Source organism: Schistocerca piceifrons, chromosome 1, assembly GCF_021461385.2.
Source record: "Schistocerca piceifrons isolate TAMUIC-IGC-003096 chromosome 1, iqSchPice1.1, whole genome shotgun sequence".
NCBI lineage: Eukaryota > Metazoa > Arthropoda > Insecta > Orthoptera > Acrididae > Schistocerca > Schistocerca piceifrons.
The window spans coordinates 961,715,181-961,787,269 of NC_060138.1; positions in this window are offsets into that span (position 1 = coordinate 961,715,181).

The window sequence follows — 72,089 nt, forward strand, 5'->3', positions numbered from 1 at the left end:
GAGCCCAACGTTAACATAGGTCAAGTGACAAACTGGAACCAATCAGAGAAGTTTTTGAGATACGGGAAACTGTCCTGAGGGATGTTTGTACTCCAGGATGGGGCATAACTGTAGATGAACAGTTGGCCACATTTCGAGGTTGCTGTGCATTTCGACAATACATGCCATCGAAACCTGGTAGATAGGGAATAAAGTTCTGGGCAATTTGTAAAAAGTGCAACAAAGAACTGTTGGAGGATGAAAGTGTATACTGGGAAGGAGGAAGAAACCAGAGCCGTACAACTTGGAGAGGATCTTGTGAAAACCGTGGTGATCGAAGTTAAGAAGTCTGGACGTAATATCACCTGTGATAATGTTTTTTAAATCTCTCGGTTTAGCTCATTTTTTTTTTTTTTTTGCCAAGAGATCTGATACTAGTTGGTACTACCCGACTATGGTAAACTACCTGCCGATTTGATTACACCTGAAGGACGTGAAGCACACTCTATATTACTAGTTTTGTTTTTCTTATATTCCTAAGAAGAGCAAAGTGGCTACCATCTTTAGCTCTGTTCAAGACAAATCAACATTATTACCATCAGAAATGAAGAAATAAGAAGTTGTAATGACATACAATGCTACAAAAGTTGTCGTTGAAGGAAAACAAGGCACTGGCCATTGGTGGTTTTCTTCAACATGATTGATATAAGTGTAATAAATACATACATAATTTAGATGATGCTGGCTACCAATAAAAAAATGAGACGTCAGACTTTCCTTATCTACATACATGCTAAGTAAACACCGTACGGAGCACGGCGGAGGGTATCACGTACCGCTACCAGTCATTTCCTTTCCTGTTCCACACGCAATAAGAGAGAGGGAAAAATGAGTGACTAGAAGAGCCATATTCTAGCATTTATCTTCGAGGTCCTTACGGGAATGTACGAAGGCGGCAGTAGAATCGATCTGCAGTTGGCGTCAAATGTCGATTCTCTAAATTTCGGTAATAGTGCCTCGCTAAAAGAACGTCACCTTCTCTAAATGGATTCCCATTTGAGTTCACGAAGCGTCTCTGTAATACTTGTGTGCTGATCGAATCTACCGGTAACAAATATAGCAGCACGCCTCTGAATTCCTTCGCCGTCTTCTTTAATCCGAGCTGTTGGCGATTCCAAACACTCGAACACTACTCAATAATTGGTTGCACTAGCGTTCTGTACGCTGTCTTCTTCATTGATGAGTGACGCTTATCCAACACTCTCCCAGTAAAACCAAGTCGAGTATTCGCCTTCTCTACTACCGATCTCATGTGCTCATTCCATTTCATATCGCTTTGCAACGTCACGCGTAGATAGACAGAGTGGTCCATTGATCGTGACCGGGCCAAATATCTCACGAAATAAGCGTCAAACGAAAAAACTACAAAGAACGAAACTTGTCTAGCTTGAAGGGCGAAAACAGATGGCGCTATGGTTGGCCCGCTAGAAGGCGCTGCCATAGGTTAAACGGATATCAACTGCGTTTTTTTTTTTTTAAATAGGAACACCCATTTTTATTACATATTCGTGTAGTACGTAAAGAAATATGAATGTTTTAGTAGGACCACTTTTTTCGCTTTGTGATAGTTGGCGCTGTAATAGTTACAAACATATGGCTCACAATTTTAGACGAACAGTTGGTAACAGGTAGGTTTTTGAAATGAAAGTACAGAACGTAGGTACGTTTGAACATTTTATTTCGGTTGTTCCAATGTGATACATGTACCTTTGTGAACTTATTATTTCTGAGAAAACATGCTGTTACAGCGTGATTACCTGTAAATACTACATTAATGCAATAAATGCTCAAAATGATGTCCGTCAACCTCAATGCATTTGGCAATACGTGTAACGACATTCTTCTCAACAGCGAGTAGTTCGCCTTCCGTAATATTCGCACATGCATTGACAATGCGCTGAGGCATGTTGTCAGGCGTTGTCGATGGATCACTATAGCAAATATCCTTCAACTTTCCCCACAGAAAGAAATCCGGGGACGTCAGATCCGGTGAACTTGCGGGCCATGGTATGGTGCTTCGACGACCAATCCACCTGTCATGAAATATGCTATTCAATACCGCTTCGACCGCTCGCGATCTATGCGCCGGACATCCATCATGTTGGAAGTACATCGCCATTCTGTCATGCAGTGAAACATCTTGTAGTAACATCGGCAGAATATTACGTAAGATATCAGCATACATTGCACTATTTAGATTCCCACCGATAAAATGGAGGCCAATTATGCTTCCTCCCATAATGCCGCACCATACATTAACCCGCCAAGGTCGCTGATGTTCCATTTGCCGCAGCCAACGTGAATTTTCCGTTGCCCAATAGTGCATATTACGCCGGTTTAAGTTACCACTGTTGGTGAATGACGCTTCGTCGCTAAATAGAACGCGTGCAAAAAATCTGTCATTGTCCCGTAATTTCTCTTGTGCCCAGTGGCAGAACTTTACACGACGTTCAAAGTCGTCGCCGTGCAATTCCTCGTGCATTGAAATATGGTACGGGTGCAGTCGGTGTTGATGTAGCATTCTCAACACTAACATTTCTGAGATTCCCGATTCTCGCGCAGTTTGTCTGCTACTGATGTGCGGATTAGCCGCGACAGGAGCTAAAACACCTACTTGGGCATCATCATTTGTTGCAGGTCGTGGTTGACGTTACACATGTGGCTGAACGCTTCCTGTTTCCTTAAATAATGTAGCTAACCGGCGAACGGTCCGGACACTTGGATGATGTCGTCCAGGATACCGAGCAGCATACATAGCACACGCCCGTTGGGCATTTTAATCACAATAGCCATACATCAACACGATATCGACCTTTTCCGCAATTGGTAAATGGTCCATTTTAACACGGATATCACGAAGCAAGTACCGTCCACACTGGCGGAATGCTACGTTATACCACGTACTTATACGTTTGTGATTATTACAGCGCCATCTATCACACAGCGAAAAAAGTGGCCCAACTAAGACATTCCCATCTCTTTACGCACTACACGAATACGTAATAAAAATGGGGGTTTCTATTTTAAAAAACGCAGTTGATATCCGTTTGACCTATGGCAGCGCCATGTAGCGGGCCAACCATAGCGCCATCTGGTTTGCCCCTTCAAGCTAGACGAGTGTAGTTCTTTGTAGTCTTTGTAGTTTTTTCGTTTGATGCTCATTTCGTGAGATATTTGGTCCGGTCACTATCAATGGACCACCCTGTATAGTCGATGAGACTGTGTCAAGTAGACCTATTAATGCTGTACTCGAAAGGTACGGGATTGTTTTTCCTACTCATCCGCATTAATTTACTTTTTTTTTACATTTAAAGCAAGTTGCCGTTACCACACCAATTAGAAATTATGTCTAAGTCATTTTGTATACTCTTTCAGTCACTCAACGACTATACCCTCTCTTCCTCTGCAAACAGCCGTTAATTGTTGCTCACTCTATCCGTCACATCATTTATGCGTATAGAGAATGAGAGCGGTCCTATCACACTTCCCTGGGGCACTTCTGACAATACCCTTCTCTGATGAATACTCGCCGTCGAGGACAACGTACTGGGTTCTATTGCTTAGAAAGTCTTCGAGCCACTCGCATATAAGGGAATCTCGAACCTTCATCAACAGTCTGTAGTGGGGTACTATGTCAAAAGTTTTCCGGAAATTTAGGAATATGAAATCTGCCTGTTGCCCTTTCGTCCAACGTTTGTAGGATAACATGTGAGAAAAGGACAAGCTGAGTTTCGCACGAGCAAAGCCTTCTAAATCGGTGCTGATTTGTGGACAGAAGCGTCTGTGCTCAAGGAAGTTTATAATAGTCGAACCCAGAATGTATTCAAGAATTCTGTAGCAAGCCAATGTTAGGGATACTGTGCGGGTCCGTTCTTTTATCTTTATTATATGGAGGAAACACCTGCGCTTTATTCCAGTCGCTTGGGACTTTGTCCTGGACAAGAGGTTCACTATAAATACAAGCTAAGTAAGGGGCTAATGCTGCTCTGTAAAAGCGAATTGTTATTTTAACTGGACCTGGCGACTTATCTGTTTTCAAGTCTTTCATTTGCTTCTCTACACCACGGACTCCCATTTCCACGTCCTCCGTGTGTGAGTCCGTACGACAGTCAAAAGACAGTATATTTTACGATCCTCCTGCGTGAATGATCTCTTAAACATAAAATTTAAAACTTCAGCTTTCCTTTTGTTGTTTTCTGTTCTCACCGCAGACTGGTCGACGAGTGACTGGATAGGAGCTTTCGACTCGCTTTGTGATTTTACGTATGATCAGTTTGGGAAAACAACTAGTAGGGGCAAAGAAGCCAATGAATTCATTAGTAGCACCGGATCCAGGAGGGGTAATGAAAACACCAGCTAAGAAAAGGAGATGATGTGGATATTTTGTAGCGAAGAAAGACAGAAAAAGGTGGATTACATGTTGTAAGTGCACCAAACCTGTACGCTTGGAACATTCTGCTACTGTCTGCGCAAGGTTGGAATAATAATTAAGTTATAAAAACACTTGGTGTAGAATTTAAAAAACTATATAGTCCAGGATGGCTTGCTGTGAAGAGCTACAAAACGGGGTGCAGAATATCGTTGACGAACGGCTGTGCTGTAAGGATGCAGCGGATGACAGCCAAAGGAGTCCTTCTATGAAATGAAATGGCACCCAAGACCATCCTTCACTTTTGTCGGGCCGTATGGCGGGCGACAGTCAGGTTGGTATCCTGTCGCTCTCCGGAGCTTCTCTAGACACGTCTTCGGCCTGGGGTCTCATTGACTGGAGTGAATTGTCTTCAGTGATGAGTGTCGCTTCCAAATGAGCTATGATGACTGGTTGAGACGAGTCCGGAAACACCTCGGACGGCGGTGGAATACCAACTTGACCGTCGCCCGCCATAGGACCCGGCAATAAGGAGTGATGGTCTATGGTGCATCTCATAGCGGGACTCCTTTGGTCGTCATCCGCGGTCCCTTCCTGCACAACGTTGAGTCAATGATACTCTACGCCCCGTTTTGTTGTACTTCATGGCAAGCCATTCTGGGCTTACATTTTAGCAATATAATGCCCGCCTGCACGTTGCGAGAGTTTCTACCGCTTGTCTTCGTGCTTGCCAAATCCTAGGCCAGCGAAGTCGCCGGATCTCTACCCAATTGAAACCGTTTAGAGCATTACAGGCAAGGTCCTCCAACCACATCAGAAATTTTGCCGATCTAAGTCGCCAATTGGGCAGAATTTGGCACGATGCCCCCAGGAGGACATCCAACAATGCTATCAGTCAGTGCCAAACCGAATGACTGCTTACGTAAGTGCCAGAGGTGGACCAACGCGTTATTGACTTGCTCAGTTTGTGAACCTCTTTCTCTTGAATAAATAGTCCAATTTTTCTGAAATTGTAATCATTTGTTTGTCTGTACATGTAGATTACACCTACCGATTTCCGTCCCATTAGTATAATTCCTCCGTGGTGCGTCGGATTCTTTGTCTTAGAGTGCATATAGCTGCAAAATGTCAGTACGAGAATATTGTTAAAAATAATACTGAACGTATGTGGGCGTCAGGTTGACATATTTCGTGCTCGTATTATTTACTGTTTTTCGCGTATAATAAAATGTGTTCTCGAACAAGATTTAAGAACACGTGGAGAAGATGTGTCCACCATCCCCCTCCTCTTCCCTAGCCTACTACATCCCGCGATCAGGAGAGCTGTGGTTGTCACTCCAATGTACAGTACTTCGCTCTCGGGCACAGGGCGGCTGAAGTGAGGTGGAGCGAGTGACAAACAAACGGTGTGCGCGAAAAATTAATAGCAGTACACTCGGAAGGTCACAACAGCATGCTACCGAAATTAGGCCCCATATTTTCGAGCAGGGTCGATTTTTAGGGCTGATATCTTGCAAGTGTGCTTATTGCTCCTTGTTGTTGTTGTTGTTGTCTTCAGTCCTGAGACTGGTTTGATGCAGCTCTCCATGCTACTCTATCCTGTGGAAGCTTCTTCATCTCCCAGTACTTACTGCAACCTAAATTCTTCTTATCTGCTTAGCGTATTCATCTCTTGGTCTCCCTCTACGATTTTTACCCTCCACGCTGCCCTCCAATGCTAAATTTGTGATCCCTTGATGCCTCAGAACATGTCCTACCAACCTGTCCCTTCTTCTAGTCAAGTTGTGCCACAAACTTCTCTTCTCCCCAATCCTAATCAATACTTCCTCATTAGTTATGTGATCTACCCATCTAATCTTCAGCATTCTTCTGTAGCACCACATTTCGAAAGGTTCTATTCTCTTCTTGTCCATACTATTTATCGTCCATGTTTCACTTCCATACATGGTTACACTCCATACAAATACTTTCAGAAATGACTTCCTCACACCGATGTTAACAAATTTCTCTTCTTCAGAAACGCTTTCCTTGCCATTGCCATTGCCAGTCTACATTTTATATCCTCTCTACTTCGACCATCATCAGTTATTTTGGTCCCCAAATAGCAAAACTCCTTTACTACTTTAAGTGTGTCATTTCCTAATCTAATTCCCTCAGCATCGCCCGACTTAATTCGACTACATTCCATTATCCTCGTTTTGCTTTTGTTGATGTTCATCTTATATCCTCCTTTCAAGATATTGTCCATTCCGTTCAACAGCTCTTCCAAGTCCTTTGCTGTCTCTGACAGAATTACAATGTCATCGGCGAACCTCAACGTTTTTATTTCTTCTCCATGGACTTTAATACCTACTCCGAATTTTTCTTTTGTTTTCTTTACTGCTTGCTCAATATACAGATTGAATAACATCAGGGATAGGCTACAACCCTGTCTCACTCCCTTCCCAATCGCTGCTTCCCTTTCATGCCCCTCGACTCTTATAACTGCCATCTGGTTTCTGTACAAATTGTAAATAGCTTTTCGCTCCCTGTATTTTACCCCTGCCACATTTAGAATTTGAAAGAGAGTATTCAAGTCAACATTGTCAAAAGCTTTCTCTAAGTCTACAAATGCCAGAAATGTAGGTTTGCCTTTCCTTAATCTATTTTCTAAGATAAGTCGTAGGATCAGTATTGCCTCACGTGTTCCAACATTTCTGCGGAATCCAAACTGATCTTCGCCGAGGTCGGCTTCTACCAGTTTTTCCATTCGTCTGTAAAGAATTCGCGTTAGTATTTTGCAGCTGTGACTTATTAAACTGATAGTTCGGTAATTTTCACATCTGTCAACACCTGCTTTCTTTGGGATTGGAATTATTATATTCTTCTTGAAGTCTGAGGGTATTTCGCCTGTCTCATACATCTTGCTCACTAGATGTTAGAGTTTTGTCAGGACTGGCTCTCCCAAGGCCGTCAGTATTTCCAATGGTATGTTGTCTACTCCAGGGGCCTTGTTTCGACTCAGGTCTTTCAGTGGTCTGTCAAACTCTTCACGCAGTATCGTATCTCCCATTTGCTCCTTAAAATGTGAAATCAAGATGGGTGTATGACAGAACACACCTGCGCACAAAACGAGTGCCCTGTTGCGGCGTGGAAGTGTCGGCGATCGGGATGGCCACATAATTGGAGGCTGGTGTGGTGGGGTGCAGCGATTGGGAGCGCGCCACTTGCGACAGAGGAGGCCCGGCACGCGCCCGGCCCGGGGTCAAACGCTGCCAATCTCCGCACAGCGGCCAATCAGGGACCGACCCAGGCGTGTTACCAATACGCTCGCCAGGGACGCCGCTGAGGTGAGCCGCAGCACGACGGCCGGGGCACCCTTCAACGAGCAGCGACCAGCTCGCACTTCCCTGGAAAATTTGCGTATCTGCAACCAGTCATCGTGGTGCCAAGCGTCAGGCGTAAAACATGCAATTTGCGTGTAGCAGTCATACCAAGTGCAAATTTACGATTACGCCGTTGTTTCCACACTCGAGTCGCTCAGAACGCTTATTAACTTAAGTATGATCATATGGGATATTAAATAAATATCTGATTGGATGGAGCATTTCTTGGTGCGGAGGATGTGACATATTACCTGGGATGGAGAGCCATCGACAGATGAAGAAGTAACTTCAGGTCTGCCATTACCTGAGATGGAGAGCCATCGACAGATGAAGAAGTAACTTCAAGTCTGCCCCAGGAAAAGTGTGCTGGGATCCTTCCTGTTCGTTTTGCTTTTAGTCATCAGTCATCTAATTAGTTCGATGTGTCGACGTGGCCGCCACAAATTCCTGTCCTGCTCTAACCTCTTGATCTCAGAGTAGCACTTGCACCCTACGTGCTCAGTTATTTGTTGGATGTATCCCAATCTCTGTCTTCCCCTATAGTTTTTACCCTCTGCAACTCTGTCCAGTACCACAGAAGTTATTTCTTGATATCTTAACACATTTCCTGTCATCCTGTACCTTCTTCTTGTCAGTGTTTTCCAAATGTTCCTTTACTTGCCCTTTCTGTGAAGAACCTTCTCAGCGCTGAGAACCACCACATTCCTCCCCGTCTCAGTCCATCTAATTTTCAGCATTCTTCTGTAGCACCTCCTCTCAATCTTTTCGATTTTCTTCTGTTCCCGTTTTCCAACTGTCCAAGATTCACTAACATTCTCTTGGCTAGGATACCCTCTTTGCTTGTGCTGGTCTGCTTTTTATGTCCTCCTTGCTTCTTCCGTCATGGGTTATTTTGCTTCCAAGGTAGCAGAATTCCTTAACTTCGCCTACTTCGTGATCTCCGATTCTGATGTTAAGTTCCTCGTTATTCTCAAAGTTCTGATGTTCAAACGTGTGTGAATTCCTGAGGGGCCAAACTGCTGAGGTCATCGGTCACTAGACTTACACAGTACTTAAACTAACTTATGCTAAGATCAACACACACACACACACACACACACACACACACACACACACATGCCCGGAAGAGGACTCGAACCTTCGGCGTTTGGGGCCGCGCAATCCGTGACATGGTGCATCTAACCGCGCGGCCACTCCGCGCGGCCTTTATTCTCATTTCTGCTACTTCTCATTACTTTCGTCTTTCTTCCGTTTAGTATAAATACATCTTCTATTCTCATTAGACTGCTCATCCTATTCAACAAATCTTTTGGTTGTTCTTCACTTTCACTGAAGATAAAAATGTCATCAGCGAATCTAGTCACTGATATCCTTCCACTCTAAATTTTAAGCCCACTCTTGAACCTTTCTTTTATTTCCGTTATTGCTTCTTCGATGAATAGTTTGAACAGTAGGGTCGGAAGACTGCATCCCTGCCTTACACCCTTTTTTAGTCCGTTGGACCACGTATTAAAGCTTCCTCCCGTTACATTCGCGTCTGGAACGTACTGTGTGTTAGTGATCTGGCGCACAATATTAATAGTAAACTCAGACTTTTTCCAAATGGAACAGTTATCTGTCATAAAATACTGTCTGAAAAACACTGCTTATGTATACAGTCAGATCGTGATAAGATTTCTAAATGGTGCAAAGATTCTGTAATTACTTGAAATGTTCATAAACATGAGACTGTGTACTTCATAAAACACAAAAAAGTAAGTACTTTATGGTTACAACATCAATGAGACACAACTGCAATCAGTCAACTCATGCGACTACTAAGTGTAGCACTTTGTATCGATATGAAACGAAATTATGACGTTGGAAGAATCATAGGTAATGCAGTTGATAGACTCTTGTCTATTCGCAGGATACTGGGAACATGCAATCAACCAACAAAGGAAATTGCTGACAAGATAGTCATTCGATTCATCCTAGAATATTGCTGAAGAGTGTCCATTTAGGATGGACAGGTGATTCGGGAGTATGTAATGAAGGGCACTAATTCACGGAAGAGTGTCACGGCGAGGACTGAAGCCAACTACTCGGCGAAAGGCTACACGCAGAATTGAAAGAAACAATATTAACTAAGGAAGAAAAGAAATCTCTTAGACAAGATTAAACTAATTACAGCGCGCACAGAAGTATTTAAGAAATCATTATTACCGCGTTCCACACGCGAATGGAACGGGAAGAAACTTTAACACATGTTCCATTGGGAATTACCCTCTGCCATACACTTCACAGTGGTTTACAGGGTATAGATGCGGGTGTAGATGAGGAACAGCTAGAAATAACAGAACCGCGGCCTCATTCCAACCATAGTCCGTCGTTGTTGCAGCCATGGGAAGGATAATATCACAGAGTTCCGTGCGCAGAAGCTTCAACGAAGGTAACGTGTATGGGATGGAATCAGCTACACGTACACTGTCTGATCAAAAGTAGCAGGATACCTATTAGTGGACATTAATATGGGATGTATCCACCCTTTGCCTTCATCACACTTGAACTTTGCTGGACATTTTCAGTGACGTGTCTGAATGCTTGTGGTGGAATGACGGCCCTTTCTTCCTCAAGAGATCAAACTAGAGAAGGTTGTATTGTTGGACGCTGTGATCTGGAGCAAAGTCGACGTTCTGACACATCCCAAAGGAGTTTCATTGCGTTCAGATCGAGACTCTGGACAGACTAGTCAATTTCAGTAATGTTATTGTCAACAAACACTGGCCTCACAGATGCTGCTTCATGACAGGGTGTATTATCATGCTGGTGGAAACAATCAGTCTCCGAACTGTTCCTATACGTACGCAGTACACATACACAATGCTGTAAAATGTTTTCGTATCCGTCCACATCTGCCGTTTTCTTAAGCGCTATAAGGGGGCCGCATCGTCAACACGGAAAACAGCACCCCGAAACCATAACACCACCTCCTCCGTACTATAATGTTGCTACTACACATGCTGGCAGGTAATGTTCTCGGAAGATAGTGGAACAGGAGAGGAAAACTGCTGTGCTTCAGGCTGAATTAGATAATGTTAGTGACGATCTGGATAGGTTGAGGATGAACGGTGGTGACGTGGAAAAGATGATGACAAGTGGCAACAAGTAATAAAAGAAACAAACATAGGACTTCTTTTGTCAGCTTTGTGGTGTATGTGACAAATGAGTTTGACCTGTTGCTTCACTTAGAAACGGATGAGCCACATGTAGACGACGGTGCACACAGGGCACAACAAACCTTCAACAATATATTGAAAGGTAAGGACGTGGGGAAGTCAGTAAAGGGCAAGAAAGTTTTGGTGCCAGTTAATCCTCACGCCAGAGGTGTAGGCCAACTTTTGCAGGATTAACTAGGATTAAAATACCAGGTCTTCAATTATTTTAATCCTAGTGGTGATTTGCGTCAGGTGACAGAGGATTTAGAATGATTTTTACAGATTTCACCAATGAAGACACAATTTTTACGGTGGATGTGCCAGGCAATAGTACTGAAAGAGAAGCCGAGTAAAATACAGATTGTGACCTGGTAAAGATAACATCAGCACCAAGATACATCAGTGACGAATTTGTGTCTGTTTGGAGTCGCTATGAAATCTTATGTCAGGAGAGTTAATTTGGAGTAGGAACAGTGGTAATAAATACTATAACGTGTGAGGCTACAGGATTCTCGCAATGTGATTAAAGCTTTTGTTACAAATACGTAAATATCTGCATAATAGCGTATCTTGAGTGTATACTGTAGATCAGTCGAATTTTGAAAAATGAGTCCCTCTAAAAGTAGGCTGTCGTTGGAAGGAGGAAAGCGTACACGTCGACTGCGTAGTCCATTTCTGAACCTCCACATTTATTCACAAAAATGTCCGTGATCAATCTGCATTCTTCGTTGTTATCTGCATTACGTACTTCTCTTCAAGAATCAGCTGGAAGCTTTGGATCACTTGTTCTGTAAACATGTCTTCATCAGAAAATCATAGAAGTATGGAAAAATGGAAAGAATATTGTTACTTTTTTCATGAATCATATTTCTGATCCGTCTTATGGGAACAATTTTTCTCTCCTAAATTCTTTGTCAGACTAATATACCTGCCCAGTTCCATTCTTCCCAACTAGTACGAGGAAAGTACTACCTATCATGCTTAAAAGCATGCGAACGCTCTGAATTGCGTTGCCTGATACGTATGCAACCAACACACCATAACTTTCTTGCTGTTCCTTTAGTCTCTTATCTGTACAATCGTTTGACTATAAAAATGATTACTACAAGAAACCATTAGATGACACTTTCTGTATGTCTATGAAGCCAGATGCAAATTAATAACGGGATAATGTAAATATCAGAAAACCTGTTATTAGGGATGAACCGTCATTTGGGCTTATAAATTCAAATTTATTACAACAAATGTCGTTTCAAAAAGCGAGTTTTAACTTGAAAATACAGACAAAAATTACTGTAGTGGACCAGGACCCGGGACTCTTATCCAGCAATAATTGCACCTGTTAACTAACCACGGAAGATCTTAAATACGGCTTCATTCACAAATAACGAATTTGTGCGTGTTTAACCTGAAACGACGACACGTAAAGTTTTGGGTCGAACCAGATTTCGAACCCAGCACGTAATTGATTGTTGTCTAGCCACGAACGTATGTTAAATATTCACCAGCAGCAGGATGTGCGCATGTCGGAACTGGAGATAACCTGACGAGTTCATCCGAGACGAAGCAGAAGCTACGACTGGAAAGGATGGGGAGGAAAATCAACTGTGTCCTTTCGAAGGAAATATCCCAGCATTTACTTCAATCGATTTAAAGAAATAACAAAATACTTAAATCGTGATGCCAGATGGGTATTCGAACCGCCATGTGTTAATTTCGTAAAAAGAAAATAATTATTGACCCCAACAAAAAATTTCTGAATCAAAGACCAAGGCGAGTCCACAAAATTTAATATTATGCATCTGGTGGCATTAGAAAGGTGTTTTGAGCTACGAACTGCAGAACTGCATCCCATGGGAGTCTCCATCGCAGTTCGCGTCTGTTGCCAACAACTAAGATGACTTGCGATCATCATATTACAAAAACGACTAGGGAAACTGCACGGAATGTTGTTAACATACTAGAACGCTCATCTGCACTCTGCTGGTTTTACTGAAGAGTTGTAAGTTCCCACCATTCGTTTCTGTATGAAATTTAGCCCAACTTTACTTCCAAATCTATAAAAAGTACGTACGCACAAACTGTCAACCAACTTAAACTCACATGCTAACCTTTGACTAAATGGAACCTAATTTGAATTAAAATCTATCTGTTCTGGATACAACTTGTTTTTATATAACTGTTATATAACTGTATATAACTGTTATATAACTGAAGTAAAACAATTATCTGATCCTAATCAGAATCTCCACTTATTCGCGTCTTGACAACATTGTTGCAGATTTCTTGAAAGCACAACAGCAAACAGTAGACAGGCAGTGGCGAAGCTCGATTTCTATTTTTAAATAAAATTTCTAAACATTATTCAAACTGTTACATTCCTCATGGCGCAATGAGGCAATGATTAGTGGTAAAGCTTTTTTAAACAGCCTTATGAAATGATATTCCAAGACAACGATTCTGGAATGAAGTATGTAGTCAAAACGACAGAGGAAAACTTCGCCTGAATTTCACACATAACATTGCTCTGCACAATACTATGCTTAACAAAGTGAACAATGATTTATAAAGGGTACAATGTTTACAGAGATTGTCTATAAAAACCAAACAGTTTCATCAGCTGATGACTCAGGAAAGTGGGGATGGTCTTTCTCTCAGCTCTGAGCAAGTGATCAAAGTTAACTAGCTGACAATAGTCATTCCGACAAACTAGCTACGCAGCGCTTTAGTATCACTTCAGGCTTCTTCTCTTTAAACGAAATTACATTACTCAAAATTTATATTCTTTTACCTTTCAGTATATACATTATATTAAAGGGAAATGCATAGGATGAAGTTAGATATAGTGGGTATTAGTGAAGTTCGGTGGCAGGAGAAACAGGACTTCTGATCAGGTGAATACAGGGTTATAAATACAAAGTCAAATAGAAGTAATACAGGAGAGGGTTTAATACTGAGTAACAAAATATGAATGCAGGTAAGCTACTACGAACAGCATAGTGAAAGCATTATCTTAACCAAGATAGACACGAGGCCCACGTCTACCACTGCAGTACAAGTTTACAGGCCGTCTAGCTCCATAGGCGATGAAGAGATTGAAGAAATGTGTGGCGAGGTAAAAGGGGACGAAAATTTAATTGTAAGGGGGACTTGAAACCGATAGCAGGAAGAGGAAGAGAAGGAAAAGTAGTAGGTGAATATCGACTGGGGTACAGGAATGAAAGAGGAAGCAGCCTGGTAGAGTTTAGCGCAGAGCATAATTTAATCATCCCTAATACTTGGCTTAAGAATCATAAAAGAAGGATGTATACGTGGAAAAGACCTGGAGACATCGGAAGGTATCAGATTGGTTACATAACGGTTAGAAAGAGATTTAGTAACCAAATTTTAATTTTTAAGACATTTCCGGGGGCAGATGTGGACTCTGGCCACAATTTATTTGCTATGAACTGTAGATTAAAACTGAAGAAATTGGAAAAACATAAGAAATTAAGGAGATGAGACCTGGATACGTTGAAAGAACCAGAGATTGTTGTGAGTTTCAGAGGGAGCACCAGGCAACAGTTAATAGGAGCAGAGGTAAGGAATACGGTAGTAGACGAATAGGTAGCTTTAAAAGATGAGATAGTGAAGGCAGCAGAGGATTAGATAAGTAAAAAGACAAGGCCTAGTAGGATTCCTTGGATAGCACAAGAATTACTGAATTTAACTGATGAAAGGAGACATTTTAAAAATGCAGCAAATGAAGCACGCGAAAGGGAATGCAAAAGTCTAAAAATGAGACTGACAGGAAATGTAATATTGCTAAGGAGGAATGGCTAGAGTACAAATTTAAGGATTTAGATTCATATTTCACTAGGGGAATGATAGCTACCACCTACAGGAAAATTTCAGAGGCCTTTGAGGAAAAGAGAAACAGCTTTATGAATATTAAGAGCTCAAATGGTAAACCAGTCCTAAGCAAAGAAGGAAAAGCTGAGAGGTGGGCGGAGTATAAGAGAGTCTATACAAGGGAGGTGAACTTGAAAGTAATGTTATAGAAATGGAAGCGGGCTTAGATGAAGATGAGATGGGAGATATGGTACTGCAAGAAGAATTTGACAAAGCTCTGAAAGATTTAGGTCTAAACAAGGCCCTGGGAGTAGACAACATTCCGTCAGGACTACTGATAGTCTTGTCAGAGCTAGCTATGACAAAACCCTTCCATCTGGTGAGCAACATATATGAGACAGGAGAAATACCCTCAGACTTCAAAAAGCATGTCATAATTTCAATTCTAAAGAAAGCATTTGCTCACAGGTTTGAAAATTACCGAACTATCAGTTTAATAAGTTATGGCTGAAACTAACACGAATTCTTTGCAGAGGAGTGGAAAAACTGGCAGAAGCAGATCTTGGGGTAGATCAGTTGGTATTCCGAAGAAATGTAGGAACCAAGGGATGAATACAGTAAACAGATTCAGAAAGATGTAGGTTGCAGTAGCTCTTCGAAGCTGAAGAGCCTGGCTCAAAATACAGTTGCATGGAGAGATGAATCAAACTAGACTTCGGACTGAAGACCATAACAACAACAACTCATCCATTCTGTCTTTTTTAATAAATCTTTCTTCACCTAACAGATACAACCACAAGTCAACACATCACTACTGAATACGTCCATCGCCGGCCGAAGTGGCCGTGCGGTTACAGGCGCTGCAGTCTGGAACCGCAAGACCGCTACGGTCGCAGGTTCGAATCCTGCCTCGGGCATGGATGTTTGTGATGTCCTTAGGTTAGTTAGGTTTAACTAGTTCTAAGTTCTAGGGGACTAATGACCTCAGCAGTTGAGTCCCATAGTGCTCAGAGCCCTTTGAACCAATACGGCCATCATCTACCATACTTCGACTAAGACTGCGCAGAGACAAAGGCTGTGCCGCAACAACACCAAAGATTGTTTAACAGTAACGTAGCTGGCTCTCCCTCTGACGCGCACACGGATAACTAATTCTCAGAAATCAAAATGACATGCCCACCTTACACACCCTATCCAGAAGCTTGGCAGGAAAGCACTCCCTAACGTCCTAATGCCCAGCACAGACGTGGAATCCAAAAAGTGCCTGAGCATTATCAGACTGTCTTGGTTAATGTGAGAGAATATGTTCTTGACGACTGAGTTCTGTGTTATGTTTTTCTGTTGCAAAGCCTATTCAATAAACCAGTGACGTATACTATAAAAATATGCAGTGCCATAATAAGGTCTACCTTAATAAATGAAACGGATCCGTAAAACGAGCCTCCCCCGACAATTCACGCATTAGTAATATAAGACATACTTTTGACCTTGTTATGGTCTTCGTCTACATGAATTGCTGTGTCATACCAAAGAACCATTTCAGGACTACCACAAGTACGTAAATTCGGCAGTGAGAGCAGGCCCAAAAAGAAACCTAGTTAACGTATTCAGTGCCGCACATAAATCAGTCAATTTTTTTACTAATAAAAAAAATAGAAATTATGTTGGCACAAGCAGAAAAATATGTTTTAATAAGTCTGAAAAGTCGCAATTTCTTAAATTTTCCCATTTATATCTATAAAGTACCAAATCGAGACGACGAGAAGACTTCAGATAAAGAAGATTTCGATCTAGAAGTTTGTATCTCCTTGAGAGAGGAGATAAAAGTATGACAACATATCTATGTATCCAGCGCGATTCAAACCAAATGTAAATGCGTCTCCCACATAAGGCACCCACGTCTCCTTACAGCTAGCAAGCCAGTGCTACTGCCAGGACACTCTCATTCCCATAGCGGATAACATAAATGGAAATGTCATATGGCTGGGGCCTCCTGTCAGGTAAACCGATCGCCTGGTGCAAGTCTTTTCAATCGACGCCACTTCGGCGACTTGCGCGTCGATGGAGATGAGATGATGATGATGAAGTCAACACAACACCCGGTCCCTGAGCGGAAAAAATCTCCGACCCAGCCGGGAATCGAACCCTCAGACAGTCTTCTTCATAAAATAAAAACCGTTTTCTTCAAAATGTAAATAAGTGTACTTTTTCGATATCAGGTTTTCTTTCACATCTTGTATCATACTATTCTTTTTAATTTTTTAAAATATTTGTTGAGATCACATAGGACGTCTTCCAGGCGAAAAACAAGGATGTGTAATTACCATCACCAACAAACAAAATATAAAGGGAATTAAAGAAATTAAAGAAAACACCGTCCTGGCAGAACAAACAAAATGGCATCCGCGTCCCGCCAAGTTGTGGGTAGACACCCCAGCTGCAGGGGGATCGAAGAAGGCACTACCCAAAAAGTTGGCATAGTACTGACGGTATCGCGGATGGTGCACGAGAAAAGTAAAGCGATCTTGCAGGAACGTCCAAAAATCAAGAACACTCTTATCACCTTCATGGAACAAATAATAGATCGAGAGGCCTTTTATCCAGACACAGCGTTGGTCTTCGTAAGTGGGAAATATGTCTTATCCGGGAACAGAAGAGATTTCGGTGTAATGGCGTGGGGAGCCGTACGTAAAAGAAAGGCAAGCATCTTCTGAATCAGCTGCCACATCCCTCCAGAAGATCCACACATCAGTCGATGTTCGTCCGCATTAAGGGTGTGACAACGAGGTCACAGCGGCGAGTCTGTAATTTTATGGCATGTAGACGAAGTTGTGTCATGTATTTTCCATTAACGACGAGAGACCAGGTCGCACGAGCGCCCGTATCGAGGAGGACATGGTGCACAGAACGCCAAACCAGGGGCCATGCGATCGTAAGATATCGGCTTTCCACAACATACCGAGTATAATTTCTTATCATTAGGCGGCAAACATCACGTGCCGTACGGTTCCTGGTACGAGGCAAGTCGGCATGGACATAACTGTATTCGACGTAAAAGGTCCTGACATCTGAGAGAGAGAGGAAGAACTATGGGCTACTGCAACGGGTGCCACTCGAGAGGGAGGGGCCAGTTCGTCAGTCAGGCTTCCCGATAATCCGGTTCGGCGGCGGTCCATCGTACTTACATAAAGGGCAGCTGCTCTCTCTTGGACGTTGACAAGGCCGAGGCCGCCATCTCGAGGAGGAAGTGTCAGCGTGTCGTAGCGGACTTTGAAGATAAGACCCGTGCTCACAAAATACGCGAACGCCGCCTGAAGTCTGTGTGCCATTGCCTTTGTCATTGGTAAAATCTGTGCTAAGTGGGTAGTCGCGAGACTAGATGAGTGTTAACAAAATTTACCATTTGTAATATGTCCAACGCTCTCAGGAGGTTGCCACGAACGTTCGTGCGGATAGCCTGAACCAGGCGTTTATAGTTAAATGAGGTTGTGCGCTGTATATCAAACGTGAAGGTGATCCCCAAACATTTGAGTAATAATGGCAATGGAGCCACACTCTGCTGGAAGACCTCTACCGACGGACATAGCACTAGATTCCGTCAGGTTCACACGGCTGCCTGCAGCAGTCCCGTATTGGTTGATCCACTCCAGTGCCTCTCGCACTTCATTCTCCGATAGAACCAAGAACACCACGTCATCTGCATAGGCGCGGCAGATGAAAGCATGCCCCTTCATTGTTATCCCTGTCAGCTGGCTTCTCAAACCGTGTAATAGTGGCTCAAGGGCAATGACGAAAAACAGCATCGACAGCGGACATCCTTGACGGACCGACCGCATGACATTAAGAGGGCCCGCCAAACGGCTATTGACCAGCACTCGCGGCATGGCACCTCGGAGGAGACGTAAGACGATGTGTATAAATCTGCGGGGAAAGGCCATCAGTATGTTTTCTAGGAAGTCATGAATCACTATATCAAAGGCGTGGTCGAAGTCCACTGTCACTAAGGCACCGCGACTGCGGCAGGTCATGGCCAGGGTTATAACGTCACGGTAATCGCTGAGTGCCGTCTGAATGTTACTGTTACCATCCAAGTACGTTTGATCCAGAGAAATGACTCGAGGGATGACGCGCCGAAGAATCTGAGTAAAAATCTTGAAGTCACAATTTAACATGGTCAACGGCCGATGATGTCCAATTCCCCGACATTCCAATGGCTAGGGAACCGGGATAAGCAAGCCTTCTACGAATTCGGGTGGGAGGGGAAGGTCAGGGTTCATCAGTTCTTCATACATCGCAGTCCAGCGTGACCCCATGATGTCGTGGAATGTGCGGTAAAGCTCCAGTGGAAACCCGTCGGGACCTGGGGCTATGTTCGCTGCACCCTTATGAAGACCACCATCGACGTCATCAGCCGTAATTGTCGCTGTGAGAATCTCCGCAGCAGCCCCGTCAAGGGTACCTCTCAAGGAAAGGAGGACATCAGTAGTTACCGCCATGTTCCGGTCCTCTGCTGCATAGAACTGGTTGTAGTGATCCACAAATGCTTTTACGATGTCATTCTGGGACGTCAATCGACTCTGCAACGACAATAGGCAGAGCTAAGCACTATCTGTCGGCGAATTAAGGGAGCTATAAAGTTTCATTTAGTTGTACATTTGTTCGCTTGAGGCGCTGTTGACTAGGCGTCAGCGTCAGTTGATGCTAAGATGGCGACCGCTCAACAGAAAGCTTTTTGTGTTACTGAGTACGGCAGAAGTGAATCGACGACAGTTGTTCAGCGTGCATTTCGAACGAAGTATGGTGTTAAACCTCCTGATAGGTGGTGTATTAAACGTTGGTATAAACCTGAACCTCAACTACCCGAGGCGATGGATCGGCCGCCAGGCAGCCCGTGACGAGCACTTCATCACTGGCCTCCAAGAAGCCCTGATCTTACCCCCTGCGATTTTTTCTTATGGGGGTATGTTAAGGATATGGTGTTTCGGCCACCTCTCCCAGCCACCATTGATGATTTGAAACGAGAAATAACAGCAGCTATTCAAACTGTTACGCCTGATATGCTACAGAGAGTGTGGAACGAGTTGGAGTATCGGGTTGATATTGCTCGAGTGTCTGGAGGGGGCCATATTGAACATCTCTGAACTTGTTTTTGAGTGAAAGAAAGCCGTTTTAAATACTCTTTGTAATGATGTATAACAGTAGGTTATATTATGTTTCTTTCATTAAATACACATTTTTAAAGTTGTGGTATTCTTTTTGAATCACCCTGTATAATGCATGGATGGGGGTTCTCCTATTACACAGTCGTGACATCTTGCGCGAACTATTGTGCCTTCAAGGCGGTGACGCAAAAGAGAAATTATCTTCGCCTTAGTCCGTTGAATTTCAGCCTGTCTTTGAACAGAGGGGGCATGGTTTGAGAGTTCCTGGAGAATTGTGAAATATTATTCCATGGTATGTCGTTGCCACAGCATTTTTTCGCGACCGTAATTCATCATCGAACGACGTAAAGCAGGCTTGGTGCAGTCGATCCACCACCGGTGTGTTGAAGGATACGCTGGCAGGCGTCTCACACAGTTGTTCCACGTCGTTTCTGCGATCTACCTGCATTCCTGATCCTTGAGATGGGCGACATTCAGCTTCCACAGGCCTCGACCGCGCCACACCTTCTGCCTCTGGAGCAAATAATGCCTATGTAGGCGATATGGTCGTAGAAGGCGGTAGGCCAAAACTCAGCGTCAAGCGTGGCAGTGACGATTCCTCGGGAAACGTAGACACGGTCAAGGCGACTTGCTGAATGGCTGGTGACGTATGTATATCCAGGTCGACCACCATGCACGTGGTTCCAAGATCGGTGAGGTTCAGTTCATGCACGAGCAGCTTGAGTTCCTGGCAAGTTGTGAAATGGGGGTGCTGGTCCTTCTGGGATAACTCACAATTGAAGCCGCCGCCAAGAATAATATGGTCGTAGTGGCCTACAAACAAAGAAACGACCTGTTCTGAAGAGAATCGCGACCGTTCCCGTCACTTGGCCGTGCCCGAAGGAGCATAAACATTGATGATTCGGACACCGTGGAAAGTCACAGCAAGACCCCTAGCCGATGGTAGGTAAGTAAATCACGTCGTATACCTCAATGACTTCCTTTAAAAGAATAGCTGCCCCACAGCCACCTTCAGCACACGGCGTGAGGTAGGAAACAGCCATAGATACTAGGAAACGTCGCCAGGCGAACTTCCTGCAGAAGAGCAACATCGAGATCCGGCGTCATCAACATTTCACAGAGGAATTGTAGTTTGACTGAGGTACCAATGGTGTTGATATTGATGGAGCCAATCCTGTGAGCTTGTCGTGGAATTGGGACAACTGGGACGCTCATTGAGGCACGAAGAGCAGCAGCGAAAAGGAACGTTGTCCCAGTAGAATGCACATCCCCAACCAGTAATCCTGTCGATAAGCAGTCGTAGGTGTCGTGTCACCGCCAGACACCACACTTGCTTGGTGGTAGCTTTAAATCGGCCGCGGTCCATTAGTACATGTCGGACCCGCGTGTCGCCACTTCAGTGATCGCAGACCGAGCGCCACCACACGGCAGGTCTCGAGAGACTTACTAGCACTCGCCCCAGTTGTACGGACGACGTAGCTAGCGATGCACACTGACGAAGCCTCGCTCATTTGCAGAGCAGATAATTTGAATAGCCTTCAGCTAAGTCAATGGCTACGACCTAGCAAGGCGCCATTAGTAACATTGCATGTATCTAAAGAGTCTCACTTGTATCGCCACAATCTCCAGATGTACCAAAAGGATGGATTAAAGTTAAGTATTCCAGAAGCTACGTACTTTTCTTTATAGCATTCATTACGTATCCTGTTTCAGACCTCACGCCATCCTGCTTTAGCTTAGCGCGTGCCTTTCGGCTTCCTCTCATTGTGTCTAGGCTGTCTTGTCTAGACACAACAGTAGGTTGGAGCAGCAGCATTCGCTGCTGTCTCAACGGTGGGTGTTTTGTCGTCTACATCGTCAGACTACGCAAAGGTGCGTGAATGGTATGCGTCCAGTGGAGTACCTGTGGAGTCCGAAGGCTGCGTCACGTCGACGGTGGAAGAATGGTGCTGGCTCAGCCGCTGTTCAACGTCCATAGGTATAGCGCCTGGCGCATGCGAAGATAGTTGTACCTCCGACAGGGTGCAGATTGGTGCTTCCACCATGGAATTGTCCATCGGGGGAACATCTTGATGATTGTGATCCTCATCGTCTTCAGTCTGTATCCTGCAGGTGTCAAACGGGGCGATCCGCCGTTTCCGACGTCTCTTCGGCGACCGTTGCTTGCGCCTGGGGATCCGGATTGTCAGGCACAAAAGCATCGGTAGGCACAACCATGGAGTCAAGGGCCATCCCCTGCCCTAGAGATTTCTCACCACTGCACATATCGAGAGGAGGAGGCAAAGGCGTCGGGCCGTCCGCAACAACCTGAGGCTTTACCTGAGACGACGATGTGGCAGTAGTAGGAGCCAGTAATGATCAAGGTCGGGGGTCGTTTTGGAGAACTTCGACAAACGTCAGCGGTAGCGTCGTCGGAGCGGTCGTGGCTGGCAGGTCCCCAGGCGGTAACCGTGTGTTTCTGCGTTGCAGACAGCTGGATCGGAGGTGTCCTTCTTTGCCACATCCCGAACATGTCTTCGGCTGGCCATCATAAATTATAATTGCCCGGCAGCCACCAATTTATAACTAGGACGGCACATGTTTGGTTAGCTCTATGCGGATCTGTCGTACTCCATTGAGAACCGGGTATGTAGTGAACTGAACCCACTTTTCAGCTGTAAGAATAATCACCTTTCGATATGGGCGGAATGCAGATACCACTACCTCCGAAGGCACCTCGAAAGGGAGTTCAAATACACGTATCATCCGCAGTCCAAGTCCGACATGTTCCACAGTTACGTCACCGTCAGAGTGCCGGAACTTAAGACCACTTCGAGTTGCATTTAGAATATTATCACATACGTCTTCGTTAACCAATTTCATGTATACCACACTGCTCACTATAGACAGATGGATGCCAACAAGATCGTTGCAGTCAGTCTTGACCTCATCTCTGATAAACTGTTCGATTTCAAGTGCTTTTGGTCGGGCATATTCAGGTGTAAAGCTAATCTTCATTGTCGATTTTCTGTGGGCATAAGCCATTCTCTTTCAAAAGATATATAGCGCGCTAAGACGGCAGAATCACGTAAACAACTCCGCGAGCGAGATGTGCGGCGACGATGTAAACAAGACGTACGTGCCGCTAGTGTGCCGTAAGGCGACTGGTGTATCGGGGCGGAGCGATAACATAAATAATTCGCAAAATAAAACGGAGTTAGTTTTACGTTCTGCATGGAACGACCTTCTTGGAATCATGTTTCACATTAAGGAAGAATCATTCATATTACTTATCGGAAATGACAAGAAGATTTGAAGTGAATTTAACAGGATACGTTGAGCCACTCCAGTAAGTATATCAACAGTCTCATAGTTGCAGAATGTATTCTACAAAGTTGCCAATTCTCTATTAGACTAGCGACAGAAAGAATACATTTGCTCGACCGATGTGTTTCCTGAGCCGGGTAGCATTTGGGAAGCTAGTGCCCCGATGACGTGACAACACTAGCTGCCGCCACGTTGACTGGGAGCTCAAATATTTAAAAAATAGGCCAATCAGTTTCATTTGCATTTCTGTAAGTATCATTTGGGTCATGAGTGTAGTTATGAATAATATCCAAATATACCGACTGCAACTCGAAAATCGTAAATAAAGAACAGGGGAATAATTTGAATGGCCTTCCTTTTCAGTAACTGTCACAGCTATTTTTGTTTTTCTGTTTTGAGCATTCTGCAAAACTAAAAAGCTCATTCACCAGAAGTGATTACCTTTTTAACATGAGCAGATACTATCAACATTATGAATAAATAACATCCTTTTTAATGTTATACTCGTAAAAATATTTTTGCTTAAGAACACCCTCTCCGCCATCACCTGTAACCCGTAATAACACAAATGAAAAGACAACGTAACATTGATTATCAAACAATAAAATATACAAACAAATTTCATAAGCTATGGATAACATATAGTTTGAAACCAGGGAACAAATCTTGCAAGTGAATCTTTCAAAATCACCTAGAAACAGGACTCAAAACACTGTGAACAAAATGAAACAAGCAAATGAGTTCCGAGCAAGTTCGATTCCACCTTCTGACAACATGAAGAAGCTGTTATGATGAGAATGTGGGACAAGGAACACAAAACTCTGACAGTAATATATCACGCTACAAATACTTTTTATTTATTACGGTGGACTTTTGTCGTACATCTCATTGGTTTATTGAATGCTGCAGAAAACGTAAGAGAGAAATAATCATCAGCTGTATATTCTTTCACATTAACTGAAACAGTTTGGCGATTATCAGGTCGCTTGAAAGCTACTGGTTTGTAGAAAAAGATGTCGTCAATCAAAGCTTGAAGTCTATAAAAACTTTTTTATTGTTCTTCGATAAGGAGCGAGGAATGTAAATTTCTAGGTGCACAAAATTAGAAGAATTAGTGCGTTGTGAACTGTGCAACAGACATTGTCTTCCTCACTGAAGGCAGCATTCTAACGAACCGCAGGTTTCGCTAAAACGGCGATAAAAGTTTATGCTTAAAACGGAGTTTATATCTAAGGAGCGAATGAGTATCTACAGTTTTTCATCGTAGTTTGTTTTAGAAATGTGAATGATGTATTGTCATCTTCTTGACCTTTCTACCCACAGCCATTGGGCGATCGGGTCATATAAAGGTCGAATAAAAAGTTCCGTTCGAAGGCTGTACAATCCAGAATCGGTACGAAAATCAGGCAAAATCGTCATGAGCATCGAGGCAATCCTACCGACGCACCGGGTTGCAGATAACCGTTTGATAAAACATAATGTCCTGCTGTGTGAAGAAGTCAGGCGTGATAATCACCTGGCAAGATATCAGGACTGCGGAGCTGGCTCTCGAGCGTCGAGTGCAATGGATGAGATTGTCCTCCCAGATCGAACAGCGTCTCGTGTCGAACTGCGACCAGCACAGAACTTGGCGCACCATTTCACAATGGTGGTTTTCGACAGACGTGCTGCCCCATACGCGTTCTTCGTTGTCCGATGGATCTCTACCGGTGTTCGTCCTTTGGCAGCCAAGAAAAGAATAACAGCACATTGATCCTGTTTAGAAACATTTGGTAATAACGTCGACGTTGTTCACGCTGCCGCATTTACTACACCTACGTTGGAAAGACACGAATTCCACAGTAATATCTTGCATACTTGTCGGTGTTTATATGCCAGCATCGACGTCGCGCTACGTTGCATATACGATACAGCAACGCCCTAAAACGGAAACTTTTTGGTCGCTCCTTATGATTAGTGTATTATTGAGAATCGTTTGCGATGTTAAAAATTGTACCTTAATTATGTTTTACTTGAATCTAATATGCATATAACTCTATGATCCTCTAAAAGATGAATTTCTTAATGTATTTTTCAACCTGATAAATTGGTTGGGAGTGTTCGGTTTGGTAACGCAATGATGGCGCGCCATTAGCCGGCCATCGTATTCAAATTACTACGTATATCGTTCGAGGCTGCAGTCTATATTTTTGGTCGAAGTCCGATTATCGTTGCTGTTTTTACGCAAAGCTGACTTTTTGCATTAAAGGCAACAATTACACAGGCACGCGTCTTCAAGCTCACTTTTTTCCAACTACGGCCGTTGGCTGTAAAAACTCTCAACTTTCCGACTGGAAAAGGTTTGATGGCACCACAGACAAACTTGTGCCATATTATTAAATTTATTGTTCTTTTCTTGTCGGCTACGTAACGTTACTTTCTACTTCTTCACACTTTTTCTTATCAGATCTGTAGCGTTACAACTGCTTACCAGTCAAACTCCTGAATATGTTCCGTAGTGAAACCAGAGGAGTACAGATGAGTGTTCTCGTACGGTAGCAACGCTTGACAAAGTTTTCCTAGTCGTTTTTCTTACAAGGCGACCGCAAGTCGTCTCAGCTGTTGGCAACAGATGCCAACCGCTTTGGACGCTCCCCTGGGATGCAATCTGTAACTCAGAATACCTTCCTAGTGCCGCCAGGCGCATAACATAATACTTTGTTGACTCACACTGGCGTTTTCTTCAGTTATTTTTTGTTAGGGCCAATAATTATTTTCTTTTTATAAAGTTAACATACAATAGTTCTAATCCCTGCCCGCCGGTCTGAGTTAAGTTTTTCGTTATTTCCTTAAATCGATTATAGAAAATGCTGGGACCTTTCCTTTCCAATCGTAGCTTCTGATTGTTCTCTAATGACCTCATCGTCAACGGAATGTTTAACCCTAGTTATCCTTCCTTTCTTTTTTCTCCAACATTGTCCAACGGATCCAAGTGTCTCGCGTGGGTTAAATGGTCGCAGTTGGTTACATTTTCCAACAAACGGTTTGACCACGGATACCCCCCTACGCGGTAGAGATCACACGCAGGCGGGCTGTGACTTTTGATGTCACAGTGAACCCTCTCCCCACGCTGCACTTCATTGAAGCCTACACACACACGGCGCACATATTTTTAACTCATACGCAGGTATGACTGTAATGAGTGTTTCCACTCTTTTTTTTTTCTACGGTCGGTGCAATGTAGTGCAAACTCTCCAAAGGACGACAATCTCTTCCAACAACTTGAAGGGCAAGGTTTTTTTGAGGGGGGGGGGGGGGGGATACAAACGTTTAGACTACGTAGACTTTCAGTACGGAGAAGCACCCTATAATGCCATTTTAAACTCTGTTAACTGAATTAACAGGTTTTCTATTTCGGAAAGTTATTTTGCAACTCTTTTCATTTTTTCAGTTTTTGTCTTTGTCCATTATCAGTTCGCTTACTACATTTGCGTTTTTTTTCTTGTTGATAGCTTTCATTCTGATTAAAGAGCGTATCCTTATGAAACATATTACAGCAAAGTCCTCAATTCCTGGATACTTTCAATGTCCTATAACCTTACAAAAACTTTTGGGTTAAGAGCAATGAAATTGCCGTGAAATTGTTGAAATTCTCTTTATATTTTCAAAGCGAATTCCATAAAACTTTGAGTTGGTTTCATTAAAGATCCTCTTGAAATTGTCTGAAGCCAGTTCTTCACTGAAACATTTACGTGATCTGTTAGTTTATTACAGAGATGTGCTAACCGGGGGTGTTTGTGATCAATTCTATTAAGTAGCATATCTTACAACCATGTTTAAGAGCGAGACATTTTCCTGCAAGTCTGGAACATTTTCCACTTCGTATTCGATCTAATTCTCGACAAATACTCCCAACCTACGAAACAATCTCTCCAACTTCCTTGTTTTCGCATTCATTTTCCTGTAGATAATGTGTCTTGCTTTTCAGAAGATGACGGTTCTACAGTCGTATCTCGAGTTTCCGCCAATGTAGGCATATTAGCATTTAAAGTATCAAATTATTTATTCTTGCATGAGCGAGACAGGAGTTGCGAGCTACTGAGGGCTGGTTGGCTTGACTCTTGACGTCAGTGTCGTAGCTTGCTACTGCACGTACACCACGTGATGCTTACTGTGTATTCTAGTGTCTGTGGCGCGGACCATAGTGGTAAACCGTAAAAACGTCCTTCATCAAATCCCGGGGTCTTCTTGAATGTGACAAATAATTCAGTCAAAAAGATTCACTCGAAACGAGGAAACCGTTTTCTGAAGTGATTTCTTTGATGCAGTTACCCCATGTTTCCCGCTGTATGTGCTGCCTGCAACTCTATTAAATTCAAAGAGAACAAAATGTCACATGTGTTAGTATTTCTCCGTTTCACGCTCCGTTTTCTAATGCTTAAACAACATTCCACAGAACCTTAAGCTATGTCACATTCAATAAGTCATCACAAGAACGATACTCGAACTTCAAACATATGATGGTTGATAAACATACCGTACTTACAGCAGCCTGTGTGGCAGAATCCCTTACAAATTCTCTATCAACTTAACCACCAGTTTAGTTATTTCAGGAAATTTGACTGCAGTAGTAGATTACGTGCCTCAATATTCTTCACGTCATATGCTGTATGAGGAAATGTCACATCGGTGCTGCCTAAGCAATTATATCTGAAAAAATGCGGTTTACGAAGTAAAGAGATGAACGTACTCCAAATTCTGGTTCTTTGTTTACACTGCTCCAAGTTTGACACTAGACTCTAATAAATACACCACCACAGCAGATCAAGTTGAAAGCAATATTTCTTGTAGAAGTTTCCACATCCTACCGTCCTACTAGTTCTTGCGGATGGCCATTGTGTGATTTTATTTCAGTGATTGCCAAATCTAGTTGTAAGTACGCATAGGGTAAGCGAGGCACCCGGTGAATAGCGAAGTTGCAGAACAAGGAAATGAATATTTTAAACAGGCTGTAATTCATCTCCAGGGAGTCAGAATTCTCATTTAGTACGGAGAATCCTTGACTATGTCAAAATGGTAGCTAATCATAACTGATGTTCGGTGGTGTGTTGTAACGTTTCTAGTTTCCTATACTTAAAGTCTGGATTTCATTCACGCTTCAGGCAACAGCAGCGTAGGGCTGCGTCACTATTCAAAATCTCCATTAAACATGTTGACCCTTCGCTACCGATTGGAGGAGAGTCAGTGTTGTTTGGCGGCCATGATAGAAGGCGCAACTCGCAGCAAATAGAAACTCTGTCACCAGTAAATTTGAGATGTTGAAAATACTGGTACTAGACCTGGATTAGAATTCAGATCTCCTCTTTAGCGGGATTTGACCCATTTGGGACGATACAATTCCACTGTTTCGTTGTTTCTCCTGAAGGTCTCCACGAAAAGTGGGTGTCTGGATTCGAATCCTAGTCCGGCAAAAATTTTTTTATTATGTCAATACAAGCTGTACCATGCTCAAACCAAGCTACAGATGAAAAAACATATAATTTGAACGTCTCCCCGTGAATTCTTAATAGTTACGATTGGTGCCGGTTTCGACTCTCAGTCGGACAAGGAACTTTCATCGTATCGTTCCAAGTTCAAACATGACAATCCTCGCCACTTGTGAAGAAGAATTCAATAGTTAACATCTCTTTGCGTGCAGTCCACAACAATGATACGTGCAGGTCCTACACCACATCAGCACATAATTTTTAGTCCAGTTATTTCCTTTTTTGGAATGCATTCATCTCTCTCTGCTTGTGAAATAGACATTTAACGTCTACTCATGACTAGGAAACGACGGCGATAGGTGCCGGATTCGAATCCCAGTGCGGCAAAACTTTTTCGTCCCGTCATTTTAGTTTCAATCATCTCGCTACTAGTGAAAAGTCGAGCTTAGCTGTTTAATAGTAATGTGCTTGACTAGAAACCGATCCACGGAAATTTTTCAGTGTGCTTTTACGCTAGCTTTCACATATCAATGATGTGAATATATGGCAGGTGCGACGCGCTGTTCTGATTGCATAGTACACTGTCGGTCCTCTTTCCCCGGTAGGATTAGTGTGTTAGGTTAAGGGCACGCAGCCGCGCAGGTCGCCCAAGAGGCGTCCAGTTGAAAGAATTTGCAAACAGGCGGCTGAATATCTCTTTTGAGGGACTCGTAACCAATCATGCCATACGAATTTACTTTCACTGGTGAAATATTTCGATATATGACTTTTAATTATGTTTAGTCAACAATCGATTAGATGCTAGGTTCAAATCCTCGTGCAACACAAAACTTCGCCTCACATCATTCCAAGTGTTAAACATACACCCACTTCGTTACTTGTGAATGAAATCATATTTCAAATCTTTCTTGGTTAGCTAACATCTATAATAGTTGCTAGATAACAGTCCCGGGTCTCGGTCCAGTACAAAAATTTTCGTAATTTAATTTTAATTTGAAACGTGTTTTTTTAAATATAATTTATTGTAATTAGTTTAAATTTACAAGCGTTAATGACAGTGTCATATCTAATAACATGTTTCCTGGCTTATGTTGTCATGGTATTAATTTCCATCTAGCTTGATAGCCGTGCAGAACACTGCTCTCTACTGGTCTCTAGTAGTAATCGTTATGTACAGTTAAACGACTATACCAAAAAAGAGATCAAAGGATTTGCAAAAGATTTACGTTATGTGGGTTGCATACAACTGAGGCAAAACGCATTACAGATCTTTCGGGTACTTTTGAGCATGATAATACCTGAGCCGTTAGAGCAGGAAATTTTTCGTCAGTGTTAAGTATTACATTGGACGATTAACACAGAAAATTATTATCGACCGATCATTATAGTTTTAGGATTACAGCCCTGACAATTTCATTACGCTGCAGTCGTTAACACACTATCAGTTTTTCTACGATCAGTTACACGTCGAAACTTACAGATACGGAGATAGGACACAGTTATCTCTCCCTTTGGTCTATTTTTGTTTAAAATTTCAAAATCCTTCTGTAATTCATGGCTTTTCTAATCTCAACTTTAGTAGTATATGCATGACGCACAAGAAACATGTAACTGACCATTTTGATGATTTTTCTCATTTCTCTAATAGTAACATGAGTTATGGGCGTCAAGGCTTATTAATACAAGAGGCAAGGTTTTATTGTAAGAGGTGTTATGGCTATCAAATTTTATTAATGTAAGAATTGTCTTGGAAACTATGAAAAGAAATGAAACGTGGTTAAGTAGTAAAAAACACCATACACAGGTATAATGCTGGAAGACACTATGATCGTGGCCGGTTAGTGCCGCAAATATACCTGTTACTACATACAGAAGCGAAAGTATTGCGAACCGGTCACAATAACTTACCTAGAATGACAGACCTGTAATAGCACCCAAAACAAGGAAGTGCCAGCCTGGGGAGGGGGCGTTTCCAGCTATTCGAGGAGGTTTGAGTAGCTTCTGAAAAGATTGCAGTCACTAATAGGACGTTTAGTAACAGCAGGGGAAACCAACACTGACAGAGAAACTCCTCCTAGATCCTGAAAAAAAAAGGTATATAAACGGTAGTCGGAGGCAGCCTCAGCAGTCGCACTAAGAGTCACAGTTGGAGTTGCAGTCACAGACTTTACTAGAGAGCATCCGAGTGGTCGGGAGCCATCACTACAGGGTGACACTTCGATGATGATGCGGAAAACTATGAGAAGACTGTCACATTCAATGGAGGAAACTGAATTTCCGGTAAGTATCCAGCCACAGTTACTATCTTGATTTTTCTGGCTGTTAGTAAAGATCAAACTCTGTAGAGTTTGTCTCTAGAAGTAATAGTATTTCTAAGTCTCAGAATGTTGGAAGGAACAAGCCCTGTCTTGCATTTGTCTCTTATCTTGATTCGAGTATTTGATTGTGTATCATCAGAACGAGTTATAAGTAGAGCATTCGTCTCTGATAGTGAAACGAAGAACTCAGGGGCCGGCCGTGGTGGCCGAGCGGTTCTAGGCGCTTCAGTCTGGAACCGCGCGACCGCCACGGTCCTGCCCCGGGCAAGGATGTGTGTGTTGTCCTTAGGTTAGTTAGGTTTAAGTAGTTCTAAGTTGTAGGGGACTGATGACCACAGATGTTAAGTCCCATAGTGCTCAGAGCCATTTGTACCATTTGAGAACTCAGGAACTGGGAGCTGCTAGAAAGGACCAACAAATAGAGCGATAGAGTGTAATCTTTTATGTGTAAAACGCCACTGTGAGACACCTCTCCTAGTAGGTTTGAATTACTGAGAAATAAATTGTTCCTAAATTGTATCTGGAAGAGTTTGCACCCATATTCACTTCCTACGAAGCAACTAACTTCTCCACTACGTTCCAACATCACCTCTGCTAAGTATTCTAGGAGACTTTCTCCCCCTCACTTCGTTAAACGTAAATTAACTGATGTGACCCCACTGTCGTTAACGTCCTGACTGCGCCGTGCAGGCCACACCTTCATCCAAATCTGGTGGTAGGACCTGTGCTGGGACGGGGCATACCAAATAAATTTTGGTTCCAGGAGTGGAGTGTATGTTGTATAGAGGTACTCCAAAATAGGGAATCAGGTGATAGAATATCGGAGAAGCAGTCAAAAGATTATCGGAATCATTGCCTCGATGTGTTTACAGCAAAAAGATCGACGAACAGGCCTGCGGAACAGGTGAAAAGAAGCAAAGTATATGAAACGCTTCAACTCAAGGTCAAACAATAAGCAGTTCACTGAGTAGTGACTCCTGCAGTGTCACAGAGTGTCAGCTCGTAAAATTTGGCAGCAATGATAAGCATCGTGAAAACTTGTGAATTATATCGAGAATTTCTGAGCAGTACTAGAGTATCAGGCGTTAAGAAAACTTGGACAGACTATAGCTACGTCTTGGCCGTTGGGGCTTAATATAAGAGCCAGTGTGGCTTTAGGTAAAAATGTTTGGACATTCCTGCTCCAGAATAACAGACCCATATGTAACAGCACCCAAGATAAGGAAGTGCTAGCCTGGAGAGAGGACTTATCCAGACTATTCGAGGAGGTCTGAGTAATTTCTGGAAAGATTACAGGGACCTTCAGCCCGCCCGGTTAGCCTTGCTGTCCATAGCACTGCTTTCCGTGCGGGAAGGCGTGCCGGTCTCCGGCACGAATCCACCCGGCGGATTACTGTTGAAGTCCGGTGTGCCTGCCAGTCTGTAGATGGTTTTTAAGGGCGTTTTCCATCTGCCTCGTCGAATGCGAGCTGGTTCCTCTTATTCCGCCTCAGTTACACCATGTCGGCGATTGCTGCGCAAACACTGTCTCCACGTACGCGTACACCATAATTACTCTACCACGCAAATATTTGGGGTTACGCTCGTCTGGTGTGAGACGTTCCCGGGGGGGGGGGGGGGGGGATCCACTGAGGGCCAACCGCACAATAACCCTGGGTTCGGTGTGGGACGACGGTAGGGTAAGTGGACTGCTGTAGCCTATGGAGGGGCTGTGATCCACTGAGAGCTACCGCGGGGTCGAAGCCTCTCCGTCGTTTCTAGGTCCCCAGTTCCATACAGTACAATACAGGGACCTTCAGTAATAGCAGGGAATACGAACACTGACAGAGAAACTGGCCGAGCGATTCTAGGCGCTACAGTCTGGAACCGCGCGACCGCTACGGTTGGAGGTTCGACTCCTGCCTCGGACATGGATGTGTGTGATGTCCTTAGGTTAGTTAGGTTTAAGTAGTTCTAAGTTCCAGGGGACTGATGACCTCAGATGTTAAGTCCATAGTGCTCAGAGCCATTTGTACCATTTGAACAGAGAAACTCCTCCAAGACGATAAAAAAAGTCGCAGTCAGAGTTCTACACCTACATCAACATGGATACTCTGCAAGTCACATTTAAGTGCCTGGCAGAGGATTCATCGAACAACCTTCACAATTCTCTATGATTACAACCTCGTATAGCGCGTGGAAAGAATGAACACCTATATCTTTCCGTACGAGCTCTGATTTCTCTTTTTTTTAACACGACATTTCCATTTTTTTTTATCATGGTGATCGTTTCTCCCTATGTGGGTCAGGGTCAACAAAATATTTTCGCATTCGGAGGAGAAAGATGGTGAGAAGACTCCTCCACAACGAAAAACACCTTTGTTTTAATGATGTTCATCCCAAATACTGTATAATTTGAGTTACACTCTCTCTCCTATTTGGCGATAATACAAAACGTACTGCCCTTCTTTGAACTTTCTAGATGTATTCCATAAATCCTATCTGGTAAGGATCGCACACTGCGCAGCAGTATTCTAAAAGAGGACAGACATGTGTAGTGTAGGCAGTCTCCTTAGTAGATCTGTTATATTTTTTAAGTGTCCTGCCAATAAAACGCACTCTTTCGTTATCCCTTCCAATTTAAGTTGTTTGTAATTGTAATACCTAAATATTTAGTTGAATTTAGGGCCTTTATATTTGACTGATTTATCATGTAACCGAAGTTTAACGGATTTCTTTTAGCTCTCACGCGAATGACCTCGCACTATTCATTATTTAGGGTCATTAGCCAATTTTTGCACCATGCAGATATCTTTTCTAAATCGTTTTACAATTTGTTTTGATCTTCTGATGACTTTATTAGTCGATAAACGAGAGCATCATCTCCAAACAACCTAAGACGGCTGCTCAGATTGTCTTCCAAATCGTTTATATAGATAAGGAACAGTAGGGGCCTTTAACATTACCTGGGGAACGCCAGAAATCACTTCTGTTTTACTCGATGACTTTCCGTCAATTATTACCAACTGTGACCTCTCTGACAGGAAATCACGAATCCAGTCAAATGACTGAGACGATATTGCATAAGGGCACTTTCACTACAAGCCTCTTGAGTGGTACAGTGTTAAAAGCCTTCCGGAAATCCAGAAATACGGAATCAATTTGAAATCCCATGTCAAGAGCACTCAGCACTTCTGCGAATTGCAGTCACAGTCATTACCATGGAGCAGCAGAGCACTCAGGAGTCACCACTAAAGGGTGACAGTTCGATGATGCTGCATTAACTATAAGAAGACTGTACACATTCGATGGAGGCAACTGATTTTTTGATAAGTATCTATCTACATTTACGACCCTTAGTTTTTTGGCTGTTAGGGTTATCATGAAAAATACAGTGAACAATACATTCACAGATGTTGAAAGGCAAACCTACGTTGCTAGCATTTGTAGACTGAGAGAAAGCTTTTGGCAATGTTGACCGGAATAATCTCTTTCAAATTCTGAAGGTGGTAAGGTACAAATATAGGGAACGAAAGGCTATTTACAATTAGTACAGAAACAAGATGGCAGTTATAAGAGTCGAGGGGCATGAAAGGGAAGCAGTGGTTGGGAAGGGAGTGAGACAGGGTTGTGGCCTGTCCCTGATGTTATTCAATCTGTATATTGAGCAAGCAGTAAAGGAAACAAGAGAAAAATTTGGAGTAGGAATTAAAATCCACGGAGAAGAAATAAAAACTTTGAAGTTTGCTGATGACATTGTAATGCTGCAGAGGCAGCAAAGGACCTGGAATATCGGTTGAACGGAATGGACAGTGTCTTGAAAGGAGGATATAAGATGAACATCAACAAAAGCAAAGCGAGGGTAATGGAATGTAGTCGAATTAAATCGGGTGATGCTGAGGGAATTAGATTAGGAAATGAGACACTTAAAGTAGTAAAAGTGTCTTGCTATTTGGGGAGCAAAATAACTGATGATGGTCGATGTAGAGAGGATATAAAATGTAGACTGGCAATGGCAAGGAAAGCGTTTCTGAAGAAGAGAAATTTGTTAATATTGAGTATAGATTTAAGTGTCAGGAAGTCGTTTCTGAAAGAATTTGTATGGAGTGTAGCCATGTATGGAAGTGAAACATGAACAATAAATAGTTTAGACAGGAAGAGAATAGAGGCTTTCGAAATGTGGTGCTACAAAAGAATGCTGAAGATTAGATGGATAGATCACGTAACTAACGAGGAGGTACTGACAAGGGAACCTCCCCATCGCACCCCCCTCAGATTTAGTTATAAGTTGGCACAGTGGATAGGCCTTGAAAAACTGAACACAGATCAATCGAGAAAACAGGAAGAAGTTGTGTGGAACTCTGAAAAATTAAGCAAAATATACAAACTGAGTAATTCATGCGAACGATAGGCAACATCTGGGATAGACTCAACCCAGGAGAGCCGTGGTCTCGTGGTTAGCGTGAGAAGCTGCGGAGCGAGAGGTGCTTGGTTCAAGTTTTCTTTCGAGCGAAAATTTTAATTTTTTATTTTCAGACAATTATCAAAGTTTAGGCACTCACACATAATCAACTTCGCTCTCCAAAATTACAGGACATGTTCAGATTTGCTTGGACATATGCAGGATTTGACGGTCTACACATGGAAAAATTTGAAAACGTTAAAAACATATGTTTTGACAGAGCACAAGGAAAAGTGTGCGACTGTGAAACTGTTGGATTCATTTGTTGCAGTTTATGTGACAAACTCTTACGTTTTCATCACTTTTTTCGGAGTAATTATCACATCCACAAGAAAACCTAAATCGGGCAACGTAGAAGAATGTTTTTACCCATTCGCCAAGTGTACAAGTTATGTGGGTCGACAACATATTCCTGTCTTGTGACGCACATGCCGTCACCAGTGTCGTATAGAATATATCAGACGTGTTTTCCTGTGGAGGAATCGGTTGACCTATGACCTTGCGATCAAATGTTTTCGGTTCTCATTGAAGAGTCACGTCCTTTCGTCTACTAATCGCACGGTTTTGCGGTGCGGTCGAAAAACACATACACTAAACTTATTACAGTGAACAGAGACGTCAATGAACGAATGGACAGATCATAACTTTGCGAAAATAAAGAAAGATTTTTCGCTCGAGGGAGACTTGAACCAAGGACCTCTTGTTCCGCAGTTGCTCACGCTAACCACGGGACCACAGCCATCCTGCAAGCAGATTATGCTTGATGTTCGCTGTCTTCGCATGGACTACTCAATTTGTATATTTTGCTTATTTTTTCATAGTTCCACACAACTTCTTCCTGTTTTCTCGATTGATCTGTATTCAGTTTTTCAAGGCCTATACACTGTGCCAACTTATAACGAAATCTGAGGGGGGTGCGATGGGGAGGTTCCCTTGTGAATAGGATTGGGGAGAAGAAAAATTTGTGGCACAACTTGACTAGAAGACGGGATGGGTTGATAGGACATGTTCCGAGGCATCAGGGGATCAACAGTTTAGTACTGGAGGGCAGCGTGGAGGGTAAAAATCGTAGAGGGAGTACAAGAGATGAATACAGTAAGCAGATTCAGAAGGATATATGTTGCAGTAGGTACTTGGAGATGAAGCAGCTTGCACAGGATAGGGTAGCATGGAGAGCTGCATTAAACCAGTCTCTGGACTGAAGACCACAACAACAACAACAGATGTTGAAAGTGACCTCCTGTAAAATCAATACACAGCTGGGCACGTTTAAGCATATTCAGATATACAAAGTGTGAAATTTGGATATCGATGGTGGCAACTTCACGGCTGATGTTGTCTTTCAGTTTCCGTACTGTGTGTGGATTCGTTTCATAGACCCTGTTTTAAGGTGTCCCCTCAGGAAAAAATCACATGTTGTTAGATCCGGCGAACGGGGTGGCCGTAAATGTTTGCTGAGAGTTCGTTCCTCAGTGACGACATCATGCACTCGTTCCAGGAATATCTTAGACATTAATTGTCTTTCATATTCAATGAGTTGAGCACAAAATGTATCAAAAATTCCCATAGGTGTCAAAAAATATCGTCCAATATGCGCGTTTCTGTTACACCGCACCGAACGCCGATTTTATCTGTTTATTTATTTATTTATTTTTCATCATGGAGTGGTTACTGTCACACAGTGTTAGGATTCTCCGTCGCCCAGTACCTCGTGTTCCGTGAATTCACATTACCAGAAAGTTGAAACCATGCTTCATCACTCATGATGTAATGGAGAGGGTCTAACAGACCATCGTTGATATTATCCAAAAGCCACGTTCAGTAATCTACACGTTTCTGGCTGTCATCCTCCCGTAACTGCTGCACAACACTCATTCGATATGGTCCAAATAACGACTTTTCAATATCCGTTAATACCTCCTCCTACTTACAAGCGCCTGTTGGGCCAATTTACATGTAGATTTCTTTGGATAATTCTTCGGTGAATGTCTGCAGTGACTTCTGGTGCGCGAACTGAAGGAATTCTTTGTCGTTTTACATTTTGCACAGATTGGTTGGTGCTCCAATTTTATATGACTCTATATTGATCTCTTTGATCGTAGTCATCCATCCATATACTTGACAACGAAAATTTTACCAGTTTCCTTAATTGAATCTGTTTTCACATATGCTTCCACAATTTCAGTTCTCTCTCCTGTCGAAAAAGTCATTTCGCAGATCGCAAAGAGAAAAATCTAACTTTGCTGATGAAATAAACTGAAATTCCACAGAAGAAAGCTAGCAATCTATTATTGTATAAAACTGTCCATTATTGTAGCTCTTTATTTCAGAAGTCGAAATACTGCATTCATATTTAAAGGGGAGGCAGGCTTCTTTTAACTATGTTACCCTGTATTTCTCTGTGTCCTAATACATAGAGGAACAAGTGCTATCTTACATTTGTCTCCTTGTGTGAATAAGATGTCTAGTTGCTAGAGTCGCAATGAGGGATAATTAGTATTTTCGTGTGTGTCAGAATGCCTCACACTCACCCCAATATCCAACTCTGCTAAGTATCCTACAAGACTTTCTCCCTCTCATTCCGTTAAAGCTAAATTAGCAGCTCTGAGCCTACTATGTCGTCAACGTCGTAAAGCTGATGGTAGGGCCGTGTCGGGACGCTTCACATGGAATTAAATGTTGACATGTTGGAAATCTTGTATTTGTTGTTTATACACTCTTTAGTAGATTGTAATAACGCTGTGGTTAAAATCTAAGTCACGTCCATCTATGAAAATGTAGTTACCTATTAACTGTTTTCAATAGCCAGCTAAGAGCTTCCCCTTGTAAGACTGGAATCTGTGGCAGGAAAGCAGGAGGCTGTGAAGAACGAAAATTCAAGGGTAGATACCGAAACTTAGTGCGTATTTTTCTGTGAGGAAATGTACGTCATGTAGTAACAATGTTCCTAAACTTTTAACACTAATTAATAATGTTCGCTTAAGTGATTAACGCGTTATCTTCGAATGTTAGCAGCAAGCCACAGAAGAGATGCTACGCGCAGATTACGTTCCCCAACAATGAAAATGTTTCGGGCTCAAAATAACGTATCCTCAGGTGTTTCCACCCGCTGTATTAAAAAATTACCATAAAGATCACTGATTATCTTTTGCTCTGTAGATGCAATAAAACGTCATATTTTCCCGATCTACATTTTTAGTCTATGGGTAATTTTGTTTTTGGAGTTATCTCACCTGTTAAATGACGAAACGCAACATTCTCCAGTTGACTGTACGTGATAAAAATTGCTATTGTTGCTGTGCCTCTGACTTTCATATTGTTTGTGTTGTAATTAGTGCAGAATTTCAGTCGGTACATAGTATCAGTACTGGGAATAAGAACAGTCTACATAAAGACCAAAAATCACTTACCTTGATCCAAAAAGGGGTCCAATACTCGGTACTTAAGATTAGGCATTTCTTGTATGATAAATTTATTAATAGTGCATAACAATGTTTCATTCAGACAGCGTGTTAATTCTGTAAATATTAGCTGTTCAAGTTTAATGCGTTGTATTAGTCTATTTCGACAATCTCCTGAGAAATGATCAGGGTAGTAAATATTGTATCAAATGTTTCATATTTTTATGTTATACTTTCTGACATGTTCCACACCCTCGAGAATCAGCTCATTTTTTGGGTCTATGGTACTATGAAAATGGTTCAAAATGTAAAACGATCTGTGGTTTGTCAGGAGCCTACAAAACATAAAGATATCTGCTATTTCTACTTGATTCCACCTATAAAAGCAGAACTGTCAATGAAAAAAAAAAAGATGACTGGTTCAATACCCTAGCCTTCCATCTGCTGTTCGACCTATTGCACATTCAGATAGTTTACTGGTTTCTACTGCACCCCTACGATTATGTACTTGAAGCAGAAAATGGAGACTGAAAGAAGAAAAACTCAACGGGTCTTCCACGTCACATGAGTCTGATTTTTACAAAGAAGATGATAAACCTAGTTGTGGAGGTGCCACTGAAGAATACGAAGGAAGATTTCGTTAGGATATTTCGGTAATCGAACAAAGATATCAGGGCTGTTGGAATGAAGTAATGCTTGTGGGTTACTGCTGGTCTGTATATAGGGAAGCCCAGGAACTCACTCACAAGTGGCAAGCCAAATGACAATGATCTTATAATTCTCTTCAGATCCAAACAACTGCCAGAATGTAACTGTGATTAAAAAATGTCAAATGGACTTTCAATGTTGCTGGCTTAAGCTATTAAACCATTAAAGTAGAATACTACCACCTACTGTATATAACAGAAACTAGAACTAAGAAAAATTTTTCTTTGTTGTATTCGTTTTTCTGACAAAATTAGTAATATCTGAATCATGAAATAAAGGAAACTTTTTTTTTTTTTGGGGGGGGGGGGGTTGTTGTTACAGAATGAAATACATTGTCGTGCAGAGCTGAAGGACGGAAGTAACTTTCGCCTGGTGTGTCACTGCCAAGTAACCATGTTTTTGTTGTGGTCTTCAGTCCAGAGACTGGTTTGATGCAGCTCTCCATGCTACTCTATCCTGTGCAAGCTTCTTCATCTCCCAGTACCTACTGCAACGTACATCCTTCTGAAACTGTTTAGTGTATTCATCTCTTGGTCTCCCTCTACAATTTTTACCCTCCACGCTGCCTTCCAATACTAAATTTGTGATCCTTTGATACCTCAGAATATGCCCTACCAACCGATCCCTTCTTCTAGTCAAGTTTTACCACAAATTTCTCTTCTCTCCAATTCTGTTGAGTACCTCCTCATTAGTTAAGTGATCTACCCATCTAATCTTCAACATTCTTCTGTAGCACCACATTTCGAAAGCTTATATTCTCTTCTTATCTAAACTATTTATCGTCCACGTTTCACTTCCATACATGGCTACACTCCTTACAAATACTTTCAGAAACGACTTCCTGACACTTAAATCTATACTCGATGTTAACAATTTCTTTCCTTCAGAAACGCTTTCTTTGCCATTGCCAGACTACATTTTATATCTCAAGTAACCATAGCTAGATGAAGCAATGAAACTTGGATGATACATGGAAAGAACTGCTACAGTGTAGTACAGAAGGTAAGTGAAAGAAATACGCAGTGGGACGTACAGAAGTGACAATTTTATTCAAAGACAAAGACAATAAGTACACTGAAGTCACCACGATACATGATGGTCCTCTGGACATCACAAAAGGTGGGACGTGATCCTTAATAGTGTGTGTGCTCACCACGGACGGCAATGGCTTCTCTGCAAAGTGTTCCCATCCTGGCCACAAGGTTGATAGTGAGTTCTCGTGGTAGGGCGTTCCGTTTCTCCACCAGGGCGGCTGACAACCGGAGGATGGTCGTTGGTGCTTGTGGACGTGCTGTAATAGGTCTCTCCAATGCATCCCACACGTGCTCGGGGGGATTTAAGTCGGGGGAACTGGCAGACCAGTCCATCCGCCGAATATCCTTCCGTTCCAAGAGCTCCTCCACCTGCACTCTTCGATACCGTCGCGCACTGTCATCCACGAATGAAGGCTTCAAGTAAATGGGGAACTAAGTACCACTGTCAACATTTTTGCACGAAATGCGTTTTTGTTTGGTTAGTACTTACTTTTAGTTTTCTAATTCAAAATAAGTTTATATACACTACTGGCCATTAAAATTGCTACACCACGAAGATGACGTGCTACAGACGCGAAATTTAACCGACAGGAAGAAGATGCTGTGATATGCAGATGATTAGCTTTTCAGAGCATTCACACAAGGTTGGCGCCGGTGGCAACACCTACAACGTGCTGACACGAGGAAAGTTTCCAACCGATTTCTCATACACAAACAGCAATTGACCGGCGTTGCCTGGTGAAACGTTGTTGTGATGCCTCGTGTAAGGAGGAGAAATGCGTACCATCACGTTTCCGACTTTGATAAAGGTCGGGTTGTAGCCTATCGCGATTGCGGTTTATCGTATCGCGACAATGCTGCTCGCGTTGATCGAGATCCAATGACTGTTAGCAGAATATGGCATCGGTGGGTTCAGGAGGGTAATACGGAACGCCGTGCTGGATCCCAACGGCTTCGTATCACTAGCAGTCGAGATGACAGGCATCTTATCCGCATGGCTGTAACGGATCGTGCTGCCACGTCTCGATCCCTGAGTCAACAGATGGGGATGTCTTCAAGACAACAACCATCTGCACGAACAGTCCTATGACGTTTGCAGCAGCACGGACTATCAGCTCGGAGACCATGGCTGCGGTTACCCTTCACGCTGCATCACAGACAGGAGCGCCTGCGATGGTGTACTCAACGACGAACCTGGGTGCACGAATAGCAAAACGTCATTATTCGGATGAATCCAGGTTCTGTTTACAGCATCATGACGGTCGCATTCCTGTTTGGCGACATTGGGTTGAACGCACATTGGAAGCGTGTATTCGTCATCGCCATACTGGCGTATCACCCGGCGTGATGGTATGGGGTACCATTGGTTACACGTCTCGGTCACCTCTTGTTCGCATTGACGGCACTTTGAACAGTGGACGTTACAGTTCAGATGTGTTACGACCCGTGGCTCTACCCTTCAGTCGATCCCTGCGAAACCCTTCATTTCAGCAGGATAATGCACGGCCGCATGTTGCAGGTCCTGTACGGGCCTTTCTGGATACAGAAAATGTTCGACTGCTGCCCTGGATAGCACATTCGCCAGATCTCTCACCAATTGAAAACGTATGGTCAATGGTGGCCGAGCAACTGGCCCATCACAATACGCCAGTCACTACTCTTGATGAACTGTGATATGTTGGTGAAGCTGCATGGGCAGCTGTACCTGTACACGCCATCCAAGTTCTGTTTGACTCAATGCCCAGACGTATCAAGGCCGTTATTACGGCCAGAGGTGGTTGTTGTGGGTACTGATTTCTCAGGATCTATGCACCCAAATTGTGTGAAAATGTAATCACACGTCAGTTGTTGTATAATATATTTTTCCAATGAATACCCGTTTATCATCTGCATTTCTTCTTGGTGTAGCAATTTTAATGGACAGTAGTGTATTTAATTGAAGGCAAATCACACAGTGCTCAATTGTTAAAAAAAAACAGAATTTAATCAAGAACAGAAAAAAAATTGCAAAAACCACAACACGCAGTCAGTCCTACGTCCACAATATTTGAAATAAAATAGGACGTAAGGGCCTGAGGCACATACACCCATTTATACAAATGTTTCTCCGGATGATACCTAATTACAGAATATGTATTGGTTTCCTATTCTTGTTGGGGATGATAACAGAAAGAAACTGGTACTGTAATACTAAAACTTATGTCTTTTTGAGCAACATTCAAGTTTATTAATACAACACTACTGAAATCCATTATTACAACCGCATTCAAATAATAAAAACATACTCAACATGGTTTCAATTTTAAGATGTGATGCTTTCATAAAACAGTTTGTCTTCAGGTTTTACCAAAAATTCAACCGAAGTTTTTAAATCGGTCTTCTTATCTTCTGTAATATGTGATTTGCACAACAACCAATGCAGTGCTGCCTCTGCTACTTTCCTTTTGGTCACAGCTTTCTTGAAAACATTAATTTCAGTCCGTTGTTCAAGTTCATTGAAGGTCCTTTTAATCAGAATTTTGCCAGGATTACTAGAAGTAACTTTTGTCGAAGAAAGTTTTATAGTGTTTGAAGTTAAAAAATTCTGCTTCGCTTAACATGTCTACTTTTAATGGATTTCTCACTTCGACATTTTCCATAATAGAGCTTAAGTCTTCTGGAACATTGCGTCTAGGAAGTTTTTTTCCACTTTTTGATAGCGACGAAATGACGGTCGCAGTTGAGGAAGATGTGACCCCCGACTAAGTACTTATGTTTTAATTCTGTGTACATTTCAGTGGAAACTAAATACACCCACATAAATATCATCATTTTATTCTGCCCACAGCAGTTATCACTCCACGCTGTGAGATAGTTTGTAGATTCAGTTTCCTTGAGGACTCGAAAGACACACGATGCAACTTCATTCCCTCCTCTACCTGATATTCCTTCATGCCACATATTCATCATACTGATGTTACTGTGGAAATGCGTACAGAGACTGAAATTTGAAAGTTGCCTTAGGTAGAACATTGCTAGTATGGATTTAATTCGGTAAACATATTACTTTTTCTGACTCAAATGCAAATGTCACACTACAGCTACTAGGAATCTGAGACTCATTAAGATCTTTTATCATTTCTTTTCTTGCTTTTCCAGCTTTCAAACGATGAATTTTCAGTTTATTTCGGAAATCTGTTTTAGCTGTACTAGACGATTTTGCAATTTGACAAGCTAACAAATCACATGTTAAACATGTGTCTGTTCTAGTTTGATAGAAGGATAGTTAAGTTTTGAAATACTTATTCAATGCCAGATAATAACAATGGTACTGTAATGTCTCTTGCAGCGGTCTATCCGCGATATTTTCAGAAATTTTATAAATTGTATAACTCAGTACATATCTCGAAATATCTCTTCTTATCTTACCGATTCCTAAACTTTAATATACGATGATTATCAATGCAAAGCAGTTTCAAGCCCTATTATTCCTTGGAGCATCCATTTACTCCATGGAATAGCTTCTCTGCTATCTACGTTTTCTCTTATGAAAAGAATGAAGGAGATCTTGCCGATTAGCCGTGAAAGAAGGAGGATGTATATGTATGTATTATTGAGCTAGTCGCCATCTTGATGAGATTCTGTATGAGAAGGAATTTAATACATGAACTAAACTAAAGTAAGTGTGTTCGTGTATTATTTAACTGATTATTATCGACAGTGTCTGCTTACTATGCTGTGTTGCACGGGATCAGTGGGGAACGTCTGATTTACACTGGACGAACCTGCCGTTTTGTATGCTCAAGATATCCAGTTACTTCGAATAAATAGGCTAACACGGTCTTACCAGCAGATCTCCGGTCTTCCCCATGTGATTACCGAAAGTTAATAATTATTACAAATGTTTTCAGGAGATCGACTGACAATTTTCGTCGCACCGAGACTTCGAAATTGCTTCACTGCCTTATGGAATTTAAGTTAAGCTCAATTTAATCAGGATAGAACAGTATTGAACTGTGTGAATGTGATAAGCCTGCTTTGTGAATGAAAATTCCCTTAATATACGCATGTTTTTACTATCCTGATCAGTGAAGCTAAATCAGGCCGGTGTGAGAGAGGTTTTTAAATTTTAGATCCCACACCCAAAAAATATTAAATTTGGCTTCACTGTGACAGGACACATTTTTGAGCATTACTTAAACATTGTGTGAATTTTATGTTGCATGTGCACGAGAGAAAAGAAGACGAGGCCTGTTCCAGAAGTCACAATTTCGCCACAACCTACGAGAACGTCGTTCAGGCCAGACAATATACAATTAAATTTTTGTAGATAGAAATTTAGAATAACTATTTAAATGTCTATCGGTTTGAATCAGATTGATTGAGTGACTGTTGGGTTGAACTTTAGATAGGAAGAGTTTATTATGAGTGAGTATTATGCAAAGTTTAGGTCAGTGAGATTATTAACTCAGATTCGAGTGACTTATATATTTGTTGTTCTGTGTATTAATGGTTCTTTCTAGGGCGGCTTATAAAATGGCAATGCAACAGCAGAGCGAATCACAACAGCCCTCAGCTGTTTCTGAGGTTAGTGAAACATTAGACGCTAGCTTAACCGAAGTAGCTCCTAGCGGCAGCATTAATCAGGCAACAAAGCTTAAGTGTTTCGATGTCATCTGAGCAGGACGAAATAAACCCATTGATTGAAATCATGCAGCAGTTAACACTGTTAGCCAAAAATGTAACAGACTTAACTAAAGCGCAAATATAGACTAAAAGGGAAATGAATGAACAATTAGCAGCCAATCAAGTGAAAGTCGAACAATTAGCAGCCAATCAAGTGAAAGTCCAGGAGCAATTACTAGCTAATCAAACAAAGTTGAATGAGCAATTAGAAGCTAATCAAGCGGAATTAAATAATAAATTACTAGAGAGTTTTCAGAAACTTGATGATAAATTAAATAAAACTGCGGAAGAATTGAAAATTCAGAATGAAAAGACAGAATTAAAATTAGCTGCTCAAATTGGGCAAGTCACTCAGCAGTGCAATAAAATGCGAAGAAGTTACGCCTAGAGCTAACCGAGTATGTTGCTACTAAGCTTGATACTATTAAAAAGCAGGTCGAGTCAATCCCACAGATAGTTCAAGCACAAGAACAGATGCAATGTTCTATGGCGGTAATTCCGGTATTAGTTGAAGTTCAAGATGAATTAAAGCAACAAGTAAATGAGATGTCAACAGATATGCAGGATTTGAGACAATCACAAGACAAGATTCCGAAGGACACCCAAAATTTGGATAAATCCATAAATAACATAAAGGAGAGACAAGACGAGGTTGATCATAAGGTAAACATTCTCGCGGGAAAATTCTCGCAGTTAAGTTTGGAAAGGCAAAGCATTTGTTCAGACAATATTGGACAAACGGTCAGAACAGCTATACAGTCTATGACCGAGGGTTCTGAAGAAAATTTATTTAAAACAGGTTTGCGAGAAGCCAGAGAACAACTAGGCGAAGAAGTTACACAATGGAAAGGAAACATTGAGAGATCCTTAACCTTATCTCGAGAAGATTTGCGTTCCACGCAAGGAAATGAATCCATAACAAGATCTAACAATGAAGCTACATTATTTAACCGATCAAGTACAGAAGGGACATTAATGCACACGTTCGTTTTTGCAATCAACATCAATCACAACACTGTGAGGGTAGTCATAATGACTGTAATTGTAAAAGTAATACTGAGGAGAAAATGCTGAAACAACGCCAATTCCAGATCTACAACCCAGACAAGAAAAATGTTCATCCCGTAGTGTTTATAAGAAGTTTTAGGGGAGTACTGCCAAAAAATTGGAGTGAGTGGCAAAAGGTTAGTATCGTGACCGGTTATATTCAGGGGTCAGGAGCTATATGGACATCTGATATGATATCAACTTGGGGCACATATGAAGATTTTGAAAGAGCATTTTTATCCAAATACTGGTCCGAAGGAGTACAAGAACGTTTAAGGCAGGAGGTATTATACCCGGAACCTTTTTCCTTTTCACGCGGGTATTTAAAGAAATACTTTGAGAAATATATAAACAAATCGCGGTATTGGGATAAGCCTATGCCTCTACAAGACGTGATTGGCATATTAAAATCTCGACTTCCGGCCAGCATCAGAAATAGAATGCTGTATATTAATGAGCATGACCTGGACTCTTTCATGACTACGCTTGACATTATAGATATGATGGAAGATGAACATCGGCCATGACAACCGGTTATGCAGAGGAGAGCGATTGAGGCACCAAACGCAAACCGGAACGGAAACGGATTTAATAATTATTATACTAGGAATAGTCAGAGATTCAATGGAAACAATTGCAACGGAAATGGAAATTTCAATAACAGTGCTGCGAGAGGCAGATTCAGAGACAATCGAACAGGTCGCAGATACAACCCAATGTTTGGAAATGCAAGAGATTATCAGAACCAGCAGTTTTCAAACAATAATAATGCGTACAGAAATTCTGACCCTCGATTTGAATCAAATAACACAACCAGTCATCAGCAACAACCAATCATAACAGAAGTAGTAGATGATTCAACAAGAAATAATAATCGACATTTAAACTGAAGAGGGCCGCTTTATGCTCAGTAAAGTCGGCCGGGGAATACAAAAGGGGCAAACCTGTTTTAAACGAAATTAATTCCGTGGCAATGTTGAGATATAATGAGGGCGAATTAATGACAGATGAATTGACGAGAGACTTAGAGGCCTGTGTAGTCGAAGATAAAAGGGTTCCTGTGTCTTAGATCATCACAGAAGTGGGAGGAATTTTAACCAATGTTGTATTGGACACAGCTTCATCTACAGACGTAGTACCCGGAACTTTGTTTCGCAGAATTAGTAAAATTAAGAAAATCCCTGTTCTACCAGTACAAAATTGCCGAGTTATAGGTGCAGTGGGAGCAAAATCCCGGAACGTCAAGATACAAACGCTTATAGAGATAAAATTGGGAAATGTAGCTAAACAATGCACATTCCTTGTAGTGGAAAAATTGTTAGTGGATTGTATTCTTGGCACTGGAACTTTGCAAGCCTGCAATTGCAAGTTGGACGTGGTAGAAGGAAAGGTGCATTTTAAAATCGATGATCAATTTGTTACACTGATCTTACTGAGAAAGGAGGCAGTGTATGAGCGATATTTCCGTTTTGCTGCTGTGCAGTTGATTTGTGCTGAAAATAATAATATGTACCGACTACCTATCAAGTCAATTCAAGTAGAGGATTTCAGACAAACAGTCGAACAGAAGATTACTGAGTCAGATTGCCTAACGGATAGTCAGAGGGAACAATTATTCAATATATTAACAGAATATGAGTCAGTTTTCGATGAAAAGCCCGGAATCATTAGAGGATATGTTTGTACATTACAGATTAAACCCCATAAGACATTTTGCCGCACACACTATCCCATTCCCTGGCGATTAAAACAACCAGTTCAGGAGGAGATACAAAAAATGTTAAACTGGAATCTTATTGAACCGTCGAACAGCCCATATTGTTCTCCGTTGCTTGTTGTACCAAAGCCAGGAGGAAAAGTTCGATTGGTATTAGATGCAAGGGAAATTAACAAAATTATAGTACCTGTGCGCACACATCTGGAGAACATCGATGAGTTAATACAGAAATTTCAAGATGTATCCTATTTAACCAGTATTGATTTGAGAAGTTCGTTCTGGCCAGTCCAGTTAGACAAGGACTCAAGAAAATATACTGCTTTTATATATGGAGGGAGAAGCTATCAGTTTAAGGTCGTTCCGTTTGGTCTCAATATCAGCTCTGGAGTTTTTATTTCTGCGTTGGACTATGCCCTTGGACCAGAACTACGTAGTCGAATAACAATTTTTGTGGACGATCTATTAATTGCCTCTAAAACTTGGGAGGAACATGTACAACTTATTATGAGGATTTTTGCTGTGTTCAAACAAACTGGTATAACTGCAAAGCTAAAAAAAATCCCAATTTTCTCTACAGAGAATTAAATTCTTAGGACATATGATTAATACAAAAGGCATTCTTCCAACAGAAGCGAAGATTAGTGCGATAAAAAATTTTCCAACTCCAAGAAACAGAAGACAACTGAAAGGCTTTATAGGCTTGGCTTCATTTTTTTCGTCGATTTATTAAAACTCAAGCAATGAACTCTGAAGCACTAAACCGGCTCCTGAGGAAAGATGTACCATGGCAATGGTCTAATGATTGTGAAAAGGTTTTTTTTTGTGAAATTAAGGATCAACTGATAAATGCTCCGTTATTATACCACCCTGATATGAATGTCGGATTCTGTCTAGCCACTGATTTATCAGATATGGGATTAGGATCTTGTTTATTTCAAATTAGGTACATCGATGGTGTAAAAACCTTTTGTCCAATTGCATTTGCTAGCAGAGTTTTATCCACCTGTGAAACAGCATATACCACTACGGAATTGGAAGTTTTAGCAGTTATTTGGTCTTTGAAAAGGTTTAATTATTATGTATATGGCTCAAGGATAACCGTTTATTGTGACCACCAATCACTAGCCTTTTTACAAACTTGTAAGTTGTCGCATCCTCGCTTGTCAAGGTGGACGCTGGCGCTGCAAGAGTATCAGTTTCAAATTATTCATGTAGCCGGAAAAGAAAATATTATAGCTGACGCGTTGTCAAGATCTCCAGAAGGAATAACACCTGAAACGGATGTAAATAATAAGGCAGAATTTCCAGTGCTTCTTCTTCAACAAAATAATTACAAGTTATATTATATTCATTTATGTAAGACAATGGCTCAGCTTCAGAAGAAGGATTGGCGATGGAATGCTATAATACGACAATTCAATCAACAAAATTCTACGGTCAATTTGGAATACTACAGGCTTGTGAATAATATTTTATTTTTTAAATCTGGGAAGGCTGAGAATTCAAAGGGGTGTGTCTGCAGACCCGAAGAATATGAAGAACGATTAATCTGGTTTACACATTTGACCTGGGGTCATGTTGGTGTTATAAAGTGTGCTAATAAGATTAGATATTATTGTTACTTCCCAAATATAAGGCGAAAAGTGCACAAAGTCATACAGAAATGTGTTCTCTGTCAAAAGGCTAACCCGGACAACAAGGGAAATAATACCTGAAGCGCCAAGATCACTTATATCATGTGATATTTGCGGACCACTTCCTAGAACCAGAGGTGGTGTTAAAAACATTATTAGATTCTGTGATGTGTTTACAAAATATGTTAAACTATATCCTATAAAATCAGCAACTGCAAGAGCTGCCGCAGTAAAGTTTGTAAATGACTACATTCCTCATGCAGGGATTCCAAAATCTATAATCTCTGACAATGCGAAGATATTTACTGGATATTTATGGAGAAAATTAGTATCACAACTAGGAATAAAAGAGATATTTACATCTTGCTATCATCCACAAGGGAATTTAATTGAACGGGTTTTTCGAGAACTAAACAGATTCATGAGATCGTACTGTCATGATAAACAAACTGCCTGGATAAACTATTTGACCGAGTTTGAACAGATTTATAATAATTTACCACGTAGTTCTACAAACTTTACCCCGAATGAACTGATGTTCAGAGATAACGAAAGAAACTTTTGGGTAGATGACTTGCCTAAACTCGAAGACACCAAAATGTCATGGGAAGAAAAAATTCGCAATGCTCTCATTAATATTACGGAGAAAGCAAGACAGCGAAAGGAAATCCATGATAGAAACATCAAACAGATTCAGACTTTCAATATCGGACAGAAAATTCTTTTAAGAAGACACATCAAGTCATCAAGATTGAAGAAGACCATCAGAAAATGGAATCTAATTTAATTAATCATATATAATAGTTGATATATCGAATCCTGGTGCGTATTTATTAGCATATCCGGATTCTGGAAGAATAAAAGGATTATTTCCCCATGTAGACCTAAAGAGGTACTTTTAAGGAAAGTGTTTCAAATTAAATAAAAAGTCTGTATGAAGTATTTGGGTGTTGAAAAAAAAAATTGAAGTGTGAAGGACAGTATGCCTCAGCTACTGTGATCGGTTAAATGACAACATGCCAAGCATCTGTGATAGTTTAATGAACAGTAAGCGATTGCTTCTGTGATAGTACAGGAATATTTAGAAAAGTAGGTGGAACTGTAGCTATTGCTGCTGTGAAGACTTACGGGTTATCGGTCTACGCGATGATCGCCAAAGAAATAATATACATTCAGGGAGTGTTAATCTCCAGTGATAATAAGTTTACTGAAACTATATGATCGAATACGGCGCTTGCGTGTGAAGTTAGTATTTGTAAACTGACAGTTCACAGGAGAACAAATGAACCGAGTTAGAAAATTAGAATCGATTGCAACTGTCCACAGACATAAAGACTCGCTGTTATTTTGGCGCGAGCTAAATTCTATTCAAGAGAATTTTATTAACCAGCTTAGTGTGTGTTTATAAAATTAGAGTTAACAAGAAAGTTCTTCATTTAATTTATAATAATGTGTCATTTTCCAGTTGGATTTGTTTATTGTTATATTGCATTCATACATGTTCATTAGAAAATGCGGCAATCGGAGTATAAAAGAGAAAAATTTGATCGTCAATCACTACTAACAAAGATTAATTTCAGCTGGAGAGGTCATGCAGCAAGACTTATTTAAACGTTCACTTTCAGCAAAATTTCATTTTAATCATGTATGAATAAGATATATTATTTTTGGAAATGGTCTCAAAAAATAAAGTTTTTAATATTCTGCCACGCTATCCACATTCGTACTTGAAACCAAATTAGGAAGGATTCAGATCTACTTCCACCTGGAAAAGCCAACGAAACACACACACACACAAAATTAAAACCAGGATTAGAACCTTTCGGCTTACTCAAGAAGATGGATGAAATTATCCATGTTTTCAAAAATTGTTTTCCGATCTGGAGTTGTGATACTGTGCAACTACAGTGTCGATTAAGACACCTAGGTGTGGAAAGTATAAGACGAATGGATTTTCCCATTCCTCAGATGGAAGATTGGATGGATCAGATCCATATTTGAGTTCAAAATGAATCTGGAGAAATTCGACTAACCCTTCTCTTCTAGGAATCTTTAATAGTTGACCATTCCTTAGACGAATTTCGATTGTTTCATGCCACAATCCTGAGTACCTGTTCCTGAGGTTCCTTCTGGTCTCTCAAATTCGTAACGTCTCCTGTCCGGTACGCCAATGCGACGCCTGTCCCCCGTGCCGTGTCCCACGTTCCTGTTCGATCAGTTTCACCGCAGTTCAGCAAGACATCGATGAAGAAAATTTTTCAGAAGATTGTAAAAATTTGCGTGTGTAAAGATTTTTTTTGGCTATGAGGCAGATTTTATCTTTCCTACGAATTGGCCGCGGTGGTCTAGCGGTCCTGGCGCTACAGTCCGGAACCGCGGGACTGCTCCGGTCGCAGGTTCGAATCCTGCCTCGGGCATGGGTGTGTGTGATGTCCTTAGGTTAGTTAGGTTTAAGTAGTTCTAAGTTCTAGGGGACTTATGACCTAAGATGTTGAGTCCCATAGTGCTCAGAGCCATTTGAACCAGCCATCCTACGAATTCTAGAATATCTCTCAAATTTCTAAATTATTCTGTCTTTCCTATCATCTGTGATACCTAGTTGGGGTCTAAGCCTCCAGGTTTTTCCGGGTTTCCCTGTGAAGGCCAGTTCCTGAATAGGTAGACCTGATTAACAACTATATAAGTCCATCTTCCCTGGTTGTGTACGTGGGCTGCGGGTATGCCCCAGTACACGTGAAAGCAACAACTAGGTATCTAGGTAACGAAGATCGGTGTTACCTATACCAAATTTCTTTCAGTTCTTGTAATCAAAAAATCTTACTAACTTCTTAAAATTTATAGGAACGAATGTTCCACAAATTCTAACGAGTTAGCTAAGCCAATAGTTAGCTCGCAAAGTGGATACATATCAACTTTGCTCGCTGCGAGGGGCGATGTAATGTCTCTTGCAGTGGTCTATCCGCGATATTTTCAGAAATTTTATAAATTATATAACTCAGGACATATCTCGAAATATCTCTTCTTATCTTACCGATTCCTAAACTTTAATATACGATGATTATCAATGCAAAGTAGTTTCAAGCCCTATTATTCCTTGGAGCGTCCATTTACTCCGTGGAATAACTTCTCTGCTATCCATGTTTTCTCTTATGAAAAGAATGAAGGAGATCTTGCCGATTAGCCGGGAAAGAAGGAGGATGTATATGTATGTATTGTTGAGCTAGTCGCCATCTTGATGAGATTCTGTATGAGAAGGAATTTAATACATGAACTAAACTAAAGTAAGTGTGTTCGCGTATTATTTAACTGATCATTATTGACAGTGTCTGCTTACTATGCTGTGTTGCACGGGATCAGTGGGGAACGTCTGATTTACACTGGACGAACCTGCCGTTTTGTATGCTCAAGATATCCAGTTACTTCAAATAAATAGGCTAACACGGTCTTACCAGCAGATCTCCGGTCTTCCCCATGTGATCAGCGAAAGTTAATAATTATTACAAATGTTTTCAGGAGATCGACTGACAATTTTCGTCGCACCGAGACTTCGAAATTGCTTCACTGCCTTATGGAATTTAAGTTAAGCTCAATTTAATCAGGATAGAACAGTATTGAACTGTGTGAATGTGATAAGCCTGCTTTGTGAATGAAAATTCCTTTAATATACGTATGTTTTTACTATCCTGATTAGTGAAGCTAAATCAGGCCGGTGTGAGAGAGGTTTTTAAATTTTTTGAATACCACCAAAAAAAAATATTATTGTACAACACAGTACTGTCAGGATATTGTTTCTTAAAAGCCTCATACAACCTGAAGATATTCAAATCCTGTGAAAGATATTCCTTCCCGAAACCCGCCTTCCATAGTGGCTTACATGTCTTGGGAATGAGTGTATGTACTCATGCACAAGAACATTTTCGTCCTGAAAATATTTTCGATCAGTTTTCGTATCATCCCTTTTTTCATGGTACACTGGGTTGGTGGTCTGCTTGATTTTTACTAAAAGCTGGCACCTTTTACCGGAGATAGCAAATATATTGCAGAAAGTATTTTTACAAACTTGCACAATTTCCTCTTCGAGATTTGGAATGGTATACATCATCATTGTTCGACGCCTACTGTTTGCAGGACCTCCATATGCACCATGCTGCGTCCTGCAACACGTTTAATTTTCATTAAGCCTAGAAGATTGTTTTGTTGTTTACAGTGGTCTAACTTATACTGCTCATAAAGAGTAAACGTTTTTGTAAGTAGGGTATACATTTACATTTGTATTTGCACTTACATAAAGTTTGTTGGGATGGTGCACCCTTCGCCTTCACTACAGTGTTAGTAACTATAACATAGGCCCTGCCAGCATTTGTCAGCTTCTTTATTTTCTTCCAACAGTCTTCCTTCTTCTTTCTTCCTTCGCTTCTAAACAGCCTCATCTGTTATGGTCTATACTGAATAACACTGACAAGCCTCTTAATATTAGGCCTAGTCATTCACAATATACTACAAAGGCAGCAGGCTGCAACATAACACAACATTGACAACTGATAAACACGAGGCAGGTCGCCGGTGTGCCAGGAATTAGATCCATCTATACGTTGGATCGTCTGGCACATAAATCCAGCGCATTCTGTTATCGAACTCTGTAACTAATAAGAACCGTCTCGGTTTTTAAATCACCTTTTACGTTGTTGGCATTGACACATAGCTCCCATTTTTGGTAACATTACGCTTTAGAAAGAATAGCACCAAGCGGGGTGGCGCACTGGTTAGCACACGGGACTCGCATTCGGGAGGCGACGGTTCAATCCCGCGCCCGGCCATCCTGATTTAGGTTTTCCGTGATTTCCCTAAATCGCTCCAGGCAAATGTCGGGATGGTTCCTTTGAAAGGGCACGGCCGACTTCCTTCCCCTTCCCTCTCTAATCCGATGAGACCGATGACCTCGCTGTTTGATCTCTCCCCCAAACAATCCAACACCCCCTCCCCACACCGGATACGATACGAAAGAATAGCAATTAGATTCCTGTTTGCTTCAAGTCTTTAAGTATGAGATCAGGGTCGAATACACTCCTGAAAAGATGCACATGGGGAATGAGTAAAAAGGAAAAGCGCAATAAATGTATTTGAAAGTACAGGTACCAATATGTATCTATTACACCGATTAAAATCAAAAATTAAAAATATATGGAAGACCTAATCATATTTTGTTACTTACGTTCATGGTATCTACAATTACGTGGTCGATGTATCACTGTTGCATTAAGAGATTTTTGATGATAAATTGAACTGGTTTATCCTGGATGACTCTGTCTACCCTCTACAACACAGTTCAATCACATTAATGTGACCACCTGCCAAAAGCCCGAATAACCACTTGCGAGACGTGCAGTGCAGGTAGAGAATCAGCGATGTTCTAGAAGGTACCGACAGGGATGTGGAGCCATGCCGACTCCAGTGTCGTGGCCAGCTGCCCTAGTATTTGAAACCATTTTGACTCTTTTGCGACCCTGACTATCTTAAGAAATATGTAAAGGTTTTTTTTTAACTACCGCTACCAGTCACAAACTTTGTCAACTATTATATTATGGTAACCCAAGTACATAACTTTGTCATATTTAGGCGTCATGTTAGACAAAATAGCCAATCTATTAAAAAAAATAAAAAAAACAGACGTCAGGATCACGTTTGACACCAACAACAACTTAAAAAAGAAACTGATACATGACATCTCACATCCCACAGAGAAACTTAAGAAATCAGGAATTTATAAAATTACATGCAGTCATTGTAACAAATATTACATTGGCCAAACGGGAAGAAATTTTAAAACCCGCTTTAAAGAACACATTGACAGTTTCAGACTTGACAAACCGAATAAATCAGCTATAGCGAAACATATTAATGAAACAGGACACAGTGTTACAATAGACAACGATCTTAAAGTACTACATAATTTAGAAAAGAGCTGGAAAATGGACATCTTGGAAGAAATGGAAATATTCATGCATGGCCCCATGGGGAATAACGAGATCCTGAATGAAATGACAGACTTCAAAAATTCACATTTCTTTTCCAATTTCATTACGGTACTCCTAGAATAAAACGTACTTAACATGACAGTCGTTTGACTCTAGCCCCAACAACAGCTTTGAAATATGTAAAATTAAATAGTTTATATAATGATGTGTTCGATAATATTGTAACAGGTCCTCAACTTGTAATGTATTTCGTCAACCTACATCTGTATTTCGACCGCCATCTTATCCACTGCACAAGAGAACTGTTTGTGATCGTGTTTCCAAGTTACTGTTATATTAGTGACAATTTGTGAACAGTAACCAAGAGAGCCGTGGAGACAGATACACCGCAACACATCACAGAGAGACTGCCACGCCAGAAGAACAAAGTGAGTGACCGTCACACAACATTTTCGTGCAAATACCAGTCCAGCTTCCAATGTGACATCGCCTCTTACTAAGTTTTCTCTTCTTCCACAGGATGACCACAGCATTTACGAAAAGACTATGTAATATCAGTATGATCTTATTGTAAAGTTGTTTTTGTAATGCCATTTGGCCTGAAGATGAGGTTTAACCCTCGAAACATGTCGCTAAATATACAAGTAATGTAATAGTTGACGAAGTTTGTGACTGGTAGCAGTAATTAAAAAAAAAAAGCCTTTACAGATACCCTAGGTTTCTCGACTGGGGATCCATAGTGCGAACAGCCCGATCGAGTGGACCCCCACGGTTTCTCAATTGGGTTTAAATCCGGGTAGTGGCCAGGGGAGTATGGTAAACTCATTCTGGGGCTGTCTGAACCACGTACGTACGCTACAAGCTGTGTGTCAGGTTGCACTGTCCTGCCGGTAGATGCCATCGTGCCGAGGAAAACCAAACTGCATGTATCGGTGGCAACGGTCCCCTATGATAGATTCCTACTTATGTCGATCCATTGTGCCGTCCACAATGACGAGATGACCCACGGAATGCCACGAAAACATTTCCCAGACCACAACGCTCCTCCCTCGGCATGGACCCTTTCGACGATTGTTACAGGGTGTTTGCTTTCAGACGTTTCACGCCGATGGTCCATAAAACGTGTTTCATCTGAAAGGAGGGGAAGATGGAGGGGAGGAGGGCATCATAAGGGAGGGGGAGCTGGCGGGAGCCACCTTGGGAGAGGGTAAGGAGGGTGGAGAGATGGAGAGCAGGTGGGACGTGGGAATACAGGCACGGCAGTGGGCGGGGGTGGGAGAAGATGGGGGAGACAAGCGGGTGAGGAGGATCGAGTTTATGGGAGGTGTAGAGGATCTGTATCCTTTCAAGAAAAAGGAGGAGGTGGGGGAATGGAATGAGGTCATACAGGATCTGTGTGGGGGAGGGGAGACGGATGCGATAAGTGAGGCGGAGAGCATGGCGTTCAAGGATCTGAAGGGATTTGTAAAAGGTAGGGGGGGGGGTGGAGATCCAGGCAGGATGGGCATAACAGAGGATAGGGCGGATGAGGGATTTATAGGTGTGGATGATGGTGGAGGGGTCCAGACCCCACGTACGGCCAGAAAGGAAGTGGGAGCGTGCCTTGGCTTGGATTGTCCGGAGATGGGGGGGTCCAGGAGAGGCGACGGTCAAGGGTGACGCCAAGGTAGTTAAGGGTGGGGGTGATGGCGATAGGATGGCCATAGATGGTTAGATAGAAATCGAGGAGGTGGAAGGAAGGGGTGGTTTTGCCTACAATGATCGCCTGGGTTTTGGAGAAGCCACCGGTTGCACCAAGCAGTGAACCGGTCAAGATGTGATTGGAGAAGGTGTTGGGAACGCTGCAGGGAGGGGGCAAGGGCAAGGAAGGTGGTGTCATCGGCAAGCTGGAGAAGGTGGACGGGGGGGGGGGGTGACGGCGGCGGCATGTCCGGCGTATACAAAAGGTACAGAAAGGGGGAGAGGACGGAGCCTTGGGGCACACCGGCGGAGGGAAAAAAGGTGTAGGAATCCGTGTTATGGATGGTGACGCAGGAAGGACGGTGGGTGAGAAAGGAGCCGATCAGACGGATGTAGTTAATGGGAAGGGCGAAGGTTTGGAGCTTGAAGAGGAGACCGGAATGCCATACGCAGTCATGGGCACGTTCGAGGTCCAGGGAGAGGAAGATTGCGGAGCGATGGGAATTAAGCTGTTCGGAAACGAGATGAGTGAGGTGAAGGAGAAGGTCATCAGAAGAGCAGGACGGCTGAAAGCCACACTGGGTAACGGGAAGGAGGCGGTGCTGGCGGAGATGCTGGTGGATGCGGCGGGTGAGGATGGATCCCAGGACCTTGCTGAAGACCGAGGTAAGGCTGCTGGAACGGTAGGAGGAGACGGCGGGCGGCGGTTTGCCGGGTTTACAGAACATAAGGATACGGGAGGTTTTCCACAGGTTGGGATAGTAGCCGTTGGACAGGACTACATTGTAGAGCCTGGCCAGGGTGGAGAGGAAAGAGACAGGAGCTTCACGAAGGTGGTGGTAGGTGACACGATCGTGACGAGGACCGGTGTTGCGTTTTGTGCTGAGCTACACAGTCATCTTTTTTTTTTTTTTTTTACTTTATTGTGATTTTGACACCTGAACAATCAGGTAGGCTGGCAGCAGCACAATACGCCGCTCTTCAGCCGAAGAGAGTACAAGGAGATAAACAAAGAAGAGACATCACTTAGAAAAACGGCGGGAAAAAACAGGAGAGACAAGAACATAAAAGCACAAGAAGCCGTTCACACTTGATGACCATCCACACTACGAACTGTAGACCCGACGCACAAACACTGAAGAAGACGATGGCACTGGTGAACAATGGAGCGTGACGGCGAAACTGAACACTAAACATGACGACACACACGATACACTGATGGCGGTGATCTCCGGCGCGCGAACGTCCACTGAGCGTGTGCGAGTCCGGGGACCTGCCAAGAGGGGAACAGGGGTGAGGAGGGGGAGAGGGGAGGAAGAGGGTGCCATGGCTTAGGAGACGGGGACAGGAGGAGAGGGACAGGGGAGGGGAGGCCCGGGGGACGAGGGGGGAGAAAAGGAGGAGGGAGGGAAAAGGGAGAGAAGGGAGGGAGGGTGCCCAGAGGAGTAAGTACAGGAGGAGGGTGGGAGGATCAAAGTTGGTAGGAGGGGTAGATGGAGGGGAGGAGGGCATCATCAGGGAGAGGGAGCTGGCGGAAGTCACCTTGGGAGAGGGTAAGGAGGGTGGAGAGATGGAGACCGGGCGGGACGTGGGAATACAGGCGCGGCAGCGGGCAGGGGTGGAAGAGGATCGGGGAGACAAGCGGGTGAGGAGGATCAAGTTTACGGGAGGTGTACAGGATCCGTATCCTTTCAAGGAAAAGGAGGAGGTGGGGGAAGGGGATGAGATCATACAGGATCCGCGTGGGGGAGGGGAGACGGATGCGATAGGCGAGGCAGAGAGCATGGCGTTCCAGGATTTGGAGGGATTTATAAAAGGTAGGGGGAGCGGAGATCCATGCTGGATGGGCATAACAAAGGAACACAGTCATCTTTCACCTCTGCCATATATCGTCTGTGATGCACAACAGTTGCCTCGGTACCAGTTTTCGACAGCGCCATTTTGCCATAGTATACTTTAGCAACGGTGGCACGCGATCTTCCGTTTTGGAAATATTTCCATCCTTGGCCCACAAGTGAATGATCATACCCTTTTGTACATCATCGATCCGTTTTCGCATTACGATGGACTGCCGTGTTTTCTGCCTCCCGCTGCACGCTTTACATGCCGTCCACTGCAAATGCTGCCACCTGCTGTCAGTGAATGGTTACTGCACGCTGACTTGGAACACCTGGCTGTCGTCACATTAACGTGATTGGACCGTGTGTATAACTTATTTTATCAAGTAGCATACGCGGCAAATCGTGTTTATATTTCACATTTCATCATTCGTATTTTAGTGACATTGCATTCCTTGTATCTACTTTAATAAAATCCTAATGTGTCTTACATACATCACAACAGATATCAGACACTATCTATAAGCGTCTCTGATTGCCAATAACCAGAATGTCCGCACCTCGTAGCTGAGTGGACAGTGCTTCGGAATGTAATACCAAACGGCCCAGGTTCGATTCCCGGCTGGGTCGGAGATTTTCTCCGCTCAGGGACTGGGTGTTGTGTTGTCCCTATCATCGTCATTCCATCCCCATCGACACGCAAGTTGTCGAAGCAGTATCAACTCGAAAGACTTGCACCAGGCGAACGGTCTACCCGAAGGGAGGCCCAAGTCACACTGCATTTCCGATAACCAGAATCTAAATGCTAGCCTTTCTTCGGATTATGTTGGTCGTTGGTAATTAGTGTTCCGATTTAAAATTTCTTTCACAACTGTATGAGATCCTTGCGAAAAGCGTCTCCTGAAATATGTGCAAAGTTTTGGACTAATAAGCTAACTGAGGAAAGCTAAAGCTGCAGTTCAGTGTCAAGTGCATTACCTCCACGGGTTTGACATTTATTATGAATTAAGACACGTGAGTTCATTCTTTCCTTCATCATTGTGCTCACATCGTCAAAAACAGTGCACTCGCCATGCAAAATAATCTTGTCTAAATATCAAGAATTCTGCATCGTTGCTCCAACTACATAGGGTTGTGTCCTGTGTGCTGAATGTCAGAGGCAAAAAACAATAATCATGCGTTCATAGGCTACGTTCGTTATCTCGTATTCTCTTCCGTTGTCTCTATTTGTAAGCGTATCTGGTTCACAGATAAAAGCCAATGATAGCGAACACTGGTGAAGTGTATGAGAACGTCTTTGATCGTTTTCATTCGCTCCAGAGTAAATGGGACTGTAATGGTTCTGGAAAAACAATCGCGAACGTTACTGGTGCATGCACTGTTACGTTCGTCTCATTTCGAGAGCTTTGGTTTATCTCCATCTGGTCGCAGCATTGACTTTTCCTTTCCTGCTTTATTCCTAACTATTTTCTATTTATGTTTATATATTCAGTTTGTCTTTCCTCTCTACTATGAAAACGTTCCTAAATTGAGTTGAGTATTCGACTTTTTCGCGGAGCTGTTAGCCTTGATGCAGTTGCTGCCGTGTCGATGAATTGTAAGTAGCGTTCCATTTTATGTTATACGTAGTGTTATCTTGTAGCTTTTATTCAATATATGACAGATGGAAAAGGTAAAGAAGCTTAATTCATTTACATGCTGTTTTATTTTAGTCTATAGAAAACATAATTTTGAGATTGCTGTCGAGGATCTTATTTTGTCTTTGGCAAAACAAATGCTGCAACAGATGAAAATAAATATATACAAGGTTATACGGATGAGGTTTCGGTACTCTTTTCTGCTTTGCATGACACTTATTTGGCTTTAGTGTAACTCGTGAGACTTGAAGTGACAACGTTGTACATATTGGAAATTGTTAAATCTTTCTGCTTCAAAAGATACGTTTAATGGACTGTATGCTATTCTGCGAAAGAAACTGTCGGCTTTGGCCATGATATAATTAATATGGCAACTGTAACATCATTCATATATCTCGATTGCACGTATTTAGAACTATATTGTGTAGTCAACATTGCTATAGACGGTAGTATACCCATGATAATGAAATAAAGTGTTTGACGGCTACGCATCCTCTATGTCGCTGCCTTTAATAAGATTTGGTGATGCCTGTAAAGCCGTAACGGGACATCTATTCAAGTCTGGAATGAAGTAGTTACAAGAAGGAAGGAAAGAAGGAAGGGAGATTACGGTTTAACGCCTCGTCGACATTGAGGTCACTAGTGGCTGAGTACAAGTTCGGATTTTTTCAAGGATTGAGAAGGAAATCGGTCGTGACCTTTCAAAGCAACCGTCCCGGCATTTACCTGAAGCGAAATCACGGAAAATTTAAATGTAGATGACGAAACGCGGATATGACCCGTCTTCCTCCCGAACGTGAGTCAGTGTGCTAACTACTCCGGCATCTCGCGCAGAAGAGTAGTTACAGATCATTTATTATCAATAATGACAGATGACTGTATTGTAGTGCGTAAGTTCTCAGTTTGCAAAATGGACATAATTTCCCCGAAGAAAATCCGCAATCAGTGGTTTTAAAACAGATTTTTTATTGTCCGCCTCCATTCCATTAATACAATCAAGACGGACAGTAGAATTATGTTTCAATTCTTGGAAGTAATATGTCTTAGCAGCAATAGTTTATACAATTTGGCTTTATCCAGTGTCTTACACCATTGCACTAGTTGCGGATTATTTCTTATTAATGATTACTCGTGCTTATTGTCCCGAAATATATTTTAACATCAATTTTGTTGTTGTATTAATCTTAAGTTAGTTTTCTGTCGGTGTCTGGAAGAACATGATAATAATATAAATAAGAAATACTTTCTAATCTTATGCAAAATTATATTTGGTCACGAACCGACATTCGACTTCTCAGGCCATCTTCAGGTGAAAACTGAATGTTGCAAACACAGGTACATAGACCATAGATCATATAGACCACTCTGGACTGCGCTTGACGTCATTAGACTGAAACCAGTATCTAAGTCACATGACTCGGGGCAGAAAGCCGGTTTTCTGTTATTGCGCACTGTGTGGAGTACACAGTTACAGTTTTTCTCATGTATGGATGAAATAAAGCATTAATTTTCACAATAAAACAATTTGCCGTGTTGTTATTACACATGCAGTAGTACAGTTAACCTGATTTCTTCGAAATTCCTAATATTAATGCGATGGTTAACGTTTTGAGATGTGGCCAGGTGAAATGGACTGACAGTTCTGTTTACAAGCAACAGAATTACAGTGAATATTTGTTTTTGTCGTACTGTGAGTCTTTTAGTCCACCGCTTCCACGGGAGTGGAAGCAAAATATCAGTTTGGCAGGCAACATTACTTTGTGTCGATTGCGCAACGAGACGAGCCTCGTGTAAGGAGGGGAAATGCGTACCATCACGTTTCCGACTTTGATAAAGGTCGGATTGTAGCCTATCGCGATTGCGGTTTATCGTATCGCGACATTCTGCTCGCGTTGGTCGAGATCCAATGACTGTTAGCAGAATGTGGAATCGGTGGGTTCAGGAGGGTAATACGGAACGCCGTGCTGGATCCCAACAGCTTCGTATCACTAGCAGTCGAGATGACAGGCATCATATCTGCATGCCTGTAACGGATCGTGCAGCCACGTCTCTATCCCTGAGTCAACAGATGGGGACGTTTGCAAGACAACAACCATCTGCACGAACAGTTCGACGACGTTTGCAGCAGCATGGACTATCAGCTCGGAGACTATGGCTGCGGTTGCCCTTGACGCTGCATCACAGACAGGAGCGCCTTCGATGGTGTACTCAACGACGAACCTGGGGGCACGAATGGCAAATCGTCGTTTTTGGATGAATCCAGGTTCTGTTTACAGCATCATGATGTTCACATTGACGGCACTTTGAACAGTGCACGTTACATATCAGATGTGTTACGACCCGTGGCTCTACCCTTCATTCGATCCCTGCGAAACCCTACATTTCAGCAGGATAATGCACGACCGCATGTTGCAGGTCCTGTACGGGCCTTTCTGGATACAGAAAATGTTTGACTTCTGCCCTGGCCAGCACAGTCTCCAGATCTCTCACCAATAGAAAACGTCTGGTCAATGGTGGCCGAGCAACTGGCTCGTCACAATACGCCAGTCACTACTCTTGATGAACTGTGGTATAGAGTTGAAGCTACATGGGCAGCTGTACTTGTACACGCCATCCAAGCTCCGACTCAATGCTCAGGCGTATGAAGGCCGTTATTACGGCCAGAGGTGGTTGTTGTGGGTACTGATTTCTCATGATCTATGCACCCAAACTGCGTGAAAATATAACCACATGTCAGTTCTACTATAATATATTTGTCCAATGAGAACCCTCTTATCATCTGCATTTCTTCTCGGTGTAGCAATTTTAATGGCCAGTAGTGTAATAGATAATGGCTATGATTATATATCTCGTCCAGTTTCTTACACCTTGTATTTGCCTAGGAAACTGAAAAAAATGAAGTGCCATATTTGGCAAATTTTGCCATGTTCTAAAGTTTCTGGTACCAGTATCTTGAAGAGAAGGAAGAAAGGTGGCTTGTCTATTATATCCAGTGATTTTGTTTATCTGTGCAAAATGGACCATAAAGCATTAGACAAATGCGCAATTTTAAAGTGAAAAACCTTTTAAGAAATCAGTTACCTCAGATTTGCAGGACATAAGGAATGATGTTTTCCTTCAGCTGAATAAACATTTTTCAAACAGTCCTCACCTTGATAATCACAATCATCAACTGAAAGAAAGCTGTACTTATTGAGTATTGTAAAATAATGCTACATGATGAAGTAAGACTCCACAGCAAGAAGCTACACCATGCTCTGAATAGAAATGTCCACACAACAACAGTACTGTTTAATAAACAGTATTCATAAGTTAAGCGCTTCTGTTGTCACCAACAGTACATACATGTTTCTATTGTGATTGTGTTGAAAACAGAATTAGATATATATGTGCTGGCACCTACAACAGTTGAAGTCAAGTAACCTACATCTGAACTATAGTTTTTGTGTTTGTGTGAAATATATTAATGAATTTGAGTCCCATTCTGTAAACTTTAACTGTATTTTTCTTGAACTCTGTTTCTGTTAAGTGAGAAATTAATATCTTATATTTATTTCAGTGTGTAATTCAGAATATCAGGTTCCTATTTGTTGTTCCTTAAAACTGGGTTATCATCTTAATTTTTAAGATGGCTGAACTATTTTTCTTTCTCCTTCCCCCTCATGCAGTGTTTCCACGGCAGCAAAAATTTGATTAAATACAGTTGATCCTAGAAGAACTGTGTTAAGTAATATAGGAATAAATTTCCACAGTACGAGGATATAAGTTTTGCACAAATGCTGTTTTTCTATGACACCAATATTCATAAATTAATTTCTTGTGTTATCACCAACAGTTCATACATTTTTCTGTTGTGTTTATTGCTGTTCTTAGGAATCTGCAGGACTTTTTGACAGCAAGCCAGGAACAATAAAGTTTTAATCACCAGTAACCATTTTCCCCTGACAGTTACCAGAAAAAAACAGCACTCTTTATTCTCTAACACATGCCATATAGCGTGTTGCAGATCCTAAAGAAGTTAATGCATTTCTATGAAACTGAGAATGATCTTGTTAAACAGAGGCTGTTTACCTTATAAGGAATTATCCTCTCAGACAGGGTGCTTAAAATGAATCAAGTGTTTTTTGACCAAAATTAAACAGCAAGATTATTGTGTAAAACAGATAATCATAAACTGCGCAGAATGTTTTTTACGACCTTTGAACTCTCCACACACTCTTCAAAACATGTACTCCTTAATGGTTTCTCTCGCAGCCTACAAAAACAAGCTTCAGGTGAATTGTGATGTACGCAGTCACAAGAGATACAAAGTGATCTTCATGTACGCTTTGGCTTTTTTCGCTGTTTTCATAGTGATGTTATGCATGAGGAATTCCTACCAATTTAAACGAAAAAAAATCACTTAATTAGCCACTGTTTCTAGAAATTATCTTAAGATCGAGATAAAATGATTAAAAAGTTCTGTCAGTTACATGGCAAGTAAGATAGTTCTTTGTAAAGCTATATACCAAGTCAAATATTAATTTTGTTTAATGAAAACAGGGGTAATCAAGTAAATATCAAGCTACCAGTAGGAGATAATCAGCAGTTGTTTAGTATAACTGTGGAGGCAGCATCTCTTTTCAAGGTAGCAGATTTCTTTTTAATTTTCTTAGTTAAATTTAGCTAGTGTTTGCATGAATAATAGTAATCAATACAACAGTAGGCAGATTAACGTTAATACTGGAACAGATTAAGGTCTACAATTTTTTGTCTTTTGTTACTGTAAATCGTGACTTATTCTACACCCCTGAATGTGCTCCTTCTTAATGGCGTTTTGTTGCAGATAAGATTTTGTACTTTGTACTAGAAACAGAAGTAATAACCTCCATATTACGTTACATTACATTATATTAATACCTGTTCCATAGATCATTAGTGCGACATTTCGTAATGATGTGGAACGTGACAGTTTAACATAAGTTTTCTTTACACAATATAATTATTTTTTTACAGTTACTACTTCATATCTAAAAATTCATCTGTTGAGTAGAAGGGGTTTTCATTCAGATATTGTTTCAATCTGTTTTTAAATCTTGGTTGGCTATCTGTCAGACTTTTAATGCTATTTGGCAAATAATCAAAGATTTTTGTGGCAGTATAATTCGCCCATTTCTGTGCCAAAGTCAGATTTAACCCAGAATAGTCAAGATTATCTTTTCTTCCAGTGTTGTAGCTATTATTTTTGAATTAGGATAGGTCATTAATAACAAATTTCGTAAGTGAATATATGTATTACGAAGAGACTGTGAATAACCCGAGTTCCATTAATAAATGTCTGCAATACTCCGAGAATTGTTTAGCATTCTACAGATTACGCAAACAGATGAGAATCACAGTTGCAAATGTGCACTATTTAATAATCGTGGCAGATATATTTCCGTGAGTTGGAAGTTGTATGTAGGTCCTTCCCTATAAGTAAAACTAGATAAAAGACCTATCACAACCACAGCGGCCAAAGACACTGCTAGATAGGGCATAGCCACCTATGGTAAACTAACATACGCAAACAGCGACAAACGTCGGTAAGCCCCTGCATATCAGCAACACTGACTGGCAACTACCAGCTGCTATTAGAGCCGACCAACAGGCCACAGCAGGGACACCGACGAGCTCGCCCACAGACGCACAAGCAAGCTGGCAACATTCCCTCACACTGTGCTTCCGATATATGACCTATCGGACACAAGATCGATAACAAACCTAACTGTTGCAGGTTGCTGACGCTGAACGAGGGCTCTGTACCAGCACCCAGCGCCAGCCGCCGAGCAGCACAAACGCACAACGTCAAGGTATCGACACGCATGATATGCATTACTAACAAAGCCTATCCTTGCACGGCCTATCGCAGGCAGCAAGACAACCACTACTGCTCTTACCACCCGACCTAACTATCGCAGAGGTTTTTTTCCCTTGGCTCTTGCCTTGGCACTTTTTTTTCCTCTGCCCTTCAAACCGCTACTCTTCGGTCCGATTTCGACCAATCTATCTCCAGATGAGCGCGTATTAATGGTTAACCCTAACCAGACGTACGCAAACATCGCAGTACCCACATCCTGCGACACCTCACTTTAGTGAATACTAACCCTTATGCAGAGATGGCAGTAGAACTTTTGTGTTGGCCATCATGCCGGTGTGGGCGTGGAGGGGCTCCACCTCTATAAAAAGACTAAAAATGTTAAAATGACAAACTTTAATATCCAACTACCTGCAGGAGTTTTCTGTACAATCAACGTTTTCTAGTTTATTAGGATATATGTTGTTTCGGTATCTGACTGGATTACGCAAAAGTCATAAAATATAGATGCTTAATTTGCGTAAAAAACAGACATTATGGCTATAAAAGGATTTCATTTCGTAAAAAAACGTAACAAAACGTTTCACTTGTATTGATGAGGAATCTTAATTTTGACTTTTACTCATGTGAAAGCTGCGAACTACAAAATTCACAGTGCAACAAAACCAGATATTCACTGAAGAACCGTAATTCTGTTGCTTGCACAGAGAACTGTCAGTACGTGTCACTTGGCCACATGTAATAACGATTACCATCGCATTGATATAAGGAATTTCGGATAAATTAGATTAGCCGTACTAGTGCATTTGTAATGACAATACGGCACATTGTTTTATTGTTAAAATCAACGCTTGATTTCAATTATAAATGAGAAAACTGTAACTGTCAACTCCACTCTACATAGTTCGTAATAAAGGAAACCCGGCTTCCTGCCCGGAATCACGTGACTTAGATGTTGGTTTCAAACAGTGGCGGCTCATGAGTATGCATTCCGGATGTTCGCAAAATTTTAGATTCAGATAAATTTGAGAATGTGAAATTGATGGCACCTACTGTACAACAGCTATGCTCATCAACAAGTTTATACCTCTACAGGCACTGCCAATAATAATACTAACAATAGCAGTAGTAATAATAATAGTAATAATGTGCATAAATAATTTGACAAAAGAAAGAATTGTTTTGTGGAACTTTGTGATTTGTGCATAATTAAATTCAGTTTAGGGCAAGAACGAAAAAATGTGTAAGCCTTTGCAAATCTCCTCACAGCTTTACTTTTCTGTTAACATTTGAAATAGATTCAACATAGTTCATGCTTACACTGCTATCAAAGCCGATTCCCACACAGTAAACAACCAATTCCAAACACAAACTGCCATTTGTGGATATGGCTGAACTCAAGTAATACTGTCAAGTAATACTGGTCACTTGATAGGAATACAAATGAGGCGCTGGGATCCCACATTTAACCGAATATAACAGAAACCGGTGATACAGCTTTTCGTGAATTTTTATGTACACATTGTGGGCCTACAGCACAGATAAACCTGACTCACCATAAAATCAACAGATCTCAGAAACATGAATAAATGCTACAGTCTCACAATCGACGGTGATTTGATTTACGCCCTTATGATTCTCAGTGCCTCAAATGAATCATTTTATAATGAAATTCAAAACTTAAAATACTATAACTCATTCAGAAATACACAAAATAGATTTTCCTGTCAGTATAACTGTGACATATACTGACACCACATGTAATTTTACTATATAGTGAGTGCATTGGCATATATGAGGAATGTGCAATCATGTAGCGGGGTTTATGCCTAGCGAACAGCGATGAAAGTCTGCTGCAGTGTGCAACCACCCGGTGGCACTTCCCTAGACTTGTGTAAGGGTTAGCTATGCACATCGTGAACCGTGCACATTGTTAATCAAACCCGTATGTTTTCGGTCCGTAAGAGAATTACGTCATGCCAGTTGCGCATGCGCAAAAGCTAGTTTTTTGCGCATGCGCAAAAGCTAGTTAAAATGCGCACAACGAAAGATGTGCTCGCAACACTGATGCCAAGTTTCATGGAGTCTACAGGAGCAATAGTCCAATAGATTTACGTGCCGTATCTTTCAGATTGCAGCATTTATGTTACGTTTAACAGCATTAAAAGAAGAAAGATAGGGTGTTCACATGCTCTTGTGCTCTTACACAGCAGCTGCCACTGGTTTCAGATCTCAACATGATAGAGATAGGGACTTGCCCAGTCTATGTTATTTATGGTCTATGCATAGATGAAATGATACATGACTTACACAGATATTATTTATGAAGAGGATACACAAGATAAACAAAAATGATGACATATAGAGTGTTTACATAGTAAAGTATTGCATTTTTTGTCATGCAGAAATAGTTACAATGACTAAAAAAGGAAATATGGTGATAATTTTAACAAATGGTGAAAAATAAAGTAAGTTGAATTTACAGTATTAATCTATTATTTGTAACTAAAGCATAATTTAACAGTTTAAATAATGTACTAAAATTCTAAATTCAACTCTTTTTCATAATTTGTTAAATGTATCTCCACGTAAGTGAATGTTGTTTCCTTTTTTTAGGTAACGTAACTTACTATTACTGTGTGACAAGAAAATATAATGCTTTCTATGTAAACACTCTCCATATCAACAGTTTTGTAACGTCTGTATAAATAATATCTATGTAAGTCACGTGTCATTTTATCTGTGTCTGTGACATTGGGTTGGCACCTGACGATGGTCTAATAGGCCGAAAGCCAGTTATGGACCAAATAAATATAATTTTGCAGAACATTAGGGTGTTTCCTACTTAATATTATTATTACATTCTGCCAAACACCAATGGAAAATTCAGTTAAAATTACTACTGGTGTAAACTGATATAAAAATAAATTATGTACGACACCGTTTTACAACGACAAAGGCTGTGGAGGAGTAGTTATTTGGTTGGTCACTAGGGAGTACACTGAAGCGAATTACTAGCAATTGAGGCAGCCACGCAAAAAGTACTGAAAACCTTCTTCCTCAATACACTGAGGCGACAAAAAGTCATGGGACACCTCCCAATATCGTGTCAGACTTCCTTTCGCCTGGTGTGGTGCAGCAGCTCGACATGGCATGGACTCAGCAAGTCGTTGGAAGTCCCCTACAGAAATATTGAGCCATGCTGCCTCTATAGCCGTCCATATTTGAAACAGTGTTGCTGGTGCAGGATTTTGTGCACGAACTGACCTCTCGATTATCTTTCATCAATGTACGGTGGGATACATGCCGCGTGATCTGGGTGGCCAGGTCATTCGATCAAACTGTCCAGAATGATCTTTAAACCAATCACGAACAACTGTGACCAGGTGACATGGCGCATTGTCATCCTTAAAAATTCCAACGTTGTTTGGCTACAAATGGTCTCCAAGTAGGCAAACATAACTATTTCAGTCAGTGATGTGGAGGACACGGCCTATTCCATGTAAACACAGCTCAAACCATTATGAAGCCACCACCAGCTTGCATAGTGCCTTGTTGACAACTGGGTCCGTGGCTTCGTGGGGTCTGCGCCACACTCGAACGACCATCAGCTCTTACCAACTGAAATCGGGACTCATCTGGCCAGGCCACGGTTTTTTCAGTTGTCTAGGGTCCAACCAATAGGGCCACGAGCCCAGGAGAGGCGCTGCAGGCGATGTTGTGCTGTTAACAAAGGCAATCGTGTTGGTTGTCTCTCACCGTAGCCCATTAACGTTAAATTTCGCCACATTGCCCTAACGAATACGTTCGTCGTACGTCCCACATCGATATCTGGGTTATTTCGTGCAGTGTTGCTTGTCTGTTAGCACTGATAACTCTACGAACACGCCGCGTAGTCGTTAAGTAAAGGCCGTCGGCCAATGCGTTGTCCGTGGTGAGAGGTAACGCCTGAAATCCATTATTGGCACACTCGTGACATTGTTGATCTCGGATATTGAATCCCCTAACGATTTACGAAATAGAATGTGCCATGCATCTCTCTCCAACTACCACTTCGTTTTGGAAGTCTGTTAATTCCACTGTTGCGGCCATAATCAAGTCGGAAACCTTTTCACGTGAATCACCTGAGTTCAAATGACAGCTCCGCCACTGCTCTGCCCTTTTATGTCACCGCCCCCTGTATAGGTGCATACTGCTATCCAATACTTTTCTCAACACCTAGACAAACTACTCAACTGTCAGAAAAACACATCCGAAAAAATTAAACAAGCTGCAAACAGATTCAGCCTAGTATATCTCATGAAATACAGAACATGCGGAATTGATCAGTCAGTGGTTCTTCTTACACACGAAAATTTTGTCCGCCCCATTCTCGAATATGGATCTCAAGCATGGATCACCTCAACAAAACAAGCAAAAACAATTCTGTGCGCTGACCGGAGGGTGCTACGAATTGCTGGATACCTAAGTCCTGGTTTCCCTACGATTTTTCTACACGAAACCCTCAACACCAAAAACATGCAAGAAAGAACAAAAGATCAAATCGCCAGATTCGGATTTAACAGACTACTTCACGACAGATTCACAAAATCACTTGTGCGGCATTATCTTTCCACGTTTAAATTTCCAAAATTCAAATACTCTTTCCTTTCCTCCACAATTCTCGAAGCAGTATCAGATTCACTTCACCCGAGTCCCGTCCGTCCCCGGTAGCTGAATGGTCGCCGGCACGGTAGCTCAGCGAGCGAGTCCGGTCAGAGGGTTTAGTTACCCTCTGTAATAAAAAAACTGAGTGAACGATCAGTGAACAACCTGAACGGGTGTCATCGGGCGTCCGCCACTAACAAATTCAACGAACAATATAGAACAAAATGAGACTAAAAAAAAAAAAGTGGTCAGCGCGACAGAATGCCAATCCTATGGGCCAGGATTCGATTCCCGGCTGGATCGGAGATTTTCTCCGCTCAGGGACTGGGTGTTGTGTTGTCCTAATCATCATTATTTCATCCTCATCGAGGCGCAAGTCGCCGAAGTGGCGTCAAATCGAAAGTCTTGCACCCGGCGAACGGTCTACCCGGCGGGAGGCCCTAGTCACGCATTTACATTTGTTTTACCAGAGTCCTCTGGACAATAAAGAAGTCAACGAGATCGTCCACAGACCAAAGACACCTACAAGGATTTGGGATGATTTAGCTGCATGATATAGGAAAACATCTGATTAAGCAATAATTCTTCGAACAATTTCTACATAAGGAGACAAAAATTTTGTACTTAGACTAGACTTCCAATATTTCAGGTTCTACAGGATGAGACAAAAATTCTCTATATGTACTAAATTTTCAAGGTCACAAAGTTAACAGTATCAAGACCACAAAGATAACAAGAAGATGCAGAAGCCAGAATGTCAGACAACTAACCCCAGCT